The following is a 72,089-nucleotide window of genomic DNA, read 5'->3' as shown; positions in this document are numbered from 1 at the left end:
GAGTGAATTGCATACACCAAAGAAACCGGCCGTAAAAATTAATTTCACAACTCAAAATATTAGTTAAATGTGAAGAAAACAAATTGCATTTGAAAGAGCTAATGAAGAGTGGCATATTTTAATTTGCTTTAAACTTTGTTTGTCTGCTGTATACATCCCTCAAGCTTCTGACATCATTGCTGAATGATCCATAAATGTCTTCCAGTGTATGAGCCATTCATTTAGAAATGAGCCAAGCAGCACTCTACAGCAAGAGCATCATGCCCCAAAAATGGAACCAGCCAATGAGATCATCTCCCCTGAATACCCAGGCGCTAGTAGTGTTTGGGAAGCGTCCTGTGCTGCCTATTGGAGGACTCAACAGCACGTAGCAGGCTGCAAAATGACTGGAACGCAGCTGGGGTATCACATGACAGCTACGAGTCAGAGCACCCGCATGCAGACACTGTGTCCTGCAGAGGTGCAGAGAAGGCGTCACAAGAGCATCACGCCCCAAAAATGGAACCAGCCAATGAGATCATCTCCCCCGAATACCCGGGCACTAGTAATGTTTGGGAAGTGTCCTGTGCTGCTCATTGGAGGACTTAGTGAAACGCAGCTGGGGTATCACATGACAGCTATGAGTCAGAGCGCCCGCATGCAGACACCGTGTCCTGCGGCGACGCAGAGGAGGCGGAGTCAGTCCGAGGCGCCCGTGCTCCTTCTCCACGCGCGTCGTTACCCGCGCAAAGCCAAGAGAATGCCTGCGACGCCTTTCCTACGACCATTCGCCAGGTGAAGAAGCCATCTGCTCCCCCGGGATGCTGGGTAAGGGGACAGGTGGCCCGCGGCGCTAGTGACTGCTGGCGCGCCGGACTGCGCTGGGCCCGGGTACGAGAGCGGACAGCCGGAAAGGAGGGACCCCGCCGCACCCCGCCGCACCCCCCCGCACCCTAAACACCCCGACACCCCCACGCGGGACAGAGAGAGGTGCACCCCGTACCTCGAAGCTGAACTCCCTCTCTGCTCCTCTCCTGGAGATCCCCTTCAGCACGATCCTCTCGATGTGCACGGCTAAAAGGCAAACGGGAAGGGGAGGAGTCAGGGCACAGACAGGAAGAGGAAGTGCCCGCGTTCATACAGAAACAAACCAGTTCATTCACACACAGGCCTCTCCGTGCACGTGTTTGTATGTGCACGTGTGGGGTGAGGTGGGATGGAGGGTGGGGGGTTTAAAATCGGGGGGCACTTACCCTCTCTTTGGGGTGCTCTGGCCGTGGGGGGGCCTGCGTGGGGGGCCGACTGCACGCTGTCCCGCGGGCTGGCCTCAGTGCTGGGGGAGAGGTAGGCCGCTTTGGGCACCTCGGGCTGCTGTAAAACCGAGAGACAGAGGAAACGCGTCACTCGCCAGAACGGCTGTGATTGGACGGCCATGCCGAGGATGACTCTCCGCCAGCCAATAGATCTCTAGACCCCAAACTCCTGGCCAATCTAAGGGCCAGAGCGGCTGGGGGCATGTTAAACCTCTACAGCAGGGGGCTCAGTGAGATTACAGAGGGAGGATGGAGGATGGAGGGAGAGGGGGAGAGAGAGAGATAGAAAGCGAGAGCGAGAGAGAGATTGTATATCATATGGCATACATACAACATCATATGGTATGTTGTTTATGTTGTGTGTGTATAATGCGTGTATATTAATTACCAGGTTGTGCAGTTGTTTTTTGTTCTTGTAGTTGTTTGCTATTATTATTATTGTTGTTGTTTGCTTTGGCAACACAGTGCATGTGATGCCAATAAATCTGTGGAAACTGAGGAACAGAGAAAGCGAGAGAGAGAGAGAGAGAGAGACGGAGAGAGAGGGAAAGAAAGAGAGAAAGAGACCCCTGTCATGTGTGGCAGATACAGGGCTGGTATCTGTGTGCTTATCGGTTGGAAACGGGCGGTTCTGACTAATTCAATCAGACAGCTAGCCTGGGCTGAAGGTCACAGTAAAATGCAATTTGCACAAACACAGCGGAACAGCCACACAGCTGACCCGTCTGCAGACTGTGGGTCCAACAGGCAGCCAATGGAGCGGGGGAACAGCCGACAGGCAGCCAATGGATCAGGGGGACAGCCAACAGGCCGACCATTGGAGCAGGGGAACAGCCAACAGGCTGACCAATGGAGCAGGGGAACAGGTTACAGTATCACACCTGTTGAAGGGCAGTGTTGACCCTTTAGGCATCTTGCTATTGCTCTCTCTCTCACTCTCTCACACAAACACACGCACACATGCGCACAACAAATAAACATTCAAGAGGCATATTTATAAATCGCACGTTCATTAGAAATATATCCTACCGTATACCTTTCTCAATAAATATCAGTTATTAGATTACAGCCCTAGTGAGCACACACTAGACGTTCTGTTTCCTGCATGCCCATCTTTATACAGTATACGCACATCAGAGCTTATCTACAGTATACGACAAGCACGCGTCAGGTAGAGCGAGCACTGAACCCATGCCCCTGAGGTGCAAAGTGAGGGGGCTCTGACCATCTCACCACCTGGGCATGGGCAAGATTACCGAAAGGTGAAGCGGTGGCACTCTTAACAACCGCAGGGTCCGCACATTTCACCATCTCGCTGCGGGGGGGGGGGGGGGGGGGGTAATCATTAACCCCGCGGTGGTAAATTTAGACATTTCCGTAACGTGAAAAAAAAAAAACCATATCGGAGCAGGAACTGGCCTGTCGTGTCCGTCAGCGCCAAGTTCACCGAGAACGTGGAAAACTTTTTTTTTTGAGGCGGCAACAAACCCTTATCGTAATTTAGTTTCCAGTTGGGTGATAGCGGACATTTGTTAACAGAAATATATTTTTCTCAGATGTACTGGCTGAATTTCTTTAAAAGCCTTTTCATTTTTAATAAGTGACATTCATAATTGTATTGTATTGTTATAACCACCAGGTTATGGATTACACACAACTGAACCATGAAACTCACTGGCTATTATATATTTATTAATCACAGAGTTTTCTTAATTTCTCACTATGAACATGCACACACACTCATGTACACACACACACATGAACACACACACAGAATGCACACAAACAAAACCGTACGTGGTATGATGCTACGCGCTCACATACAAAGGCTAACTAATGCCTAAGATCTGCTGTAGTGCCACGAGTCTCACCATTTTAGGTAAGACAGCAAGTGGCTGCCATTACCATTACACACCACCATAAGCCGTCGATCTGACTGAAAGAATGTAGCCCACTGCAACAATCGAACGTTCTGATTAATTATACACCAGTCAGACAGCGTCGCAGGCGAAACGCCCTACTTTTTATGACTTCCAAGAACATTACAGCGCATTATCGCTGTCTTGACAGCTGGGAGCCTACAGTAATCAGATGGCCCTTGGGTGTACAGGAAAACAGAACTGCTCTATCTCCGCTATCTCTGCATCTGCTCTGGTGTGGGCATATGCTTTCTAGCAGCAGCTAGGCTACATGCAGTTAGCCATACTGTTCATTCAACCAGGCTGGCTTTGAAATCCTGCAACCCGACTATTAGTCACGCACCACGCAAGGGACCTGGAACCCTCGCTCTGCTGCGGATCTGGGTCAAATACGTAGGCTATTTGTTTTGGATTCAAATACTTTTCTACGCTTCACTGATCTTTTCTGGTGTATCGGAACCAATGAAATACTCTCAAAAAGTGTAAACCCTGCCTTCTGGTCATACTGGCGGGCTCTATTGCACCAGGCAAGATCAACAGAGCACAGAAAAGTATTCGAATCCAAAACAAACACGTATTTGACCCAGGTCTGCTCTGTTGCGCTTCTTCGTCAACGACGCCAACCTCCCGTCAGACGGAGGGTGAAACGGCGCGGTGTGAAGCGACGCGCTAACGTCGCTAACGTTTCACGGGAGGCCGCTGTTCCTCAGGTGAGCGGAAACGCCGCACTCCTTACAAAGAATGGGCGCCATTCGGCACGGGATTCCGGAGCAAGGCCTTCCAAAACCTGTCATGAGATGCCCGTCCACCGACCGAAACGCAGAGCCGAGGAGCGCGATTTGCCAGCAGGACCGCGCGGACGTCTTCACGTCCTCCGTTACGTACACCATGGCGCGGTTCAGATTGACTACACGCTCTCCTGTACAATTTTTTAGCTTTTACCAAAACAACACGAGCTGCAGCTCAGACAGCCTAGCCCTTATCGTCATCTGAAACCATACAAAAAGGAGCACAGGACCTCTGAATGAAGTTTTTGTACATAGCTCAAAAATTTTTTTAACTCTGAAGAAACTAAAATCTCAGGCAGGCATCCTCAGAGAATGAACTGGCTCCCACAATAAACCACGCAGACATCTAGGATTACCGTTAACCGAATTGATTTAGATCTTTGTTTTGGCCAGGGAGCGCTCCAGAGCTGTAAAGTAAAAGGCCTTATTGGGAGAGGTTGCAGCACTGCAGTTGCTCTTCTAATACCACGACGACCTAAATCTACACCGTGTGGCAGAAGCGCCTTCCGGCCACGGGCCAAGGCCGCACGGGGGGGGGGGGGGCGCGGGTCGTGCTGTCTGTTCTAACCCGGAACATCAGGTAATTGCGTCCCCGTATCCCACGGACACCGCGCTGTTGCCATGGCGATGATGACTGACTGCCCCAGGCCCGCTGTGTCTCCTAATGCACCTGTTGGCAGAACGGCCCCCAATTTCAGGGCGGACAGCAGGATCGGTTCCTCGCTGCGCTTATTCCCGTTGACCCCCGACCCCCGGCCCGGCGCCGCAGGGCGAAGCAGATAATTTCCTTTCTCCATTACCGTGCCAGGCCAGCCTCGCGGCAAAGAGAAGTTCATTATATATCTGAACCCGGACTGAATTCCTGTTGCTGCCTGAAATGTTATATTATACGTCAGTAAAAAAAAAAAAAAAAAGTCTCCTGCAGATGGAAGTCGGTGGACAGGCGCTCTGTGAAGCCAGTGACAAGAAGAACGTTCCAGAACACTAACGGAGAGAATAACTATAGCAGTTGTGTAAATATATTCCTACCAACGAGCGGCCCGAATCTCAGGAGTGTCCGTTTGTGCCGATTCCATCCCTTCACTACTCTTCTCCCGAACCCTTGAAGTTTCTGAGGTTCGATAGATTTATTGACTCTCGTTTTGGGAGGGGAGGAAACGTTCTCCTCTCCATGAGTGTGGGAAAAACTGGAACGGCATCCCTGCATTTAAAGAGCATCACTGCAGAGACTTCGGGTTGGCTGCAGAATGTAAGTGCATTCATATGGGGTTATTCTCATTTTTGGCGGTGTGATATAGTTAACTGGTGTAAAAATGTGTCCAAATATTTGCATATCTTTGAACAAAAACTAAAACCAAACAGGATCCAGTGACAGACAATAATTCTGAAAACAGGAAACTGGTCAATAAGATTATCTTAAAAGGGCCATTCATATTAATTGTAGTTCAATATTACAATAATATGACGACTAATTTTACAGTAATAGGTTACACTTTAAAATATTCTTGTATATTCTTGAAGCCTTTATAAAGCATGTATAACAGTTTAATGACCACAACGCTATATCTTTATTCATGATGAATAAAAATTTGTGTGGAATTTGTGTAGAAATTTTGTCCTTAACAAGTGCCATTGTCTATTAGGCCCATGTCTTGCCCTAGAAATTTTTTGTGAGCTTGTTTTTCACACACCTGAATTTTCAGCATAAGCCCTTGGTGTTCTAATTACTGTAGATTTTTAACCTGAAGTCCAATACCTGTAAACTTCTTTAAGTAATAACAATTGGGGAAAATGGGAATCAAATAGCTAGTGGCAACAAATCTGCCAAATGCATGTTCAGAAACAAGGTCAAGAAAAACTCACAACCCTAGTTAGCCGAAATCATTTTACATAATATGGGTTAAGTCATTCTTCAAAAGCCTGGTATTTGTCTGAGTATAAAAGATGTTTGCATTGTAAATGAAGACAATCCACCCTGTAGAAATATTTTGTTCTCCCTGTTGTGTCAAAACTCTTTTTCTTTTTCTAAATTGCGTTTAAGAAAAGTTCTGAGACTGTACATGCCTATTTTTTCTAGCATGTCAAATGATTTTGAATCTGTTATTTTCAAGTGCAACTCTTTAACGCTTGTGTTTCCGCACCCTCCACTGTGGAACGAGTTTGAAAAGGAACTAATATATGCAGCGTTCTACTGTCCATTTCATAAACTGTTCATTTCAGTCATTCCGGAATGCTGATGTTCACATCTCTAAGATTCTACAGTGTGCTGCATATTATTCATTGCCATTTACATAGAGATCGGCGTGTTGTTTTCATATTGATGCTAAATAGCCATTCGATAGCACCTTAATTCAAAATGTAAAAAAGTAGGCCTACTTTGCATCCATTCCACTCTCCCCTGTTTACTTCCTGTTTCTGTGAAGATGACACCCTGTGAGGACCATTCTTCATAATGAATTTACACAGTCCCTCAACCTCCAAACTCACAAAATACCCCCTTATGGGCATGAACCACTTACAGTAAATTAAAGTGAATATTCTGAAAAGGCATGGACTAGCCTGGCAAACCAATCAGTGAACAGCTGTGATGTGATTTCAGAACAGCGACATCCATAACTACACCCTCAAACTCCTGTTGCTTCTCTTGAGAAGCGGTAGGCTAGATCTAATATTGGCACCAGAACACCGAAATTAATCCAACAGTAATTTCCACTGTGACAAAAAAAAAACTTATGTCATTAAGAACTATTTGCCTGACCATTTACCTACTTAAGTAAGTAACAACCTGAGCCTGTAACAAGGACTTTTAGTCATTTAACAGCAGTATAAATTTGGTGTCACAGACAACAACAAAAAAACGAAACACGTACGCACACGCACACTTGCTTCACTTAAGAGAAACAATGCGCAAATGTTTACCAAGTACCAAAGTGGAGCCAACATGGTTACTGTGGCCAGTACTGAGAACACCATTTGATACACAGGATTCTTCTGAAGACCAATAAGCTTCTTATTCCACCAATTTGCACTTCAATTGCGCAGTATGAAGTAGTGCCGGAGGAGCTCGATTCATAACCAGGAGGCAAAAAGATGAGATCAAAGATGTGGCACGGGTGCTGCACCTCTGGGCGAGGTGCTCGGTACATCAGAAATACCTTCGCAAAAATATGTCTAGGCGGATAAAATATGTAAGAACCTACGTCAGCTGCTCGGCTCGCTGAAGTGAAAGTAAAAGTGATATTATAAATATTCACAAATTGGAAAATATGATTAACAACAGGGTGAATGGACTTTTTAAAAGAATAATCGAGTAAACTACATACGTGCAACCTCAGGTTGTATAACGCCACAGAAAAACCTGCTTTGAAGTTAGGCTACTTTAAGTGCATTTTCTGGCTTTAGAGCACAATCCAATTAATGCCTCTGTCATCGTAAAGAGGGAAGTTTTTTTCAGAAACTTCTGCAAGTACCCAAATGATCCTTCCTCGCAAAAAAACGGTGCAAATTGAAATCTGGAAAGACTCCTAAAAGGGCACTACCTCTTTAAGCAAGCTCGTGTGTTGAGAGGGGAAAGCCCTCAGTCTCACGACACAAACCATACGGGAGCTCCCTCGATTACCATTGGTTAAACCGATGTGGGGATTTTAAATGTTAACTCCGTCTTTCATTCTCAAACTGTCAATCAAAGGAGGCCCGTACTGATTAACGCCCCGTTTAGAAACGCCCCATTTTTAATAAATAGAATAGCTAGCTGCTATAGACCACCTAGCTAATATAGACTAGACTAACTACTTACCACAGCAACAACTTTCACACACATACAAGACTGAAGACAGCAAACAAAAGCAGACCTAACTAACGGGCGTTATTCCACCGCCTGGAAGACAATCACGGCTTAATCTGTCTGCAATCCGCTTCACTCTGTCAACAAAACCCAAACGTTGGCTAATTTGCTAGCTCTAGCTGCTTTCCCAAACAGTTAGCACTACATTAGTCTACGTTAGCTACGCAGCTAATTAAAATGAACCACAATTATACCCAAATAAGTTACCGTCCTTGTTATGTAGCCATCTTACCAACACTAGGACATATAACTATTGGCATCCACCCCTAGTAGTAGTGTTTAAAGAAGTATCTTCTTTATTTTGGTCATCCACTAATTTTCCTACGTAGGTATGAGCCTAGGAACAAGCAAAATTGTCTAGCAAGTTAGTTATTCAACTAGGTTACTTGGATAGCGAGAAAGACATACATCACCATAAACTAGCCTGCTAGCTATCTACAAGTTCAGTTCGTGTGAAGCACATATTGAACTCAGTCTGTCATGAAATAATGTACGTAATAAGGCACGAACTTTGTAAACAAAAATGAGTAAGGGTGGAAGAGAATAACGTTGTCATTGTCTCAACGCAAAGCTATTTCCCATGCTAGCCCTAGCTGTAGCTATCCCCACCCCTCTCATAGTAGGGAGGGCAAAACGAAGCTTTAGAATGTCGCCAGCAGTGTATGCGCGTGAGCTTGACAATACATTTCTCACAGAAAAGGTCGTTTGTTACCTTTTTTTAGTTCATTACAGTGGTGATAGAAGTTACTAGAATTAAGTGGTACTGTGCTGTTAGTCTTTATTGATCGCTGTACAAGGTTAATGTGAAGTACCTAGCACAATCTGACAGTACTAACCCATAAAAATATACTTTGAATGGTACTTGGTCAATCGAACGGTAAATGTGAAAAACATTCGATTATAGTCAGCGGCACCGAAATTTTCTGTCACACCCTCGATAAACAGCAAAAGTCCCAGTAGAAGACTGAATTAAATCTTTAAAAGTTATATATTTTCTGAAAGCTTATCGATTCCGCTTGGCCGTAGTGAGTGAAACTAGGCGATCTGAGCATATAGTCGCTATGTAAATTACGTCAGAATGATTCAGCCTTGTTGTTTGCTACCTAAACTTCACAGCACACTCAAATCCCTTAGCATGCTTGTAGCATGAAGTGTCTACTTTCAAAATCCATTTAAACCATTCACAAATGACTTGGGACTTTGAAGTTATAAGTCGGGATGTATCAAGTGTCCAGTGAAAATACTGACCTGGCTCTCAGTCAGAATTCTGAGAGAACCAACTGCCATAAATGACCGCGTAAAATCAACCAGTAAGAGTTATTATGATGTCACTCGTTCAGAACCCCATAAATGTAAACAGTCGAATGTTCAGTGAAATCTATCGGTTTTCGGTGCCGTCGGAGTCCCGATCTTATCATTGATGGAATTTTGGGAAAGTGCGAGCTAAAAGGCCACAAAACAGCCAATATATCACATTAATATTCCATATATGTACGATCGCTGTTCACAATACGTTAATTTAAGGCTAAATTGGTATTTTAATCACAATACTTATGCTAATTTCCGGAAATAAATTTTTCGATTGTCCTCCCTACTCATAGGCTATATCATGCAGTGTCATGTGTTAGCACTAGCAGCCATTATTACAGCCAACTTTCATAACCATAACGCTAGTTAGTCAGTTATCCGACCTACTGTTACTGACTGGCTGCCATGTGTGTTAACTTGCTTGTAACAAGCCGTACAACTGGAGAGGGTTTTACTAACATCAGGTAGTAGCTTGACAGTTCTCTACAGTGGGTCGGTAGCGTTATGCGCGAGCAAGTTGGCTAATATGTAATGTAGCAGTTAGCGCTAGCGTTAGCTAGCTAGCATTTAGATTACCAGGGCGTTGGTGCGGTGTTGGTAGTGCTGCCTTTCTTCCTCTACGGCGGCATTGACTTTATCCAGTTGTGTCCTGACAGTTTCTCTCTGGTGAAAGTGGAACGCCGGGTGTAAAGAGGCCATTGTAAAAAGCAGCGCCAACTGTTCCAGCGCACCGGACCCTGGCTCCAGTGGAGGCCCGCAACGATGTCCTGACCTCCCTGTTTCATCTCCTTCCTCACTTTGGGAATTCTGGAAGTGCTCAGAGTCCCTATACGGTGAAAGTGGAAAGTCATAGTTTTTGAAGTACAAAGCAGAATCCACATGGCTCAATATTCGAAACAGTATTCCCGCACAATCCCTGTTTTCAGACCCCAAGAGAGACAGACAAACTAGCAGTTTAGATCGAACGACAGGGTCGGTAACGTCCGTCAGAAGGCCTAGATCGGTTGGACTGTTAGCTCTGGTCTCAAAGTCCCGTAGGACGTGGAAATCTTTCCGTGCAAGGTCCTCTAGGCAGGAGCCCAAAAAGCGGAGCTCCAGCGGCTGGCACATATGGAGCAATCCACACATAAACTCTATTCGCTTGGCCGGATTCAAATTCAAGCCAAACCACTCGAAAACAGCCTCTTTATCCAGCTGAGGTAGGGGGTATCCCAGTCCTCTCGTGGAATCCTCAAACCTGTTGGAAATCGAACTGGGAAAACGGAGATTGCAATCCGTTTTTTCCTGTTCCTCCTCGGCCGTATCGTCCCCTCCTTCCTCCGCCGTTCTCATGGGCAGTTTCATCTTAATCATTATCAACTCCGCGCGAATGGCAATGAAGCGAAAATCAAGGATGAAAACGCATCGTTCGTTTGTTTCACACGCTGGTCCGCGACGACGACTTGAACCGAGGGCGAAGTTTTACACAATATCGCGGAAAAATCACAGTGACACACGGTGTTATGGCTGTACCTCGATAGCCTGCTTTTGCTAGTTTACTCGACCACAGTGGAGTCTGGTTCGCTTTCCGAAATCATGTCAATCATTGCTGACTCCTCCTCTATTCGCTTTGATCCACTGGGTCCTAAACCACAACCAAGGTGTCATAAAAAAGAGACGAGGTAAACAAGATTTCCGTCCCACTTTTTGATAAAGGTGTATCTTAATTCATGACGTTACACATTCATTCCTTGACTTAGCATGTGTCGTGACTATCAAAATGCGCAAGGAACACTGTCATTTCTCCACATTTCTACACTAATTTAGCAATACGGTCTGGCGGCCGTACATTCGCAAACCGAGTTATTTATATATTTTTATTTTACCTTTCAAGATGCCTTCAAAGCTATGAATTATTTTTTTCATTTTTATTGAATAGCTGATAAGGGGAATATACTCCTGAACACTGCAAACACGACAATTTCACTTCAAAGTCCCATCGTCAGATGAGCAAATGTGTAAACCACAAGGTGTCTTTACCACATCCATTGACTGAGAGAACGCCAGTCCCGGGTAAAGCTAGGATGCGCTGCCCCCGCGTGGTTTAAAAGCCAACTGCAATGCCAGATTGTCTTACCTGAATTGTAAGGCAAGCCAAGTGAGAATTTATTGCATATGCTTGGTCGCCTATCAAAAACATATCACGAAGGCGAGAACCAATTTTGTTTGAAATAACATATGACATCTTTTCAAATGTTATTATTCTTGTGGTCATAACTCAGAATGTGTTCATTTAAAATATTTTCAACATGAGGTGACTGTTCTGCTGTGTTGTACGTTAGAGAATCAAATTTGTCCATACAGTTGAACTGAATAGATGACCACAGTTCAGGTAACGGCCGTTTCATTGTTTCACTGCTGTGGGTAAGAGGAGGCTGGGCAATCCCAACAGGAGGCTGGGTGGGAGTATAATATATGGGTTAAGCAAATTTCAACAGGTAAGCTCCTTTTGTAACGGACACTGTGTGATTTCCTTCCCGTTTACATATTGCATTGAGAGAGTGCAATAGTACAGAAACACTGCTAAATGTCATGCATTCTGGCAGCCACGAAACTAATCAGATGGATCAGACGATTGTGGCGCTGTCTACATTTTTCTTTTTTCAACTCGAGCAGTATTGTGACTACGCCCACGCTCACAAGTTTGCTCGCTCAATCGGCGCCTGTTCACCGATAATCTGCGGCGCTGCTCTAAATCACGTCCAGTGAAAAGGGCGTTGTGTTCGTCTGAGTTTCATGCAGCGTTATGTGGTCGTCTATCGGCAACTACATTTGACAGAGAGATAGCCTAGCTAAAATAATAATTTTCAAAAACGTTTACCGAACCATAGATAAAATAAAAATAAATAAATACACTGTCGTATTGTATTTTATGTATTTTGTCCTGACTTATTTATTGTTATTTATGTTTTAAATGTATGACCAGATTAATACAAACAGAAGTGGACAATAAAGTGTCAACGTATTTAATCATGTTGGAAATATCATTATTAGAAGCGAACGTGATGATCAGATGGACTGTAAGATCAGCAAGGAGATGTAGACTTCGGAAAACAGAGTCTCAGATGATTCTCTGTACAGTATCCACCACTGACTGGATCAATGACACTCAGAAAAGACTAAACTACTACACAGCTTGAACGCACACACAAGCACGCACACATGCATGGACACACGCGCGCACAGGAATGATGATTTAAGAGCAGGTTGTAATCTTCTGTGTCCAATCGTCTGTGACTCCGGTTTTGGCCACTAGAGAGTGCTATTTTGTCACATTACATTGCATCTGCTCTGTTTTAGGCAGGGGATATATTTTCATTTAAATGAATCAAATGCAGCCCATGCTTTCAGTCATCAGCATGTGCAGTACTCTAACAGTGCATTTTAATGACTAGATCTACATACAAGAATTATGTCATTACTTTTGCAGTTTCCATTATCAATATTATGTTTATCTAACTTCCACAAAACTTCCATTAAAGTGTACAAAGATTATTTATTTAAAACATCTTGCTGTGAGGACAGTGTTTAATCCATTAGGTAAGTGTTTTTACACGTTGAGTCGAAGGATTTTGCTAGAAACAAAACCGTCATTGGCCTGGCCCAGCAGAAACCATGCTTGTAAAACTTGATTTAGGGAGACTGCTGAAACGGCACAGAACAGCAGTTACAAGTGTTTGCCACTAGATAGCATGTGTTATAGCAAGAGAAGAGGACTTTGGATAATACATTCTTTTTTTGTTGTTGCGTGAAACCGTCTGACTGGAAAACTGAATTACCTGTCAACTGAATTAATCTTTCGCTTTGTGACAAAGCGAGAAATGAATAGACAGATAACAGATCTGAAGCCTAATTGAAGCGAATTCTGTCATCTGAGACTGATATTACCGAGGAAGAAAGCAAGATCTCGTCTAACATACTGCAGATTATTGAGGATACTTGTGTCCTGGCGATCATTCAATTTACCGCACTGTCAGATCTCTGTTTCTGAGGTACAGGAATCAATAGCAATTAAAATTCACGGCCCCGGGGAGCGAAATATTTCATATTTCAGAGGAGGACATATCCAATATCCTTGGGGGAAGTTGTCCTTGCATGCAGGAAATACATATGTCTTGAAAGGAAAGAACGCCCCAACATGACAGGCTAGCCAAAATGTAAATGGCCTCAAGCAAAAGGAAGCCGTAGCCACAGTGCAAATACCTTTATGGATATTCCTGTCCCTGTATTGAATTTGAGGAAACGTCAGAATGTTAATATATCCCTCATGTTTCTTTGATGGTATTTTTGGGGCAAACAAATATAGTTAATCATTTTACATATTTTGGACAATGTTTTAATTTTCTTATGAAAGGTAACATTGACCATTTTTAGTTTATAAGTATTTAAATTAGGAAAAAAGTTTTCTTCAATTTTACCCAAATTGGGAGTCTCTCTCTCTCTCTCTCTCTCTCTCTCACACACACACACACACACACACACACACACACACACACACACACGCACGCACACTCATAAAAAATGGGAAGGGCTCATGTTGTGTCAAAGTTATGTTTGACACAACATGAACAGTTCACCAACATGTCTCACTGCTCTACAGCATTTTGGAAAGGCGCCCAACCGTAACTATGCAGTAATTACAAAGACGCGAAGTCACATGGCAATTAGGGAGATCAAAAGTGTGCTGGATATTTTCAGAGATGCGACATGGAAATCGTCGTTCTTGTCGCAGAAACCTGGAAAACGAACTGTCCGCAGAGCACTTTTACTACATGTGACAGCAATTCCAGCGTTTGGCGTTCAAGTGCTCGGAAAAGGCATGCCCCCATTTGATTTAATTTTCTAATCTGGTACCTTATTCCTAGAAGGAGATGGGCTTATATTTCTTGTGGTTACCTTTGATCGAAAATAGTCGCGAGCTAATTTGGGGGTTGTTTGAGCTGTGGATGCGTGCGTGGGTGTGGAGGCCCTAAGAGTTCTGGGAGGCTCACATGCTGTGGTATGGCTCTGACATTCGGAGTCCCGTTAAGTAAAGCTTACCGAAAACCACGAAGGGATCTCAGCCCAGCCCGTGTGTGAAATTTACGTCGCCATTAGTTTTCCCTCTCTGATAATTTAGCAAAGCACATGTCATCTCTCTCCTTATTAACAACTTTTCCTTTAGCAAAGAATCACTGAGTTAAGAGTCAAAATGAACTACGAATGTGAAATAACCTCTGTATAGTCTGTCTCCCCATTACAAACACAATAATGTTAAATTTTATATCTTATTTGACTCACATAGGCATACAATGGTATATGAGATTCTAAAATTAGAGACGTCAAGCACATTATTCTGTCACTATTATTTTACTGACCTTGCTACAGGGAAAAGGGCTGCCCACATTTTCTCCATGAATCACATTGTCTGTAATCATATAAAATAATTGCCATATAATATAAAACTGCCTTTAAACAGCCTATATGATGGCAGCACTTTAATTCACTATTCACTAGCAATCTTAAAGGAATTCAGAACACAGAACACATTTTCTTGGGAGCATGCTTGAAAACACAATAAATGTGTGTGCATGCAACAAGTTATTGAGCAAGCAAATTATTTATTTATTTTTAAAATAACAAGCCAGAGTCTAAAATGAAGTTATTATACAAAACCTTTACATTTTCAAAATCTGTGAGTGTCCCTGAAGTAGAGATAGTAGTTTGCAAATGAAAGGTAGAACAATTATGCAGAGAAAACAGTAACAATCCCCGAGGGTGACTTTCTACACAGGTGTAAAGCATAGGCACTTAGGCCCCTCCCCTTTCACCCACGGCCAATGAGAGTAACTCTGTCCCTCCAGTAGAAGCTATAAAAAGGCTGCAACAGGCTACTCCTGTTTAGCAGTAATGATGATTTGGCCCTCCTTGCATAATCCATCCCAAATGTGAGCACCTGCATATTTGATTGTATATCTATAAGTTTAATTTTTTGCTTAATTTTTTCTGGCCCTGTGAGATTTTGGAAATCAGCAGAAGGTGAGTTGAAATAATTTTAATAGATTAAAAAAAATGTGTGTGTGTTTTTGTGAAATCAGCATTTATTTCTGACTTCAAAACCTTTTACATTGAAGAATTTGTTAATGTGTTTTCAGTTGTCAATGGTTGTATATTTAGTGCAATGAAAAATCTAAAAACATTGAAAAAGCTGTATCACTTTTTCATGCAAGCTTCATAGTGTAGAGTGTCATTACTGGTATGACCAAAGTGAATGGGAATATGATCATTTCTGTCTGGAGCAAGATAACAAGAAAAAGGTTGGATTTCCTCCCTCTTAGAAATAACATATCACACCTGGCCTGAATAGGCATTTTAATTACATCGATTATTCGATTTGATTCCATTGATTTGATTGATTCTTTGATTTGATTCCACTTGTTATGCTGCACATACAAAAATGTGATGCTATGATTTCTGTCAATATTTGCTCTTAAGAGTATTATCACATTTCTTCTTTTAAGGCTTTAATTTTATAATGTGTCATATGCGTCTTCATGTGGCGTGAATCAGTAAAGAGCTGTTAGCCAGAAGAAGAGCGCCTGATATTACCAAATGTTTTGAAGTCTGTTTTTCCAAATACTGTCATGAGCTCGTTTACTTTTACACATTACCTGAGTAAAATAGCCCTCTGAGGACCATTATGGGTTTTATTTGTATGCTGGTGTAGTCAGCTCCTCCTAGGCAAAACATAGGAAAGATATATATATATGAGATGAATATAAATTAATGCACAGTGGGAACTGTCAGCAAATATCACAGGAAATTGGTGGCAAGGAATGAAATACTGCTTTATTATAATTGAATATAGACAGTGGTCAGCACACGCTGTCAATGTGTTCCTTGTGAAGAGATCTCACCTGTAAATAAGGTAAATATTTGCCGTCCTTGCCCACCGTGACCAGACTTGAAGCAGGGGAACCTCTCCAGGCACCGGTCTGTGCCTGTACGAAAATAAATGTGTGACTTTGAGAGTTAGGTCCTTAAAAAGCCGTTTGGATCGACGACACGCACGAATTCATGTGCAAGTTTTGTTAGCAAAGGGCTGCTTTCAACGGTTGAAGTGGTCAGGTCATAAAGGTGTGCAGTGAGCCACTTTCCCTGTTTGCATTCGCCCCACGAATTTGTCTCTGGTTCTCAGCTTACCTCCACATTTCATTCAGTCGTCAAAACGCGGTTTCCCCACCGGGCGGAAAGCACACATTATATTTAACTCAAAAGCTGGAAAAACAGAGGCAGCACCACCACGTCTAATGGTACAGCTCCAAAATTAGGTCTCACCGATGCCATTTAGAATTTTGATGAGGCGGAAATAAGAGATTGTCCCACATAGAACTTTGTTTTCTTACACGACAAGTTTATGTCACTAGTTTTTCTTTCACTCTCAGATGTGTGAATTAAAAGCAACCAATCAAACTAAACTTAATATTTAGTTTAACGCCAGCCCCTTTGAACAAAATGCGTACACAGTGAGGGGACTGTGCTATAGCTCAATTACTGGTGACTTTCCACCGACAAAAATAGAGCCCTTTACTGTTCAAAAATACAGTTCTGCTAATCCTGTTTGAATTGGCACCAGTTTGTGGTGTTGCCTTTGAATGATACGGGCTCGGTCTGAAATCTGTTTCTATTTCAGCGGCTGAACATTTAGCTGAGAAGCTGTAACAATCTGAAATGTTGCTTCTGAAATGACTTCCTTGCGTGCCGTTTAAGGTGCCTGATTTAGACTCTGGATGTGACACTATGAAGATGTGCAGGCTGGGATTGTTACCGATGCTCCTGATGCTGCCCTACATGCAGGGGCATGAGGAGGACATCCGAGCTGGTATGGACCTGTTCAGCGTGAACAAACTCCATTTCTTTCAATTGTCCAGTCAAGTTGAAAATGCATGTAGATATCAAGAATGTGAAGAATTATGTAGAGCTGAATAGAACTTAGTTAATCTTTATAGAAATGCTAATTTAACAATTTAATTGAAAATATTGATTTACATTGTTCACTGAACTTTTTATTGAATGAATAGCTCAAATTCTATCGTTCTGACAGAAAATATTCTCACTAATGCATGTCTTTAAGGGACACGGATACAAGTCAAATGATGTAAAAACACAGATCAGCATTTAGTAAACTGATTGTGCGAACTTCTGCTTATAATTATTTAATTAACACAATCATGTTTTTGATCTGACATTTGTATAAGCACCAGCTATTGCCGCAGACTGCAAGTGCATCCTGAAGATTTTACTGGGCTCAAGTACAGGAGTGAGCCAGTGTAGTTTATAGAGCTGTCAGAAAACTGAAACTAAGCTAAATGGTTGGAGCAACTCCAGTTGGACTGGAGTTGTGCACCCCTGACATAAGTAAATAAAAAGTGAAGGTGAAATAGTGTGTGGATGTACAGCAGATAGCACTAGAGTATCCCATTCCACCTGTGGATGTACAGCAGATAGGACTAGAGTATCCCATTCCACCTGTGGATGTACAGCAGATAGGACTAGAGTATCCCATTCCACCTGTGGGCGAGACTAGAGTACCCATTCCCTGTGATGTACAGCAGATAGACTAGAGTATCCCATTCCACCTGTGGATGTAGAGAGAGAACAGGGATCGAATAGCACTAGAGTATCCCATTCACCTGTGGATGTACAGCAGAAGAGACTAGAGTATCCCATTCCACCTGTGGATGTAGAGCAGAAGATAGCACTAGAGTATCCCATTCCACCTGTGGATGTACAGCAGATAGCACTAGAGTATCCCATTCCACCTGTGGATGTACAGAAGATAGCACTAGAGTATCCTGTTCCACCTGTGGATGTACAGCAGATAGTGCTAAAGTATCCTATTCCACCTGTGGATGTACAGCAGATGGCACTAGAGTATCCCATTCCACCTGACAGGCTGCAGCACGGCCGCCAACGACCTGGTGTTCATCATCGACGGCTCCTCCAGCGTGGGCGTGCCCAACTTCAACACCGCCAAGCGCTGGCTGATCAACATCACCAGCGGCTTCGACGTGGACTCGCGGCACACGCAGGTGGGCGTGGTCCAGTACAGCGACACCCCGCGGCTGGAGGTGCCGCTGGGCGAGCACCAGAGCGTGGCGGAGCTGGTGGCCGCCGTCGACGCCATCGGCTACCTGGGCGGCAGCACGCGGACGGGCCGCGCCATCAAGTTCGCCGTCCACCACGTCTTCCCGACGGCGTCCGCCAAGCGCGCCCGCGCCGCCAAGAACCGCATCGCCGTGGTGCTGACGGACGGCCGCTCCCAGGACGACGTGGTGGACGCCGCCGTGGAGGCCCAGGCCCAGAACGTCGTCCTGTTCGCCGTGGGCGTCGGCAACGAGGTCACCACCTCAGAGCTGGTTTCCATGGCGACCAGGCCGTCCTCGACCTACGTGCTGCACGCGGAGGACTACACCACCATCGGCCGCATCGGAGACGCCATGGCGCAGAAGCTGTGCGAGGGTGTGTGTGTGTGTGTGTGTGTGTGTGTGTGGGGGGGAGGCGTGGGGGGGGGGTGTGTTCCTAAATGAGATCTAAAACAAGGAATGCATTTTAAAGTAGCCCGTACAAGGGAAATTGACTTTGCATGGCCTTAGTCTCCCTGGCATTCATTTCTGATTTCTTCAAATCTTGACATCACTTTCAATTTCCAGTTTGCGGTAACACTGTACTTCAACTATATGCCAGAAAGCCTTCATAAATACTTCCATAATCATGACATTACACCTGTCATTACCACTCACATCAGTGTATTACAGCTGGGTGACAAGCATCATATCACTGTCATAAGGTATGCAATGAGTTTTTGAAAGCCGATTTAAAAATGCTTGTTACAAAGTGATCACATTATATCTGAGTAATAGCATTTATCACCGGCTGCAATGCGCTGTAATGACCAGCTATAACAGGTGTAATGTTGGCTTTATGGCATATCATTCAAGTAAAGTGTTACCCAATTAACGGTATCAGTGGTAACTAACCCTGTTTCTGGAGATCCACTGTCCTGTAGGTTTTCATTTCAACCCTAATTTGGCACACCTGACTCTACTAATTGGCAGCTCAACAAGAGCTCCAGCTGTTGAATGAGGTGTGCTTTTTTAGGGTTGGAGTGAAAAGCTACAGTACGGTAGATCTCCAGGAAGAGGGCTGGTTATCACTGAGCTATATGATCTCAATTGATACTCACAAGGTAAGGCAATTATATTTGCTTCTAAGAGCAGCCCAAAGTACCGCCTTTTTACACTGACTGCTGAAGAGCCCCTAGAGTACAGCACAGCCGTGTAGTCGGCCTAATGGCAAACAGCCTGCGTGCACCCTTTCCGGAGGACGTGCTAATAAAGGACTAGCAGAGCCCAACTTCAACCCCACCACATCTGAACCACACCCCAGAGAAAGAGAGAGAGAGAGGGAGGGAGAGAGAGGGAGTAAAAAAAAACCCACAAGGACTTCCCGGCCATGCCCCAGACATGTGGAGATGGCGAGAAGCAGGCCTCGAACGTGCTCTCACGCATCCCATGCGAGAAGCAGATGTGGCCCACAGCGCAACCGAGGATGCTGTTGAGCAGAGCGCCCGTCTGACAGTTTGTCACCGGCGACTGATTAACGGGAAACCGCTTCCAGGGTTCCGTAATTTATAGCTTTTTGTGAATGCGCGATGAGTCATGTGACTCGCTGAGAGCCAATCCAATTTGCTCTGGTTGTTTTCATTTGTTTCAGCACTCTGAACCAAGAGGTTAACACTGGATGCTGAGCACTTGGCGCAGTCAAGAGAAATGATCCTGTTTTCTCCAACAAGATGCAGGCGAATAGCGATCCTGATGGGATAGGGTGGGGAAAACAGAAAGACAGATAGGAAAAAGGATTCAGCAAGCGAATACGAGAGCACCGATCGGTGGCTAAGAGGGCCTAGCCGTGAAGTAACGCCCTCTTTCCCTCTAGAGTCGGTTTGCCCCATGCGGATCCCCATGGGCTTGCGGGAAGAGAAGGGATTCGACCTGATCCTGGCCACGGGGATCCCCGAAACGGCCCAGAAGGTGCGGGGCTCTCTCCTGTCAGAGGCGGCGTACCTCTTGAGTCTCGGGATGGACGTCACCATGGACACCAGGTGTGTGACATCACAATGCGCTATACCTCTCAAGTGTGTGCCCATTTAACCCTTTTTTAAGCTATAAGATCACAAATATGTTATTAGAATTTTGTCTCAGCTGAAACCGAATATTCTAACGCTGATGTCACAATCACAGCTGGTGATTGACAGCAACAGAGTTCTAGAACACTGACTTAGAATTTGTAAAAAAAAAAAAAAAAAAAGAAAAACATTCCAAAAAAACCTGCTCTTCAAAGGGTCTTGGTCTTAATATCAAGAGCCATATATTCTACTATGGTGAAACCTACACTGCAAGGGACATTCAATAAAGATAAAATGTGTTTTAAAAAATATTTTTGCTGCATCTTTTTTTTTGTCATCCAAAACACTTTTTATGTAAAGAAAAAAAGAAAAAGAAAAAATGAATTCTTAAACTTTTTTTCTGCTGAGTATATCAGGAGGATATAACAAGGATTAAAGCATAATTAATAATAATCTGCTGACACATCCACCCTGTAAGTAGTCTCTCTTCCCTCCTGTCTTTTCTCTGCGCAGGCTGATCTTCCCCGAGGGTCTTCCTCCGTCCTACGTGTTCGTGGCGACCGTGCGGCTGAGAGCGCCGACCAATCAGGAGAGCTTTCACCTCCTCAGGGTCCAGAGCAAGAGCGGGTTCACGCAAGCGGCCGTGACCCTGAACGGAGTGGACAAGTCCGTCACGTTCATGACCACCAGCGTCTACGAGGAGGAGCAGTTCGTCATCTTCAACGACCGCGGAATTAAGGTCTGCGAAAATATAGAATTTACATTCGGCCACGTGCCTTCTTCATTCAGGATGAACACATCACGAAAGCTTTGGTTTGTGGCGGGAAAGGGCGAGCATTGTTGGGCTGAATGGCCTGTTCTCAATGTCATGTCGTGTTATGTTATGTTCTTAGGCACAGTTCATCAGGACATGCAAAAGCAATCGCAACAGTACACTTGTTGGTCCCTTTTACGTGAAGCTGCATGCATGAATTTACTAATTTGCTTCGATTTTCACCAAAAAGTTTATATAAAATAAATTAAAACATAATACATCTAATGCCTATGCAATGGCACTGTCCCTGAGCAATTGTGATTAACTGCATTCACATCCGCCCTGTATGCTTGAATGATGGCTCTCATTGCATGATGAATCACGTAGTATTCAGGAGGGATGTGTCGGCAAATGCCTATATGTGATGCTGAGGGTACCGTATGAATGAGCGTCCCACTTTGATGATGTCACAGAGGCTCTTTGACGAGAACTGGCACCAGCTGAAGCTATTGGTCAAGCCCAGGCGCATCATCTGCTTCCTGGACGACGTGCAAATCGAGGAGCAGCTCTTGGAGCAGACCGTCCCCATCTACATCGACGGCCGGACGCAGGTCGCCAAGGAAACCAGGGCGGAGACAACAATCCCTGTGAGTAGACTGGGATGTAGGGTGTTTTGCATGTTTCAGTTTATCCAAATTAGACCAGCAGTGCCCAGCAGTAGTGTTATAGGTCCTAGACTCATAACCAGAAGGTTGCAGGTTCAAGGCCTGGAATGGGACGCTGCGGCTACATCCTTAATCATACAGCTGTATAAATTGATAGCCAACCTTGTCATCCTGCTGGTACTAATATATATATATATATATGTTTTTGTTTTTTTAACAACAATTTTAGATTGAGATTCAGAAACTGAGGCTGTACTGTGACCCCCAGCAGAGTGAGAGAGAGACAGCGTGTGAAATCTATTCAGTCGTAAGTGTTCAGTATGAATCCAACACCACCACAGACAGGCGTGTCATATGGTGTGTCATGGTGATGTCTTCTGCTGGCTCTGTGGTAAGACAAACGTGCCATATGCCTATTTTTAGTAAATGGTACCGGCATTTACACTGCAAAAAAGTGTTTTAGTCTTGTAATGAGACTTAAAATTATTTTATTCTTCTCAAGTAGTAATTATTAGCTTGTTTTAAGTTAATACTCGCCTGACGAGTACTTTCCCCACTGGCAAATCCTGAAATTAGTAAAACTATCTGACCTCACTGGCAATCTTTTTGTTTTATTTAGAAACAAGTAAAAGAAATAAGATTTTTGTAAAACTAAAATACTTGTTAAGATTGGCTCATTTTTTGGTTTTTGCAGTGTGAGAGTTTCTTTATGCTTGTATGCATGTTTTGTACTGCTTCTGAAGGAGTTCTGTAGTTTCTGATGACTGATCGTTCATAGAAATTTTTACCAAATATTAAAATAACACGAGTGTTTGTCTTGTTTTTTTTCTTCTTCCCCCTCTCTTGTGAACAGAATGATGACAGGGTAAGCTGATTAGCCGTTCTCCTTACGTTGCATTGCATGATGGGAGTTCTCTCTGAGTTTGACGGTTGTGTCTCTCCTGCAGTGTTCTGACCGCTTCCTGAAAACAGGAGATTGCCACTGTCCAATCGGGAGCCCCGGACCTCCCGGTCTCCCTGGACCAATGGTAAGCCGTGGCCCCGCCCACTTCTGTGCACCGCCATTTTGAGATTGCATGTCTACTCATATAGAATGCATTGGGCCGTGTAGTGGCAAAGCTGTCTTTAGTTTAGAGCATTTCGTGGAATTTCATAATTTGTGGTACCTTTTTAATGTGGCAATGAATTGGAGAAATTTGCAGTGTGCTCAGTGTGTGGGAGTTTATTTAACTTTTATTCAGATATTATCCTCTCAGAGCAAATGTGGGCAGACTTGTTGGGTCGTCCTCACTGTGATTTAATTTATTTAAAATTTATTTAACCAATATTAAACCAAACAGGTCACTTGAGAGCAAATTCTTATTTACAAGGACGGCCTGAAATATTTTAACCCCCCCCCCCCCCAGGGTTTTCGTGGTGAAAAGGGGAGGGAAGGACCCCCGGGGCCAGATGGTAAGCCTGTGAGTACTTGCTGATATTTCATACACCCTGTCCTCTCTAAGGCACAATAACATGCACGTGTGCCTGCCATTGGCTTGTACACAGCAGCTGTCGCAAAATGGCTGCTTTTGAGTCCAGCATCAGTTATAATCCTGCCTTGCAGACTGAACTGAAATTACCCTTAAAGGTCTTTAATTACCATTAAGAAATTAAGGAGAATGCTGGGTTTGTAAAATGATGTTATTGGTGGGGCTTTGGGGGGTTGGGGGCATTATCTCATTGTTATGTTCTGTATTAAGAAGCACTCTGTTTAATTTTCAATACTTCAGAAAAACTTTCAGAAGGCGCTTACAGTGAAATTGCTTTTTTCGAGCAGTGTGTTTTCTTTTGATAAAGACGATAATGCATGCACTCTCCATGCATGGCTTTGCCTATGTTTAACAGGGCTAATATAAACATAAGTGGATGGAGCCGATCTTATCTTTCAAGTGCCAATCTCTCACCGTCTGTATTTTACTGTCTGACGAGTTCTTCCTTTGATTAGTTCAGAGTAAATTACTGCTGGGAGGTCTTACTTTGAAGGCAAAACAAGTGAAAAGAAGAAGAAGAAGAAAAAAGACCCATGTTGGGCACTACAGTTCAAACACAACGGGCGTTATCTATGCTTTTCTCATACAAAATGTATGACTACTTTCATATCCCATAGTCGTTTTACCTGCATGAATCCATAAATACATACTTTATTGTCCTCCCAGGGGAGAATTGTCTTCACAGTTTGTACGACACATAGTGATAAGTACACATGAAAACAGTATTCCTCCATGCCCGCACCAGGGACTTACGTACACAGGCAGTTGCAGACATACATATATACATGTGTTGTAAACAATGTTCTTCTGGGAAGCCTGTTGAGAGCTGTTATGGCAGAGGGAGCAACACTAAAGTGTCGTTTTCGATAAAATAAGGACCTGCATCTGAGGCCTGGTGGCGGTAGAGTGAAAAACAAATTGAGGGGATGGTTGGGGTGTGGTGCTATGGTGAATTGAGGGGGTGTTTGGGGTGAGGTGTGTTATGGTGAACTGAGATGGTGTTTGGGGAGTGTGTGTTATGGTGAACTGAGGGGGTGGTTGGGGTGTGGTGCTGTGGTGAATTGAGGAGGTGTTTGGGGTGAGGTGCTATGGTGAATTGAGGAGGTGTTTGGGGTTGGGTGTTATAGTGAACTGAGGGTGTGTTTGGGTGGGGTGCCATGGTGAATTGAGGGGCTGTTTGGAGTGGGGTGCTCATGCGATCCATTGATTTTTTAAAAATCTCATCTCATCGAAAGGGCAAACTGGGAGCGAGTGGAATGCCAGGATCACCGGGGTTGACCGGACCGAAGGTGAGAGACGCGACCGCGGTCGACCTCCAGAGCCGACCCGTTACGCTGCGGTCACCGCAGGCCTGAGCGTGAGACCGGGCCTGTGCCCTCACCGTCTGGAGGGGGCATGCCGAAAATCCGACACAGCCCCACGCGGTGTAATGTCCAGTGTTAAATCAACTCTGACAGAGTACGCGTGAGTCCAAATGGGACTGCATCTACTGTGTAAGAGCTGATTTAACACTGAACCTTTTACTGTGTAGCCATTTGTGCCGCCCCAATGCAAAATTATAGAGGGGGTGACGTTGCAAAAAGCTTAGCTTGTTTTTAATTACTTTTTGCTTGGCAAGTGGAACTGTCTTACCCCATTGCCAAATCTTCAAAATTGGTAAAACCCTCACCACAGTGGCAATTTTATTTGTCTTACTGAGCAAAAAAATGTAATAGGAATACGATTTTAAGTCTATATATACTTGTTAAGATTGACTTATTTTTAGTTTTTTGCTGTGCCGTTGTGGACCGGTGGGGAGGGGGGTAAATTGCAGTCATGGCCTGGGGGGGTGGGTATGGGGGTCGGGGAGGACATTGTGATTGCAAATGGCACCTGCGGTTAAAAAACAAAGATCACTGCAGCTAAAAGGGCACTTGTACTGAACGTGGTGTGTTAAGGTCTTTGGCTTCTCCTTGCGTTCAGGGTGAAGCGGGACGGCCTGGGTCCAAGGGACAGCCCGGCCAGAAGGGGCCCAAAGTGAGTACCGAATGATGTCACATGTATGATGTCACACATACGATGTCACACATTATAGTAACGCTAAATAAGAATTATGCGAAAGTTCCATACTGGCTTATCGGGCCTGCTAATCCAAGCGAACTCAAATTGCTCCTGTATCATCTACTATATCTTTCAAGCTAAAATCTTTCAGCTGCATAATTTAGTGGAGTGATTTTGTTTGGGCCATGGGTTGAAGGGTGAGGTAGTTGTGGCCCAGGTGGGATGTAAGAGTACCTGGTTATAAGCTCAGTGCTGATACCATAGCACCACAGTAACTCTCATCGTCTTGAGGCTCTTTCCCAACACTTTCAGAAAAAAAGGTACGAAAAAGTTCCTATAAAGGTACAAAAGCTTTTCACTGAGGCATTTACCATATAGGTAAATTAAATTGCACATCTAGTTAGAAATACACAATTAATTTGTGCCTGTTTTGCTGGTAAAAGGGACTTATTACTACCCACATAGAACAGTATTGTACTTTCAGGGTACATTTGGGAAATTTGTTCCTTAAAGTGCAAAAATTCATTGTACATTTATTTCTGAGAGTGTTGGTGCACATTGGGCTGCTGTGTGCTTGCTTATATGTCTGCATTCAAACTTGTATACTGTAAGTAACTGTTTGTTTCTCATAATTAGTGAATCACACTCCATTAGATTCACAAAGCCAATGTCAATCATGTGAGTGTGAGGAGCTGATTGGGCGCCAGGTTGTGTGACTCACCGTGTGTTCCGTGTTCAGGGGGACAGAGGGGAACGGGGCGTTCCTGGGAAAGCCGGACCTCCAGGCCCCATGGTGAGACCTCGACAGCGACCGCCATGTTGGGCACTGTCCACCGCGACCCGCCGCGATCCGCCACCTCCCAGGCCCGCCGCCGTGCGCGGGTTTCCTCCGCGATGCTCTCTCTCTCTCTCTCTCTCTCTCTCTCTCTTTCTCTCCCTCTCCCCCTCTCTCCTTCTCCCCCTCTCTCTCTCTCTCTCTTTCTCTCCCTCTCCCCCTCTCTCTCTCTCTCTCTCTCTCTCTCTCTCTCTCCTTCCCCTCTCTCTCTCCCCTCTTCTCTCCTCCCCTCTCTCTCTCCCTCTCTCCTCTCTCTCTCTCTCCCTCTCTCTCCCTCTCTCTCCTCCCTCTCTCTCTCCTCTCTCTCTCTCCTCTCTCTCTCTCTCTCTCTCTCTCTCCTCCCTCTCCCCCTCTCTCTCCCTCTCTCTCCCTCTCTCTCTTTCTCCCTCTCTCTCTCTCTCTCTCGCTCTCACGCCCTGAGACTGAACCGCTCGTCGCTCAGCCGCAAAGTCACAGCCCGCCCGCGCTCGGGGCGTGACTGTACCTCTGATCACAGGTCTTAGGCTCGCCCGCTAAACTTTGCACCGGGCTGCATTCTGAGGTCTGTGAACTGGGCCCTCATCCTCATCAAAGCTTGAGCTGCCGCTGATGTTCATTCGCACAGCATACAAACTTAAAAAAAAAAAAAATGTCCAAACGATGTCAGATAAGAAATTTAAAATTCACGACTCTGGCCTTTAGTGCCTAGTCCTAGGCCTTAGGATATCCAACATTCCGACATTTGAAGTGGCTATTAGCCACCAGCATCCGATGTCTGGGGTCTTAGATAAATCAAGCTCCCATCCAATAAAAAACTTCTATTTCAGTTGGTAATTGTAGTGGCACATTTGTCTTATCACAAGACAGACCAGTGCTATAGAAACTATATATAGTTGAAAGGTTAAAACTGAGTAGAGACCAGCAGAAACCCTCTTAAAACATGAATTTAAATTGTAATAATTGCTATACAAATTAATAAACCGGGTTTGTTTCTTCTCTCACTTCTCTCTCAAACTTGAGCAAACATTGCTTCCCTTGCATTCTTTGACTAGCTGTTGCTAGTTGTTAAGAGGTTGGGCTAATACCCACAATCCTCCGGGTTCAGTTGGTAGGGTACAAGTCATGTGATGCATTGCCTTTCTGTCAAATCAACTGGCTTTGATTTAAGAAGGTGCAATACCAATAAATAAATAAATAAATAAATACATTTCCCATTTGACACTGGGGCAATGGCTACATAAAAAAGTAGAGCTAAGTCGAGCTGAAAGGTCTGTTCTTGCCCACAGTAATTTTTATGTTATTAGGTTCTTGGGTTTATACCGCAAGAGTTGTACCACAACACTGAGGTAAATGAAATGGAATAAAATGCAATGGAGTGGGCCCCTTTGTGAACCCTGGTGTTGCCTGTTTTGTCTGTTGAAGGGACCCGATTGGTCACGGTTTAACGTGGATGGAAAGGGGATAACATGGGAAAAGGTAAGCCAAGTAAAACCCTTTTAAAACATTTATAATCCTTTTAGGGTAAAAAACAAAAAAAAGATCATTTCCTTCTCACTGTAAAGCACATGGAGGTCCGGAGAGGAAAACTGCTGTTTAAATGCAGTGTATTAATATTAGATAACAACTGCTATTTTACCGATTGTTATCCCAAAAAAAGAAATTTTGAAAATGTCTACTCATGATGAGATGAAAAGCTGTTGTGTTTCGGATTGTTAAATTCGATCTCGACAAAAATGTGTTCGATTTAAAAAAGGCAGACGAAGTCACTCCTGAACACAAAGCATGTACTCTATTCGTCTGTAAAAACACAATTTACAAGTTAAAACTTTCAAAATGTTACACTGCACTTTGAGACTAAACAATCACGGTTGGAAAAGTAATGCTACCTTTTCTCTTACAATCGTTCATATAACTTGACTACAGGAGCTCGTGTAGCTAAGCAGATGAAGAGAAAGATGAGAAAGAAACATGAAATTGCCTAAGTTTGTGTAGCTGTGTGAAGCTCTAACTGAATTCTTTGTGACTGTATGAGGCCGCAGGGTACGGACGTGTTGTGAACAGTAGCGTTTGTGAGAATTGTGATTCTGTGGCCATTATGTTCATTTCTGTGGGAAATCGTGAGTCCTGTTGGGAAGCCTTGAGTTCCAAACTCTCTGTGCTGTACAGGCATAAATCTGCATAACCTGACCATAATCCCAGCCAAAACAAATAATAAAAATGCATTCGGGGTCAATTTGTAGTATCTCAGTATCTCAAACCTTGCAATAGCTATATTAAGCTGATGTTACATAAATGTTAGATGCGAATGTGTTGGTGTTCATTTAAATGATTTAACTGTAATTATTTTTCCAAAACTTCCAGGGAGGTCAAGATGGTACAGGGGCACCTGGGCCCCCTGGGCAACCTGGAGTGCAGGTAAGAGCAGTGTGTGTGTGTGTGTGTGTGTGTGCGTGTGAATGCGTGTTCAAACTGTGTATGTGTGTATGTGTGTGTGTGTGTGTGTGAGTATGTGTGTGTGTGGGTGTGTGCGCGGGTGTGTATATATGTACACTGTGTGAGTAGCTGTGCAGGTGTTATTATTATTATTATTATTATTATTATTATTATTATTATTATTATTATTATTATTTGGCATGAAGAGGCTGAATGTTGAGTGCGTTTTCTCATCTGATCCTGAATCCAGGGGTTGCCTGGTCTTCCTGGGAACGATGGGCCAGCTGGGCCTATGGGACCGAAGGTAAGACTCAACTCCATCCCTCTCCGAAACACCGGAACGCTGGAAAATACCCCCCCTTAGCGGTCGCACAGAATCCCTCTGTGCGCGTATAAACTGTACGGCCCAATCAAAACACGCACTAAAACCGAAACGGTATATTAAAAAAAAAAAACCTAAAAAGTGTACCGTCCCTTTAAGAGCACAATTTTCATAGATTTCTAATCTCGGTCTAGATTTATTCTCTATGGCGATGTATCCTCCATGGCAGGGGCGTAGATGGCGGGGTGGGGTGGGGGGGATACGTCCCCCCCAGTTTCATAGGGACCCCTATCCGTCCCCCTTTCTTTTGCTCACAGTTTGGTCCCCCCCCACTTCAAAAATCGTCCCTGCACCTCTGCTCCATGGTGAAACGTTCCTCAAAGCCACTCATGCTAGAGCTTGTGTCATGATAGAACAGCAGTGTGGAATGTGTTTCTGTCATTTGGAAAAGAAAGTGAAAGATACTGCCGAAGTGTTTCTGTTTATTTTTTTCTGATTTGCTTTTGAAAGGACGACGGGGTCAAAACAACCGAAACTGAAGTCACTTTCGAACGGTTCGTCTGAATAGACAGGCAGCTAACAGTTTGACGAAGTGAAAGATTTTCTGGGCCGAAGGACATTCGATATCTCTCTCAGTCAATATATATTTTCAGCAAGATATAAAACGAAAAAATGACAGACATTTTCTTTTACTCTTATAAAGGACCTTGCTGCCATTGCAGCAATGAGGCCTTTTCATTAAATAAAATTCTGATGAATAGATTTGGATGTTAAAGCAGCATGCAGTCCTCTCTCTCTTGAGAAATATGCAAGGTTTCTGCATCAGAATTTTGATTTTAAACCACAGGAAGCAATATCAGTCAGTTCAGACATGCGACAAGTAACATTTCTCCCGCATTTTATTTTATTCACACGGTAAATCTTTCTCTCTGTGTAGTCATTTAAATCTGTAGTTAGTTTTGACAGGGGAATTTTCACTGTAGCCAGAAAAAATTAAATAAATAACTAAATAAGGAAATTCTAACAACTCTATACCAATTAGATCTAGACTGAAGAATTAATTGAAGCAAAAAACAAAAAAAAAAAACCAAACAAACAACAATAATAAAATTTAAAAAAACATCTTAGATTAGGACATTTACTAAGATGTCGCTTGAGCTGTATTATGGAACTGAATTTTGATTTTAACAAGGACCTATTGCTTCCATGCTTGTTTAGATCCTGTGTGTCAGGACACAAGATCCTCACTCACTGCAGAAGTTCTTCATTCAGGCAGGAGAAAAAGGCATTAATCACGCCCACAGTGTGGGGAATCTTTTTTTTTTCTCCCCCGAGCACTCCCTGGGGAAACTGTAACAGCGGTTTTACAGCAGCTGATTGCATACTGTATCTGCGGCCGGCTTGTTTGCCGGGGGGATCAGACGACAGGAGGCTTTTCATCTCTTCACCGCTGAGAGACTCAAAGGAATAATCTTCACTCCTGACAGTGGTAGTGAAGGGACAGGATCAATACCTCACCTGGGAACCAGTCTGAATGGGGTGGGCGATTTAACACTTCAAGGATTGGTTTTTTGGGATGTTTTTTTTTTTTTTTTGAATGCCATTTTGTAATTTCACTGAAATCTTGGTTTGCCCTATAAAATTGGCATTTTCACAGTGCTACTCTACAAACTGTGCAAGTATTTCTTTTAAGCCACGGCCATTTTGCGATGTCTTTTTTTTCCTCCAAAATTTTAAGTCGGTGTTCTAGAACTCCATTCCTTTCAGTCATCTGCAGCGATTGTGACATCACCAGTAGAATCTTCAGTTACAAGCATTCTATTTTAATCAGATATTTGTGATCTCACACTGAAGTCACGTGCCCACTTACAGCAAGGATGACATATCAGTACCAAGGTGAACAAAACGGAGGAAATATTTGAATGCTGTGAACGGGCAACGAACACAGCATGGGGTGTGCTGCCACGTGATCCAGGCCGAGATCAGAAAGCATACCGTGCACCCGCTTAGCCCTTATCAAAGCTAAAGCTGAAAGGCTATGTGTAAAATATTCAGCTATTGATCTACTGCCCGTTTGATATCACATCCATTCCTACCCCGTGCGCAGTTGTACCCGAAAAGGGCCAGTATGGGTGCAGGTTAGGGGCGACATAGCTCAGGAGGTAAGACCGATTGTCTGGCAGTCGGAGGGTTGCCGGTTCAAACCCCGCCCTGGGTGTGTCGAAGTGTCCTTGAGCAAGGCACCTAATCCCTAACTGCTCTGGCGAATGAGAGGCATCAATTGTAAAGCGCTTTGGATAAAAGCGCTATATAAATGCAGTCCATTTACCAGGTTCTTCGTTTTGGCCCAGCGCCAAGACACCCGATTCTACTGTTTAACTAATCGTGGTCTTGAGCCAAGACCTTGCTAAGTAGAATCAGGTGTCCTGATGCTGAGCCAGAGCAAAAACCTGCACCTACCTCCACCCTTTTCGGATAAGGCTGCAGGCCCCTGTCCTAGTCTAACCTTTCTTCGGGGCGGTTGAATAACAACATTGCCTTTGAGTGGAAGTGCAACTGCTCTATTTTCAGCCTGTTTTCTTTATTTGAAACAGGCTTTTAAAAAGAAAAAAAATCTTTAGATTAAAAGACAGGAGCTATGCCAGAGCCCCATATAAACTGGGAGTGAGACCCCTCATTCTGAGCCAAAACCCCCATCCGCCGTTCCTTCCCAGCGCTGGCTGATTATCGTAGCCACTGAGGGGGGGTTTGATGTGGCTCAGGGGATGGAAGCGGCTTTATTAGCAATGTGCAGGAGACAGGGCCAAGAAACCGTAATCACACACACACACACACACACACACACAGCACACACATGCACACACACACTCACACACTGTACACACACACATGCACACCATTCATACACTCACACACTGTACACACACACACACACACACACAGCACACACATGCACACACACACTCACACACTGTACACACACACACACACACAGCACACACATGCACACACACACTCGCACACTGTACACACACACATGCACACCATTCATACACTCACACACTGTACACACACACATGCACACCATTCATACACTCACACACTGTACACACACATGCACACCATTCACACACACACACACACACACACACACACACACACACACGCACACACTGTACACACACACACACACACACACACACTCACACAAGCACACACACGCACGCACACACACACACACATGCGTGCACGCACAGACACTATATAGTTTTACTGTACATGTTACATTCATAAGTGAAAATGTGCCCAGCGTTGGTCGTGATATCTGAATATGGGGGCGTTAATTCCTGTCAAGGCATTGTAGCGGATTAAAGGCATTGTAGTAGAGTTCAAGCATAAAATTTTCCATAACATGAATGAAATGCATGTATGCTTTGCAGTGAAGTCTCATAAAGACTAGCGAAAAAAATGGAACTGCACTCATGGAAATAATTTGAGCGCTGAGAGGTATAATTATTCCTGTTGTAATTTCAAAGTGCCTGGTGTGAGGTCCTACAGTTACAGCCCTCCAGGGAGGCAGTTCCTACCCTCAGGAAGAACAATGCAAAGCATAACACATCACACACCCAGGCTCATTACCTTTCAAGTGTGTGTGTGTGTGTGTGTGTGTGAGTGTGTCTGTGTTGTGTGTGTGTGTGTGTGTGTGTGTGTGTGTGTGTGAGTGTGAGTGTGTGTGTGAGTGCGTGTGTGTACGTGTGTGTGTTTGTGCTGTGTACGTGTGTGTGTGTGTGTGTGTGTGTGTGTGTGTGTGTGATATGTGTGTGTGTGAGTGTGTGTGTGAGTGCGTGTGTGTGTGTGTGTGTGTGAGTGTGTGTGTGTGTGTGTGCGTGTGTGTGTGTGTGTGTGGGTGTGTGTGTGTGTGATATGAGTGTGTATGAGTGTATGTGAGCCTGTGTGTGTCTGTGTGTGTGTGTGTGTGTGTGTGTGTGTGTGTGTAGGTGTGATTGTCCATATGAATGTGTGTGAGTGTGTGTGTGTGTGAGTGTGTAAACGCATGTGTGTGTTTATGTACGTGTGTGAGTGCACATGTGTGTGTTCCTGTATGTGTGTAGGTATGCATGTGTATAGTATATTTCTGCTGGTGCAATAACAGAAAGCCATACATACAGACAGACTAACTCAAACAGCGAAGGCCACAGAAAGTGAAGGTTAGGATATAATGAACCAACCTCTCCTGCTCTTTCTGAAGAAATATCAAAATATGTACCTTTTGCTTTGGTATAACCATGAAAGGAGTATGTTTATTCTCTATATTTGTAGTCAACACATATTTTCCAGACCATGTGCTTGATTTTATTTTATTTCTTAAATTTTGCCTGGAAAGGGATCGTTCCATTCTGCTTAGCGATTAACAAGCAGATAAATATAAAACACATTTCACTTTGAAAAACACCTAACAGCACATCTTAACAACAACATCCCTTTTCCTTGGAGCATTGCTTTCAGATTAAAAATGTTATAAACCGCTTATAATATTTACAAATATTTATGTGAACAAATGCAACGTCTGTACTCGGTAGTGTGTAGCCCAGCTAAGCTCAAAATAAACGGGAGATGCTAAATGCGTGGAGTGGAGTGCTTTCAGATTGTTTACTAGCCTTTTGCGCTAGGGACCGTGAGCTAGACGACCAGATGCCATTGCACACACGTTTTGTGGCTTTTTTGTTATCGGCATTCTGCCACCCAGCCAAAAACAATCAGTCCCCAAAACAACAGTTCCAAACCAGGATTCACGATGAATGCATATGTTGTTACAGTCATCTTATAAAAATGGAACACTAACATGAATACTAACATAACATAACATAACATAATGACGAGGAAAGGCCATTCAGCCCAACAACGCTCGCCATTTTCCTGACTAAATTAGTGCTCTGATTACCTACAGACGAGTATATAACACCGTATCAAGCCTTGTCTAGAAAATCCCCAGTTTCTGCCTCTACTACATGACCTGGCAGGCTATTCCACAGATTGACAACTCTCTGATTGAAAAAAATCTTCTTAATGTCTGTACAGAATTTATCTTTTGCTAATTTCCACTTATGTCCCCTCGTTCTACTAACAGAACTCAACCTGAAGAATCTCTTGTAGTTCACTTTGTTGATCCCCTTTATGAATTTAAAAGCCTCAATTAAATCACCCCTGAGTCTCCTTTTACTACACTAGGTACTGTTAGCTTTGCTATTGTCGGCTTGTCAAGTGCTTGCGCATGCAGATATGTAAACAGTAGGACAGAGTGTTATGTTAATGACACATCGCGTGCATGTATGTGACTGAAATCACTGGTGCCATTGTGCAAAGACAACAAATACTGTTGAAAACCCTGTCGAATACTGTTGAAAGGTGTTTTCACGATACATCAACAGTGGCTTGGACATGGTCATCTATATATAACTGCCGACTTGTAGTTTCGTAGCTCACAAGCTGAAATAATTTGTAGAAAGAATTCACCGAGGTATTTCTCCGTGTAATCTGAGCTCCTGATCATAGAGCTCGCCCTCTTTACATTACATTACATTATAGATTCTTAGCAGACGCTCTTATCCAGAGCGACTTACAACAAGTGCATTACAAAACTCAGAGACAAGCGCTTTACAACATTCCTGCAAGAGAGCTACAATAGGTATAACTTTGCAAAAAGTGTGAATTGTACCCCTTTTTTTTTTTTTTTTTTTTTTTTTTAAATATATAAATTCCCACCCCCCACCCACCTAGTTGTAGATGAACCTAGTTACATGATGAACCTAGTTACACTGTACTCTTGTACAGTATGTGGTTCTCATGGCTTTGATTTGCACATGTTCTGTCCACATTCGCACTCAGATTACTGCTAGCGGTGGTCTGCACTCAGATAACTGCTAGTGGTGGTCTGCACGCAGATTACTGCTAGTGGTGGTCTGCACGCAGATTACTGCTAGCGGTGGTCTGCACTCAGATTACTGCTAGCGGTGGGTTGCACTCAGATAACTGCTAGTGGTGGTCTGCACTCAGATAACTGCTAGTGGTGGTCTGCACGCAGATTACTGCTAGTGGTGGTCTGCACTCAGATAACTGCTAGTGGTGGTCTGCACTCAGATAACTGCTAGTGGTGGTCTGCACTCAGATAACTGCTAGTGGTGGTCTGCACGCAGATTACTGCTAGTGGTGGTCTGCACTCAGATTACTGCTAGTGGTGGTCTGTACTCAGATTACTGCTAGCGGTGGTCTGCACTCAGATAACTGCTAGCGGTGGTCTGCACTCAGATAACTGCTAGCGGTGGTCTGCACTCAGATTACTGCTAGTGGTGGTTTGCACTCAGATTACTGCTAGCGGTGGTTTGCACTCAGATTACTGCTAGTGGTGGTCTGCACTCAGATTACTGCTAGCGGTGGTTTGCGCTCACCCATTCTATTCCATTCCATTACAGGAATTTAGCAGATGCTCTTATCTAGAGCGACTTACACAACTTTTTTTGGCTGGACCGCAACAGCGGGGCCAGCCCTACAAACGCGAATGTCTGTGACTGAGTGACTGAGCGACTGAGTGATGAAGTTACACCATTGGTCGGCCGGATCACGTGTGTTAGGTCCAGCCATATACTAAGTTTCCTAGTCCTGCTTTTTTTTTTTACATAGCATTTACATTGCATCCATTGCATGCAGCTGGATATATACTGAAGCAAGGCAGGTTAAGTACCTTGCTCAAGCGTACAAGGGCAGTGCCCCACCTGGGAATCGATCCTGTGACCTTTGGGTTACAAGACCAGCGCCTTACCCATTGTACTACACTGTCGCCCATTCCCTTCGTTCCAAGCATAAGGACCGGCCTAAAATGCAAACTAGGGACAGCATGAGCTAATGCTAACACGCGTTAATGGCCACAGAGAACCACAGCCAGGGGTGATGAAGCGTGGGGGAAAACAGATTATTATCGCAGACCCTGCCTTTCATGCGACAAAAATAACATCGCTATGCTCAGGTGGGAGAGGCTGAGGTCGCGAGATGCAGAACCAGATATTAGCGCGACATCACTTCCTGAGTTAGGGGTGTTGAATTTGTAAATACCCCAGCTGTGTAAATACATTAGCGCGCTGAATGTGCCCCCCCCAGAGGTCACCTGGGCGTCTGCTGGCACGAATGTCGTAATGCGTAGTGTAATCACGGACAGTGTCACCGTGGAAACCCGCTGTGATTGAGCTACCTTGTTTTCCCGCCAAAATCAATGTTTACTTTTTTTTTGTAACTAACAACCAGGCAGCAAAAAATAAAGATAAATTGGCTTCTCTTTGCAACCACATTTGAAAGTGCTGGGGAAGTAAATATTTCACCCTTGTGTTATAAATACACAAATAATGGGATCTGTGTGAATTTGGCCCATTGGTTCTGGTTAGTATACTGTAATCCAGTGGAAGTTTTTGGCTGAATGTACTCTACCAGACAGATATGCTTGGTGTGTCCGTCAAAGTGCTTGTGTTTGTCCTTTCTGAGGTTGTTTTTCATAGATTTATTTTTACTTGGGAGCTTAGCCAGCAATTTAAACATTCATAGTAAACGCTACCCAGATGGCAAGCGACTCCGGGCTGAATCTGTGCCGATTCCAGCCTGACAGTGCTGACTTTCGGCTCAGAGTCGCTTTCTACCTGGGTAATTATGTTACGTTATAATATGCGAGTGTTAATTTTCAGGGAATATCCCCAGTAGATCATCCCCCAGTATCCCCTTTAAATCATTTTCACTGGCAAATTACGGAAAAGTCTGAGGCAATTACAAAAGTTGTAAATTATTCAAAGACATTTTATTCTCAAAGTTAAACTTTTATCAGTACGTGATGTAACCTGAAATAGGTCCTACCGGGGTGAAATATCCCTCACTTGGGTCAATGGAAGTAATACAGCGAGTGAGTGTTCCTGCAAATTAAATCCCCTGATCCGTGAACATTAAACCCGTCGGTTAAATTTCAAAAACTAGTGCACAGAATGTTAAGTTTCACTCTATCCGTTTTCTGTACATCACAAGCTCTTGGGTTTTTTTTTTCTTTTTTTACTGCAGTATTTAAGTGGTCTGTTTGCAAAGTCTGCATGTGTGTTTTTCTGATTACCAGCAGCCAAAACCATAGGCAGCATGTGCACAACATCTGCATGAAAAAAAAAAAAAAAACCCCATGATTTTTTTCAGCCGAAAAACCCTGCGAAATAGAACATCTGAAAACATGCATCTTTTGGTAAAAGGCCATTTTTTCATCTATGGTTAGTGCTCGTGCCGTTGGTTTAAAAGCATTAAAAAAATATGTAATGATTGAACCATAAAGTAAAAATAACTACAGTGAGTATGAAAAATGTGTGTGATCCATTACAGGTCTGATCTATACTTCTTTTGTCTGATGTCAGGCATCCACAAAGACCAAAAACTTGTCACTCCCCCCCCCACCCCCCCGCGATTAAAGACTAATGACGTTTTTATGCGTTCATGCAGACGTTTTCTTATTTAAATTACAGGCCTCTTTGCTTGTATGCTTTTTATACATTCAGGAAGGCAAACCACTTCAGAAGATAGCAGATTTGTGGCAGAGGCCGTCAACGTGTGGTTCTCCTTGCTTAAACACAGCATTGTTTGAACATGCTTAAGCTTGAACCAACAAGTTTTTAACGGCAAAACTCGGCGGAAGTATCTTAATGTTGCACGTACAAAAGGGATTTTTTAAAATGTATTTTACCATTGCAGTATGAACCAATACATGTTCTAACAACGTTAACTTATGTGCTGCATTAAAGATGTTGCAAAGAAGTTGAAGGGAGGCACTCTAGCTGAAAAGTGTATTGTGAAATGCCACCAGGCTGGCCAGTGGAGGATGGGCTCCCCCTCTATAGCCGGGTTCCTCTCGAGATTTCTTCCCATTGGGGAGTTTCTTCTCGCCACAATTTCAGGTTTTCTCCCAACTGGCAGTAAAAAAATAAGAATAAATAATGGACTTGCTATATGGGGGTTCAGGTCTGGTGTTTGTTCTGTTTGCTCTTTTTTGCTCTGTCTCTTGCCTTGCTACTCTGTAAAGTGTCTTTGTGGCAGTTCTCTAGTCTATTATATAGTGCGATACAAAGTAAAGTTGAATTTAATTGAATTGAAATGGAAATAAATGTGTCCATTTGAACAGTGGTTTTCTATCAAAATGATATGCGTCCTGATTTGACTTGATATTACCATGATAATAAAGGCCTTTTTTTCACAGTTGGAACTCATGTGGGATCATACAAATACATTGTAGGAATAATACCTCCATTTATTATGCCCTCCCATCTTAAATAATGTTTTTATTTTGGAAAAATTCTACAAATATGACACCGCTATGAAATCAGCAGTCTTCTTCTCTGCTGCCCCTAGTGGTTGTGTGGGGTAACTTGCCAGTCTGAGGAAGTTCACTTTTTTTTTTGTCAGCTGCAGAAACAAAAAATTAAACCTCTTCTTCTAATGCATATATTGCATGTTTCACAAAGCTGTGTACATCAAGTGTTACATTATATTTTTGTGAGCTTAGTTCATTGGGTGTAAAAGATGATAATATTTATGTACCTCGACCGAAAGTCAGCAAGCTAAAATACTCTTTGACTAATAAACTGTTGATACACTATGGTTTGTGAATTTCATTGATTTTATTTTATTTATTAGGGGTTTGAAGTGACAGAACTAATCTCAGTGTGTGCTGTGTGCTCTCTTTCAGGGCGATAAAGGAGACACTGGGCTTCCTGGGATTGATGGACAGCCTGGTGTTCCAGTAAGTCAGCATTTTCTGTGGCAATATATTGATGATAAAACAGAGGCCTCTCCGTTTTCCAAGGCTGCGTTACTTTTTGTTCATTCGCAATCTATTCAGTTTAGGAGATCCCAAATTTAAATTTAAATTTATTTATTTTATTTCAAAGCCAACAGAACCTTTCAACAGGTTCTCTGGACACCAGGTAAAGGGAATCCGTTAACAATTTCACATCGAAATTCATGTGTGAATACTACAAATCCGAGCACAAAAATATCGAATTTAAATCTATTTTTTTTTTAAATGTACCTTTTATTGGGAAGCCTTCCGTGTGGTGAGGTGGGACTGCAAAATAGTTTGAATTTAAAGTCTTGTAGATGAATCTTAGTCTCATGGATGAGCGAAGGCAGCTTCATTAGTGCTGCAGTATGTGTCCCTGGAGAAAACAGTTTTTTGCTTTGATTCTGTTAATTCAGTCAGGTTGTGACAGAACCTACGCTCTGATTTCTCTACCGTTTGATCAAAAGGAAGCTACGAGTCTCTTTATGAAATATTTATTTGTTATCAACTAAAAATAAGAGGTTCGTTTCTGTTTTGTTTTTCTTAGCTTAACAAATACACTGTGGAAACTGTGCGTATATTTGTTTAGGAATAATTTAAAGAACCACTTAAAGGAAGTTAACGACTCGTAACCCAAAACAGACATCCTGCTTGTGTGGTTCAGATGTTGGGCCCTCTCCGCAGCCATGTTTGCTGAGCCCAGAACGTACCTTCAGGGGGGACAAAATGGCCCCCCGACAACATTTACGAATAACGCGGCTTTTCAGCGCATTGTTTACCTTTGCCTCCTGTGTCATCTTGTGAGTTCTAAAAATACTCCGCATGACCCTGGATGGACTAGCATGACTTACCTGAAACCTCCTCCCTGTCTTTTTCCTGAGATCCGTGCCTCCACACACAGCACCACATTCAGGGAATGCTATAGACCAATTTGCTCAGTGTTTTTTTTATATATCTGTGCTGTGTTAGAAGGTGTGCTGTGATTTTTTCTGAGGCAGAGCTGTTTGTCAGAGTTGGTTTTTTTTCTTCTTCTTCTTCTTCTTCTTCTTCTTATTCTCCGCTAGGGATAGCTAGCGATGTTTTCCTTGCTCTTCGTGTGAAGTGTTCCACGGTTGTCTGAATGCTCGCTCATTTAAGCCGGGAACTGGCAACAAAACCCTGTCATGAACTTGTTTCAAAGGCCAGTAGCCACCTTGATATTATTTTCTTTACATCAGAAAAGGAAAACATCCAGGGACTAGTCAAAAAAAGGGTCAATGTGGGTTTTTTTTATGATCAGATGAATAGTTAATGCAGGACACCATGCTGAGGTGAACATAAATAGTGTGAGTGTATGTGCGTTCGTGCGTGTGTGTGTGTGTGTGTGTGTGTAGATAGAGAGAGAGAGAAATACAGTGTGTTGGTGAGGGGAGAAAAACAGAGAAAGTTTAACTGGAAGTGACAGAAAGAGAGAGCGTGTGAGAGAGAGAGACTGAATTCCACCTGAAAACCAGACCTTGAGGTGATTATATTATTTTTATGTTATTTTATTTTGTCTGTTTCAAACCCAGCCAAAAAAAATACTAAAAGTTTTGATGGACTAAAAATAATCTGCTATTCTACTCTGCTCAGAGATTGTGGTAGCGTTTAGTTATTGATGAAAAGGGGGAGAGAAAAAAATCTTTCAAACATCCATCGGGGTTCCTATAGTAACTGTAAGGTTTTGGTTTGACAGTTGGGTCGTCGATGCGGAGGGCGGGGTCTAGATCAGTAATGTTTTGTTTACAGTGCTTAATTTTCCTTACAGTGCTTCCTGTTCCAGTGGTTTGAGACAATCCTAACAGCGTAGAAAGCCCCGCAGAAGACTCTGAGTTTGGGCTGAGGCGCTTCCGTTACCTAATGAGTGGCAGGCACAGTTTATGTTTGCCCCCACCCCCCCCCCAATCCGCCCAGCAATTACCCAGAAAATGAGAGAAAGTTCCGGCAAGACTCAAATGAGGCAAATCCTGCATATCTGACTTCTGGGGGAAGTGGTGGGCACAGAAACTGAATCTTCTGGCCGGTTTACTGAAGCCAGGAAAGTGGAACTACAGATGAGTCTCGATATGTATATATATATACAAACTGCCGGACAGTCTACCTAAGAGCATTGATGTAGTTTTAAAGGCGAAGGGTGGTCACACCAAACAGTGATTTTATTTTGTTTTTAACTATTTACTGCTCTTTATATTATTTTTTCGATATTTATAACCTTTCATTTCATTATTTTTGGAAGCATCTTAGCTGTACAGCATTTTTTTTTCCATGTGCCTAACACTTTTGCACAGTACTGTATATATATATATATATATTATACGACTATTCCTTGTTCTCTAACTCTCTCCTGTCTCTTTCGGTCTCAGAAAAGATGATTTGATCTGCTGGCTTTAAAGAGAAATCACATTAGAGCAACCGATCTGTGTTCAGGGCACAGGGATTACATGTCACCATTTTGTGAAGCTGTGGCCTAGCTCTGACAGGGGGGCTGTTTTCTGTCCAATCATCTCCAGGGAATTCGCGGCTTACCTGGGCAGCTGGGACCAGTGGGACCTCAGGTACGGTAACCTGGAAACGGAAAACGTGGTCCAGTGTTAACTCAACCCTGACAGAGTAAACGTGGTCTCTTTCTGGACCAGAGTGGGACCATTACATTACATTACATTACAGGCATTTAGCAGACGCTCTTATCCAGAGTGACTTATACAACTTTTACATTGTATCCATTTATACAGCTGGATATATACTGAAGCAATTTCGGTTAAGTACCTTGCTCAAGGGTACAACGGCAGTGTCCTACCCGGGAATCGAACCTGCGACCTTTCGGTTACAAACCCAGTTCCTTACCCATTGTGCTACTCTCCGGACCACATGTACTCTGTTAGAGTTGTATTAACACTGGTCATTTTTACTGTGTAGATGATGTTACCCATATGTGATAGTTTTAACGGTGTAACTACATTCCATCCATGCTCCTTGCTTCCGTGTGAAATTTTAAGAAATGTCAGTTGGAGAGAAGAGGGTGCCTCCAGTGCCCTTCCATAACGCTGTCCAGGAGAGCTATGGGCGTTCAGATTTTTTGGCCGCGTCTCCTCGTGAATATTCATAATCGCGCGGTAAATCTGAACATTCATGGCTTCGGCAACGACGGAGACATTTAAAGAATTGCTGAACCGAATACTGAGCACGCGCGAATATCTGCGGGAACACGCTCAGCAAACTGTCTGCGTGTGGAACGTACGCTCCAGTATCTACGGTATCTCTCTGATTAATGAGCTCTTATTTCACACACTTACGTCCGGACACTAAAGTGAAGGCACGTGCGTTTGGTCAAACACAGTAAAAAGTCAAGACTGCAGAATGTAGAGTGCTGTGTTGAAAAGTAGTAAATATTTATTGCTGGTTTATAACGTTTAACAAAGTCCACATGATCGGCAACGAGTTTCACCCTCGTCGAGATTTGTGCTGCCTATTTCAGACACTTATCTTTTTTTAAGTGCTGTTTGAGGGAGAAGAGAGTCTGGACCAATGAGATCACTAATTAATGTGCGCATCTCCAAACTCTGCAGAACAATTTATTAATGGGACAGGGTTAGCTAAACCTTCCTGAAATAGAAAACAAATGGCTTGTACAGTATGCAGTGTATGCACTCTTTGTCCAACCAAACTTTCTATGGCTTTACATTTTAGACACAAGCCCTTGGTACTTTTTAATTGTCTTCTCGAAATTCTTAAATTGAGCTCATGTAGCCATGGCAACTCGTCCAATATGAATGTGCCTTTGTTCTCGTCATTGTAAAACACCAGGCACACACACACAATAACAACAGCATTTACAATAAAGCTGATTCTTGTGTACCTCTCAGGTTTAGATTGATGGACCTGGTCAATCCATTACGATAATGAACCAAATGACCTGAAACCATAATGCCTTTGTGCACAGCGTTTTTAGACAGTATGGTAATGATTAAAAATATGCCCAAATGCAATAAAAAAAATTCATGTATTGAATCAGAGCTCTTTACAAAAAAATAAATAAATGGAATAAATAAAAATGCTGTGACAGATATAATGCTTGGAAGCAATTGACTGTGTGTTGTGCATTTAATGGAAAACACTGTTCTTCGGCAACTGTAAGCACAGAATGAATCATTACAGTCATGGTTTATAGTTACCATTAACGGCCTGTTTTGGGGCCGAGCCTTTGATTTGTGTCTGTGCTGAGGGTGAATATTTACTGGGGTTTTTCTTTTTTTTCCATAACCGTTTAACAGGGAGATAGAGGCCTGCCTGGAATGACGGGGTCCACAGGACTGAAAGGACCACAGGTGGGTGCCCCCAAATTTTCTGGACCTGAACACTGACAGCACTGACCCCCACCTCCCCCCTCCCCCATGCCCCCCCCCCCCCCACTTCATATTCATTGTTATACTATGTGCTGTACTTACAGTTATGCTTTTTTTTTAACCCTTTAAGGTGTTAGATCATAAATATCTGATTAGAATGCTCTTAACTGAACATTCTGATGCTGATGTCACAATCACTACTGGTAAGTGAAAGTGGCAGTGGAGTTTTTGAAGAAAAAAACCTTCCAATCAATCTACTCTTCTAAAGGTTAGAAGAGCAACAGTCATCATGAATGGAGCATGTGTAGAGGTGTGTCGTGAAAAAGCAGGGGTTCAAGTGTAGACATGTGCTCTGTTGTCAATGTAGAATTCTGACCGTACACTGACTGAAGCTAGCAACCTCATAGACTGAGGCACAGCTAGCCATAGCATTACCCAGGAAGGGGGGGGGGGGGAGGTTTAGTTAGTTGAGCTGCCCCCCCCCTCCCCTCTGCACACACACACACACACACACAAACACAACTGCTTGTCTGTGATTTTTTGTATTGACAGTGGATGTCAGTGATGAAATGAACATATGAATATTCAGACAATATTCTGAAGAGAGGAAAAATGGGATTAAAAAAAAGAAGCAAAACATGATTGTAAAACATGATTACTTTATCATGACCAGACTCTTTCAATCAAAGCCAGGCCTGGTACTGTGGTTTTCATTGTGTTGAATTATAAGGCTTGTTAATATATCGTTTTACTGCCACCCACTGGAATCTGGAACAAATTGCATTCTTGGGATAAAATCCACTTCAGATGTTTTGAGGTATTTAATTAAACACCTATTTGATAAAATTAATAATTGCCATAAAATTAAAAATTAAAAAAATGCTACACATTCTAGATATTTTTTATTTTTATTTTTTTGTCACGCATTCACGCAAGGAGCATTTAACAGACTGGAATGTCCATAAAGGTGACGGACTTCGATCGATTTCTGGGTCAAACGAGGACAAATAAAATAAGCAATTGGAATGAGTCAAATGATTCAGTCACAGAATGATTCAGCACGTTTGATTCAGTAACGGTACGATTCAGCACGTGTGAGCCTTCTGTCAGTCCGGGTTTCAGAGAATTGACTCGAGTGGGTGGCGAAGCAGCGAGTCAAATTGATGATTCCAAATCTGGGGACGAAACAAGCACCCATTTGCATTTTTGAATGCTGTAATTGTTGCCTACACAGCAAAGCATTCGGTGATGAATCAACACTGACAGAGTGCGTTTTACTGGAGGGGTATGTGATTGCTCTTGGACTTAAACTCTGTTGGACTCAGATGAACTCTCGCTCTGAACAACTCGCTGCTTGGCAAATCTTTCCTTTGCCCCCAGAGTAACAACATGTTTCTGCATTGCAATTATACTGACGTTGGTATTCATGTTTTCAACACAGTTTTAAAGCCGGTTTTGCTGTGTATTCTCTTTGTAGGTGTTGGTACTGTGGCTGGAATATCAGTGTGTAACTGGTCGTTGTTTTTTTCTTGCCCAGGGAATTCAGGGTCCTATGGGTCCAGCTGGGATAGATGGACCTCAGGGCCCAAAGGTAACCTCTACATCGCCCCATTCTTCGGTCCTCGCCAAACTATACATCAGCAAAAGGGGACCCGGATTTGTGAAAACCGGAGATAGTCTACCACTTTTCCTTGTACTTATTGGAAACCATTTTGAAAGAGCAGTATTTTAATGGCAGAAGCAATTTGAGGGCAGACGATCAATCGATCAGTCTGCGTTGACCACATAAGATAATAACAGAAAATTATCATCTAGGTACTCGGCAAATGCTACCATCAAAAATACCTTAAATGCCTTCCATTTGAATTATTATCGGTTTCTACAGTTGGGCCTGTTGTATGGCAGTGTCTGTCCCACCTGAAAATAGAACCTGGAACAGTCCAGTTGCAAGCAAAGCTGTGTGTGTGTGTGTGTGTGTGTGTGTGATCGCCGAGCATGTGGTTTTAGTGGTATGAATATTAGGTCCTCAGAACACTGTGTCTGTCAGTGTGCCATTGTTAGAGTCAGAATCCTTGGAATGCTGTGTGTGTGTGTGTGTGTGTGTGTGTGTGTTTGTACCAATAATGCCTGTGGTATTCTATATTCAGTCCTCACAATGCTATGCATATCTGTGTGTATGTGTGTGTCTGTGTGTCTGTGTGTATGTCTTTTGTACCAATAATACCTGTGGTATTCTATATTCAGTCCTCACAATGCTATGTGTATCTTTATGTGTGTGTGTGTGTTTGTGTGTATGTCTTTTGTACCAATAATACGTGTGGTATTCTATATTCAGTCCTCACAATGCAATGCATATCTCTGTATATGTGTGTGTGTGTATGTCTTTTGTACCAATAATGCCTGTGGTATTCTATATTTAGTCCTCACAATGCATTGCATATCTGTGTGTATGTGTGTGTGTGTGTGTGTGTGTGTATGTCTTTTATCCCGATAATGTCTGTGGTACTGTATACTCCGTCCTCACAATGCTATTATATCTGTGTGTGTGTGTAGGGCAACTCTGGAGAGAAAGGGCCAGCGGGCAGCCCTGGGCAGCCTGGACTAGCGGTGAGGAATAAAAGGGGGGGGGAAAGAGTAAACCAATGCACCTTCCCCTTCGTCCTGTAGTGGGCGCTCTCGCACCACATCACCACATAACTCCACCAGTTTCTTTCTTTTCAGCGCAAAACACACATTTTGCTCTCACGGGGTAGTTTGTTCATTTATTTATTTATTCATTTAACCATTATTTAACCAGGAAAACCACATTGTTGAGGTGGAAATCTCTTTTTCGAGGGGGCCCTGAAATGAAACACAAAGTTACCCAACGAGACAGTTTACATGTTTACCAACATCAAATGGGGAACGAGACAGCAGTGTAACAGCAATTGCGGAGCTGAGATTGAAAGCAGGAGCATACTTCAGTCGCAGCGCCATGAATTACTTGTTCAAAGTCAACAATTGAACTTAATTTGTCAAGATTAATTTTTTTATTTTTTTTTGGTGCAAAATATCTGAAACATTTTAAAATTCAGCAGAGGACGATGCTGAGGTGATACTGTAACCACGTGAATTTCTAATTGGTAGACAGCTGAGGCTGGAAGGAAGTAGACCAATTACTGTTTTATAGATGATTATATACCCGTGGATCAATTTGCGCAGATGGAGATAATTCAACCCAGACGATTCATCCGTACGACAATGGTGGGCAAAGGATTTAGCACCTGTAATGAGGTTTCAGGCGTGGATATGACAGCCCCTCTTTGCGACCCCGCCATTGCAGAGCACCTCTCTCTGATTTTTATGTCGCTCTTAAACTTTACTGCACAATTAAAATAAAACAAAAAAAAAGAAACCCAAATAAAACCGAAAGGTGAACGAATGACCTTTTTTTTCCGTGATCAGAGTGTGCGAGAAGCTCAAGCATAGCAGCAGCTTTTTTTTTTGGCTTTTTTCGGAAGTTTACATATTCCTCCTTTTCCGCAGGGGAACGAGGGACCCCAGGGCCCTCGGGGAATCCCGGGAGCCATGGGAATGCCGGGATTTAAAGGACACAAAGTAGGAATGTCCACGGCGTCCTGCCCAATCACAGCAGCCGTTTTAAATGCCACGGATTCCATGATTGATTTTATTGACAAGCTGTCTTTTCTATGCTCATTTGTTTATTTAATTTTTTTTTTTTTAGTTGAGCTGATGTTACCCATTTGTCTAATGGCTTCTACTGGTGTAAATGTATAAATTGAATTGCGTTCACTGATGTTTTTGCATGAAGGCGATGTTACAAGAGCGGAATGTGAAATGAAAAGATAAGAACACTACAGTAATAATGCTTTTTCTGGGTTTGTCACCGCTGAGCAATTTAAACTCCATTCAAAATTACATCGGTAGTGTTGTTTAACTTGAAATGAGCTGGCTGTTCTAAATGGCCTTCCCTGAGACGTCCCTTTGTTCTGTGTTTCAGGGCGAATCAGGGCCACCCGGTCCTGAAGGAAATCAGGTATTTCCGTTTGATCGAATGTCCAATACTCATACACTGGAGCTCCCGAGTGGCGCACCCAATTAAGGCACTAATGCTTGTCGGTGCCGACATTGGCTGGAAATCTCGTGGTGATATGCCCAACCTCATTGGCTACTCATCCGACCAATCACGTGCCCATATTCTGCCTGCACCAGCTGCACAGTCCTCCTTAGCTGGAGGACTGCAGAGAGGATAAAAAAATTGGACATACGTGCTACACAGCTTTCACATGTGCTACACAGTAAAATGTCCGGTGTCAACTCAACTCTAACAGAGTAAATGTGAGAAACAGCTGGGACCACATGCACTCTGTAAGAGTTGATTTAACAGTGAACATTTTGCTGTGTAGTCCTCATTCTTGTGAATGGAAGGATGTTAGAGCAACAGGATTAGTTTGCAGTTACAGTTGAATATTGCAGATCAGGCTGAAAAGGCTCTTATGTACGCTTATATACGTTTATATCTGTGTGTCTGTGTCTCTGTGTGTGTGTGTGTGTGTGTGTGTTTGGGCATGTGTGTGTGCGTGTGTGTGTGTGTGTGTGTGTGTGTGTGTGTGTGTAAGGCGATGCCTTACGTTTCCCAACGATGGCAGATCGCTAACTCACAATCGCTTCTACCTTCCGATCCATCTGCCCAGTAGTGACCTAACGATTTACACGAATGAACTTCAGTTGTAACGAATTTCTGAAGAACAAAAAATATTTTTTTTAGGTGAGAACATTTTCAAAGAAATGTAACTATTTCTGAGAGGAAATGACACTTTTTGATTCCTGGTAGAGACCTTTACTGTTGTTACAGTGATGACATACCTGCTTGTAAAATGGAATAGAGATGATGTCACTTCTGAAGGTTGATGTGAGAGACTGCATAGCTGTGAATGCTAAATTTTTACCTTTGGTGGATTCTGATGATCTGATTGGTTTAGGGTGACAGAGGCAGTGATGGAACACCTGGGCGCCCTGGAACTCCTGTGAGTATGCCTCGACCTTTGACCTCTCCACAGAGCAGTGCAAAGTAACACACCACTCGTGCGTGTGTGCTCGTGCGCATGTACGTGTGTGTGTGTGAGTATGTGTGTGTGCTCCTGCCAGCATGTGGTGCGTGCATGCCTGTGTCTGTGTGTGTGTGTGAGCTCCTGTGCATGTGTGTGTATGTGTGTGTGTGTGTGTGTGTGTGTGTGTGTGTGTATTTGTGTGTGTGTAGGTGCTCATGTCTGTGTGTGGTGTGTGCGTGCCTGTGTGTGTGTGTGTGTGTGTGTGTTGCACATGTCCAGAACCTGCAACCAAAAAAGGAAACAGATGTGTTTTTCAGAAACAATGAGGCATATAAATATCCATGTCTGTGGTCAAGTAGCTGTCTAACAGAGGAAGCGAAACCTTACCTTTAAAGGGATAGGACACAAAAACTCCAGAAAGTCAACTATACCTTTATTTCAGTCATAACTCTTAGCCTATTTACTTTACTTGGTTAACAACCATTAATCAAAATAAACTGGATAATCTATACCAGTGAGCATTTGTTCTATCTTCTGTATTACATTTTTTTACATCTCAAAAAACTGTGCAGCATGTTATCTTGTCCACAAAATTGTACTTATATTCGTGGTTACACTTGTGGATAAATATAGCCTACTCTACAAGGAATGTTGATACTTTCAAGATCTCTTCTAATCAGATCTGCACAGATTCTGTACTTAAAAAATAACCGTGTTTCCGAAGTTTGTTTGATGGCCTTTATTTTCAATTCTCAAAGCTGGAGCGATTTGCATTTAATCAAGCAAAATAAATGGAGAACAGGTTGAGTCCAATAATTGGTTTAAAGTTAGCTAAGGTTTTTGCCACCTCTATTTCAAGCTTACAAGCTGCTTCTGATGCATCAAAATGATTTACTGGTTGCATCACAGATGGAAAGGAAATAAAAATCGGCACTGATCTTGGGAATTCATCAAATGAAACTGCACATGCGAATGACGGTCAACAAATACATTAAAGGTTGAAGCCACAAAACCAAATGCCCTTTGTTATGATGAATCAGCAGCTGACAATTTTGATTATATCATGTGATTCATGGAGGTTCAGAGGCTTATTAAAGTCAGAGTCAAATCCTATCATAACAGTAATCTAATCTGCAATGTTTTTACACAGAGAAAATGGAAACCCTATTGATTTGTGCTGATCTTTAGTCTAGCTTTTACATTTAGGAGCTGCCTAGCAGGCACTGATTGATCTAAACCTGAACTTCTTAAAAGCTAAATGGGTATTTGGGTTTGATGTTTCTCAGCTGACCAGCAAGTCCAGAGTGCTCTTTGTGACTACAGAATGAATGTTTACTAGCAAGCCAAAGTTAACTTCTTTTTTTAAGCACAGTTTATAAATGCATTGTAGCCCAAAGTGTTTCATAGATCATAAAATAACATTTAGAAGCTGCCTAGCAGGCACTGATTGATCTAAACCTGAACTTCTTAAAAGCTAAATGGGTATTTGGGTTTGATGTTTCTCAGCTGACCAGCAAGTCCAGAGTGCTCTTTGTGACTACAGAATTGTTTATTAATAACGTTAGCTTGATGACATTGATGTGCAGGACAACGTTGTCATAATTTTTTTCCCGACCATGAAAACTGCCAGACTTGTTTACATTTTGGACAGATGTGGCTCCTGAGTAAATCTATCGTTGTTTCCGTCGCAGCACTTTCGACACAAAAAAAAAAAAAACGGAAAATCCTAAAATTTCTTCTTACGGTTGAAGAGTGCCTGACCAGCAAACGTAGTAATGTGTTGAAACACAGCGGCAAAATTAGGCTATATCTAGAAATACCATCTTTGGGGAAAATGACTAAACTTAGGGTTGTAACTAGGCAGCTGTTTCATAGGTGACTTAGTTGATGCGCCTGTCTTAACGACTAATTGTATTTTTATTTATTTTTATTTTTCCATAGATTGCGTTGTTACCGTTCTCGTTGTTAGTGTTAATCAGTTTAACCATCAGGGTCCAAGTTGAACTATGCGGTTGTTCCCTGTACTTGGACCGGTACTTCTCTCTAGGGTTTTCGTCATACTTGTTCCTGGTTATGGTTATACACTTTGTTGTACGTCGCTCTGGATAAGAGCGTCTGCCAAATGCCTGTAATGTAATGTAATGTAATGTAAAAAACGTTACGGTTGGAATGCTGGGCCATCAGTCTGTCGCTGGCCCGCGCCAGGCCCACCGTCAAAAAAGGCACTTGCCGCCGGCCCACGCCGGGCCGCCAGCCCCCGTCAAAAGATACTTGCCACCGGGCCTAACAACTTTTCTGGGGGAAACCCTGTCGTCGAAACAATGGCATCTGAAGTTCTGTGGCTTTGGCGTGAAAGCAAACTTTCAAGCATAAACCCTATTCTTTCTTTGAAGAGTCTCTCTCTCTCTCTTTTTCTCTCTCTCTGTCTTTCTCTCTTTCTCTGTGTCATGGACACTGAGAATGTAACAGAAAGACAACACACATTTGCTATAAAGATAATTCAAAATTCAGCTTGGCATTTTGCGAACATGACGTGACTTTTAGCCCTTGTAACAAACCGCCACTGTGACTTGTGATAACAAGGAAAGATCACGGGGTTGTCATCAGCGTGAAATCTCATTCTTATTACACATTCTATGCATAACTGATAGAACAAGACGGCGTTGCACATATTCTGCACCATGAACAAAGTGAGATGTTTGACTGTGACAGGCTTGCATGCTTTTTTGATCACTACATTAATGCGAAGCCATCAATCAAATCACCAGAGTCCTTTCTGTAAAATCACAGTACGATATGGTATAATAATATTAAATTTTAATGTGATTTTTTTTCTTTGACAGGGTGAACCTGGACTTAGGGGAAGCAAAGGAGAGGTTTGTTGATTTGGAAGGAATTTCCCATTTTTGGTTTTACCTGACTAATCCCATGCTGGAAAATTAATAACCTGTAAGATCAGGACCGTGAATATCTAAGAGTATATGCAAATTACATGTGACTCTAATATTCACTGTAATCTGCAATGCACTTTGACAAAGTTTCATGATCTGTTTTTTTACACCATATGATTAGTTTTTCCGTTGTTGATATACTTATTCCATACATTAAATATACGGAGTACAAAACAAACTAAAAAAAATATAAATGTAACACTGACTTCAATTGTCCGATGTATTGAGTTTCAAAAACCCGAACTGCATTTAGATGAAACATTTGTAGGAAATCTGCAAGCGCCAGCCTTTTCTTGCTGAACTGTCCAGCTCTTTCCCTTCCCAGAGTAGTGGCGTGTAATGTGCCGCTGATTGCTTTCTCGGTGGTTTTTGCCCGCTCGCAGAAAGGTGTGGCGGGGGAACCTGGAAACAGAGGGGCTGATGGGAAAAAAGGAGACGCGGGACCACTCGGAGCTGCCGGACCACCTGGCTCTCCTGGCCGAGATGGGTTACCAGGGCAACCGGGAGTTCCAGGGTATCCGGGGAAACCAGTAAATATTCCATTTCTTTTTTTTTTTTTTTGCCTGACAGTTTTTTGTTCCTACCAGCCAATACCTTCAGCCCATTCATTTCAACTTTGTCTTTTTCAGGGAAAACCCCCCACTGATGAACACTTAATTAAGCTTTGTTCTACTGTACTGCGGAGTAAGTGCCCTTTTGTATAACTCACATAGCTCATATAAGCTATATAACTCCCTCATATGTGCTATGTTGTGAGCTCATATACACGTAACCGCAAATAGGCATGAGGTTTTTCTCTTGGTATGTCCTGTTGCATCAGTAGTGATTTAACACGGTGGTTATTTTAATAGGCATTTATTAATGTGTAGTGCTTCTGAAGGTGCAATGGTTATGAAAGTCTTATACAACTCTCACAAAGTACTGTTCACAGAAAGTGCTCCCATGTTATTGAGTATATTGGTACTTGGACACTAATAACGAATGACTGTACCCTTACTTCTTTGTTAGCAACTTTAAAAGTCACTCTAGATAAGACTGACTGATAGATAGCTTGATGTAATTTTAAAATCACAGCGATGTCCACAATATGTTCATCGTTATCCGCTAACTATAATTTGTTGTATTTTTAGTTATTTATGTGACGTGTAACCTAGAAAGGGGCCCAGCTGTTTGGGTTTATTCTCTGTCGTGTAGACTGAAGTGAATTGTGGCACAGCAGTTGTAGCAGTCCCACAAGCACAACGAAATGTTTATTGATCTCTGGTTTTAATCATCCATGTACGATTAGCCTTGCTGGTAAGGCTTAAGGCTGGTCATGGGCTGTATATATGCGCGGCTGAGGCAGTTTTATTCAAAGATTTAAAAATCCATTGAAAAAGTCCTCAGGTGAAGTGTGCTGCGAAGTGTGCTGTGGTTGATCGGCAGTGTAGTATAATGGGTAAGGGGTTGGTCTTGCAGGTTCGATTCCCCCCCCTACTCTCCCCCCCGAACAGGTTTGCTTAGGGCCACCAAAATCCTAGGGCCGGCCCTGCCTGCTAGGACACTGCCGCTGTACCCTTGAGCAAGGTGCTTAACCTGCATTGCTTCAGTATATATCCAGTTGTATAAATGGATGCAGTGTAAATGCTGTGTAAAAAGCTCTGGATAAGCGCGTCTGCTAAATGCCTGTAATGTAATGTAATGTGCCTTAAGCAAGGAGTTTGTTAGATCGACAGACCCACGGCTGCTTCTAAATTCTGCCGGCCTTGTCACGTGGGCCCCGATACTATAATAATAAATGGAAATGAACCCGAAACTATTTTACAGTTGAAATCATTTGAAAACTGAAATCTCAGCAACAGTTAAATTCCTGTTTTCAGTTAAACATTTTGGGCTGGCTAAAACAGAAACAAGCGTACACAGAGCACTCCGTGGACGGAGTGTAGCACAGTGGGTAAGGAACTGGGCTTGTAACCGAAAGGTCATAGGTTCGATTCCCGGGTAGGACACTGCCGTTGTACCCTTGAGCAAGATACTTAACCGAAATTGCTTCAGTATATATCCAGCTGTATAAATAGATACAATGCAAAATGCTATGTAAAAAAGTTGTGTAAGTCGCTCTGGATAAGAGCGTCTGCTAAATGCCTGTAATGTAATGGTGTGGGCCTTGGGCAGCTCATTAAGACCGGATTCCAGATTTAGCTATTTCTGCGCACGGTTCCTCAGTTTTGGCTGAGGTAAAGGTCACCCTTTGACAGAGTGGCGTTGGCACAAATTTCGCGTCGGTTAAGTCGCTCCCTGGAAACATCTGGAATGACTCGAGCGCCAGACCCGGTTTTCATTTCTGCATTTTTAGAGAGAGACCCGATGAAGCCTCCTTAACTGTCGGCTTGTGTAATAATCGCTGTATCTGGGGCAAAAGAGGATGAAAAACGGATCATCTAGACCAGACACACACTCAATGATTCATCAGTCTTTTTTTCTTTTTTTTTTTAAATAAAAAAGACCTTGGTGATTGCATTACTGTTCTAAACAATGCATCATTGGAGATGTATGAAGAGATGTTCTGATGTGCATTAATAGTATCTGTAGGTGTGTGGATAGAAAGAAAATGCCATTGTTATATACTGTGAATAGACCGCTGTTAATTGAAATCATTTGCTCCAAGTGTCCAAGTCCAACATGTCTTATTTTTAGGCAAACAGATCATACATTTTCAGTAGGATGTAGTTCAGAACACAATTCAGAGCAATCGCAACAAGGAGGCGTTTAACACCAAAACTGCATGTTATCCAACTCTGGAAGGTACACAGCAAAATGTCCAGCGTTAAATTAACTCTAGGGACTCTATAAGAGTTGATTTTTTCCATAGACTGCGTTGTTGCCGTTCTCGTTGTGTTAGTGTTAATCAGTTTAACCTTGAGGGTCCAAGTTGAACTATGCGGTTGTTCCCTGCACTTGAACCGGTACTTCTCTCTAGGGGTTTCGTCATACTTGTTCCTGGCTATGGTTATACACTTTGTTGTACGTCTGCCAAATGCCTGTAATGTAATGTAATGTAATTTAACACCAGACATTTTTCTGTGAACTTTCCAGAGATGATGATTATTATTATTCATAATAATAATAATAATAATAATAATAATAATAATAATAATAATAATAATAATAATACATTTAAGTTATGTAGCACCTTCTCAGAGCCCAAGGTAGCTTAACAAAGTAAAAAGGGTGACATGCAGTTTTGATGTTAAACATTTCTTATTTGTGGTTGGACTGAATTTTTACGGTACAGCACAGTGCAGTGAAACATTTTCTCTCCCCCCCCCCCGCCCGCCTCAGATCAGCTGCCGGAGCTCTTACAGGCGATCACGCCGACCGGCTGCCGGCAGTGCGAGCCGAAACAGGGAACCCCGGGGGAACCGGGGACCCCGGGGCCGAGGGGCCCCCCCGGCCCTGCGGGCTACCCCGGCACAACGGGCTCACGGGGTTATCCAGGCCCCCCCGGCAGGGAAGGGCTCCAGGGCATCAAAGGTAAACCGAGTTACCACCCCCCCCCCCCACCCCAAACCCTGGCCTGCCCACCCCTGGAAATTCCCTTTCACTCGCGCATAAACATATTTATTTATCTGGCAATAAATCATAGTTTAGTGAATCATAATGTGGCACTGTTTTTTTTTCGGGAATTAGAGTTCTTAGCAGGCAATTGCTGGGTAAATACCCAGGTGGGGCAGTTCTCTTACACCCTTTAGCTAAATACCCAGGTGGGGCAGTTCTCTTACACCCTTTAGCTAAATACCCAGGTGGGGCAGTTCTCTTACACCCTTTAGCTAAATACCCAGGTGGGGCAGTTCTCTTACACCCTTTAGCTAAATACCCAGGTGGGGCAGTTCTCTTACACCCTTTAGCTAAATATCCAGGTGGGGCAGTTCTCTTACACCATTAAGCCCCCTCCCCCAGAAATTAATTCTGTAGGGGACATGGACATCTGGTCTTAATCTCTAGTACTGTATATTCTGTGCTGGAAAATTCACTGCAGGGGACATTCAATAAAAATATAATGTGTCAAAAATGAAAATATTTTTAGCGCAACTTGTTTTTGTCACCAAAGACACTTGTATCATGTCAAAAAATTAAAATACTGAGACTTTATTTTTGGCCACATCTCAGGAGGATAATTAATCAGACACTGCCTCTCGCACACACACACACACACACACACACACACACTCACACACACAGACATACACAAACACACACACACACACACACAGACATACACAAACACACACACACACACGCACACACACTCACACACACAGACATACACAAACACACACACACGCGCGCACACACACTCACACACACAGACACACACACACACACACGCGCGCGCACACACACTCACACACACAGACACACACACCCACACACACACTCACACACACAGACATACACAAACACACACACACACACACACGCGCACACACACACACACTCACACACACAGACATACACAAACACACACACGCGCACACACACTCACACACACAGACATACACAAACACACACACAGACATAGACACACACACCCACACACACACTCACACACACAGACATACACAAACACACACATAAGCACACACACTCACACACACAGACATACACAAACACACACAGAGACATAGACACACACACCCACACACACACTCACACACACAGACATACACAAACACACACACACACACACACACACAAGCACACACACGCACGCACGCACACACACACACAGACACACACACACCACAAAGAAACAAGGCAGGGAAGAATAAGTTTGTCAATCGGTTCTAAAATGTAACGTGTTCTCTGATTGGCAGGTGAGATCGGACCAATGGGATTAAAAGGGTCAAAGGGTGAAGGGGACACTGGGATGCCAGGCCCCCCCGGTCCTGCAGGTAAGTTACGTCTTTCATCTTGAATGCTCAAAAGGAATCTGATACCTGTTTAATTTCAATCCAACTGATGATTTGCAGATAAGTAGACATGTATATTACAGCATGGGCAATAAGGCTTGGATCCAATCAGCATTTGCTCTTAATTTTAGCTTGAAATAAATTGCAAGTGGTTTTTCCTTTACAAGCATAAATTAGAATAATAATTTAGGCATTTACTGAACTCATTAAACTCATGTGGTGGTGAAGATAAAAATTACTTTAATTTAATTGTGATTCAAATTTAAAGACAAATGTCAGCTTTTTATATCCCGGAGAAGTGTAGAGACGTTTTGGAGACCTGCAAATAATTCAGAATGCTTATAGTTGCCTTCATATAAATGGCTTTGTATAAAATATTTAAGTCGGAAATCTCACTCAAATCTTTGAGGACTGCAGTGCCTTTGGTTTTTGGTGCATTCATATTTGGCAAGTGTTTGGGGTAAGATTTTGTGTAATCAGTGTCTGAGACAATGGTGTAGAGAATACTATCATGTTGGCCTAAAAGGTTCTGCAGGTGCTGTTCTGGGTAGGACACCTGCTCACCGTATGTAACTTTAGCTAATGAGCACGGTACTCAGCCTGCAGTTGTCCTGATTCAAATCACAGTCTTACGGTACAACAAGGTTTTGAATTCTCAGTTATCTCTAAATTGCCCACGGGTATGAGTGTGTGAGTGAGTGACGAGTGAATGGTGTGTGGATGCCTGTCCAGGGTGTTTTCCTGCCTCTCGTCCCAATGCATGCTGGGATAGGCCCCAGCAACCCCCGTGACCCTGCTCAGGTTAAATGAGTATAGATAATGGATGGATGGATGGATGGATGGATGGATGGATGGATGGATGGATGGATTCTCGATTCTGGGGTGGGGTGCTCTTATGATAAGAGATGGGAAAGGGGCCAAAACTGAAACTCCGCTGTGTTCTGTCTGTGCGATTGGTGTAGGGCTCCCTGGGCCCCCCGGAGTCGACGGAGAGGGACGTCGGGGGTCCCCGGGTATCCCTGGCCAGTCGGGAATGCCCGGTATCCCGGGGAAACGGGGGCCGCCAGGACCGGCGGGCGCGTGCGACGTCTCCCTGTGCTACCAGGCCTACGGCTTCAGGGACCTCCGCTTCAGCAAAGGGCCGAACTCCTAGTGCTGCTGGGAAATGTAGTACAGTGGGGGAGAGGAGGGGCGTGGCTTCCACCGGACCATCAAATCAACCAATCGCAGAACGTGAACTGTGTGCAAGTGGTCCATCTGTGGTGGTGCCGTCAGCTTCGAACTAAAATCGTTCTAGAAGAGGTCGCGAGCTGAAAAAAATCACAGGACTCCTTTTATTCTTTTATTTTGCCATCTTTCATTATGATTTTGTACCACAGTAGTTTAAAAAGTGATCAGTATTTATGTACACAGACAAAACAATGTGCACTGCCTTAGTTATGCTACCTCCATGCTAGACGCAAGGCATTGGTCATTGCAGTGAGTCAGAGGAATTATTTTTTAATTTAATATTCCAGGTGGTTTACAATTAAGATATATTTTTTTTGTTCTCATTCATATTCTGCTGTCAAACCAAGTGAGTATGTATGTTTTTACTTCTTTCCCTACATGGTGTCAGATCTACATCAAAACGTGGGTCAGGTATTTCGCAATTTTGTAAATGTCAGATGCAGCTCGCTGGGACTGATAAGCCTCCGCATGTATTTGTACATCTTTATCTCAGATTATTGGGGAACAACTCTTTCAAAATGGACTGCTGCAGTTGCCTGAAACGCTGCGTGCTTGGTACACTGTTATCTGCGCGGCCTGTGGGTGTGACTGAGCATGACTCCTGCAGAAACTGGAGGTTTCAAGGGGTTTATAACCTGAACTCTAATTTGTAAATAAATAAATGAATACATTTCACAACATTGAGCCATGCAGAAAATAAAATCGTCAATGTGAAGAACAGGCTCGGGCTGCACGGCTGGCATGTTCTTAAGACCTTTTTTTTTTTTTTTTTTTTTTAAATTGGTGGCATTCTACGAGCCTGTAGCCTATCCGGATTATTTCATTGGCCGCTTTAGTGCGAGTCTGAGATTCGGTTGTAGAGAGAGGTTTCTCTTCCTCCTGTTAGCATCCTCTTTGACGGCGTAGCGCACGCAAATAACAATCCGTGGGTGGCTCGTCAACTTTGATTACACGTGCTGCCGCACTTACTGTAATTGTCTGTTGCACAAATTCTACGACAGTCGGACCGTCACGGGGGGGGGGGGGGGGGGAGGGGGGGGGGGGGGAGCCGTTGCAGATATCTGGGCTTGTCCCCAGAGCGGTGTTGTTTTAGAGCACGCCCACAAACAAACCAACAGGGATTTAAACGCTTGCAGCGCTCCTGTAAAAAGCAGAGAGAGCGGTCGGGGCTGTGCTTTGGGGCCGCACTGCATCAGAAAGCCGAATTATAGTCGCGCTCTCGCATTCGGGCCCCGCGACCCGTGGGTTTTAATTTAAACTGACTGTCCACACCGAGGCCTTCGTACCAGATCTGCCTGTACTGTGACCAATCAGACGATGTGTCGACGCAGACACGTTTATCACGTCGATTAGAAGCTGAAAGGGCTCCATTTTAACGTTTTTTTTTTCTAGCTTTTTGTGCTAAATAGAAAAATTGGGAAAATAAAAAGAATTGCAAAAATACATTTAGTTTGCCTTCCCCCCTGCCCCCCTCCCCCCCCCCCTTCCCCACAACGGCGTTAATCCTCCATGCAAATTGAAAAAAGGGAAAATGTAACATCCTCCGTCTGGACTCGACTGAGCTGACATTTTGAAGAGCATCGCTTTCCGCCGAGCTCGTCTGAATGGCTTTCATGGTGCAGGCTCGTGTTGATTTCCAGTGTCCTCCTCTGCACATCATCGCTAATGCTAATTTTCATTCTGCTGTTTCTGAATTGCCCTTTCTTTATATGCCCTCCCGCCTCCGCCCCCCCACCAACTCCCCCCCCCCCCCACTGTCCTCTTTCACGTTCATTTGCTTTCGCCTTTTCTTTTGCCTGCCGCAAGCTGGCTGAACTGCAACACGCATCCCGTTATCGTAGTTCAGAGAGCGGTGTTTGTCATTTTATAAGGTGCCCCCCCCAAATGAGGCGACTCTTTTAAGGATCATTGAACTTCTCTACTCGTAATTCCGTTTCGAAGACAGGGAGCCTGATGGGAGTTTCGAGCATGACAGGAGTTTCTAACCCGCCAGGCTGTTGATTCTTTGTTTTAGGCCTTCTTGTCCTGTCTGAAACCAGCTGTGGGAACTGCTTGTGTGCTTGTTTTCAGAGGTGTGAAGCCAACTCGAGAACTTTTTTTTTTTTTTTTTTTGCATGACAAGCTTTCTTTTAGCAGATGATTTTTGTTGGGACTCCATGGAAACGGTGCTGATGAACGTTTTGTTTGGCTGTCGATTGGAGGTGTGCGCATACCTGATGTGGTCTCAAATTAAGCGAATCTCAGAAACTGAGGAAAGTATTGAAAGGCACAACACACCTACCAGAACAATGGACGGTGGTGAGAGAAGCACTTAGTTGAATCGAATATTTAATAAAGTATATTCATCACCTGCATTTCTCCAGAATTTTATTATTTTCTGAAGATCTCTTGATATTCATGTAGTTTTGTGTTTCTATTACATGCAATTTCACTATAACACAAAAAATAAACCATTAACATATGTTATGTGAGTGCAGTGTCTTCCAAAAGCTCAGAGGCACTCATCAGAAAATGTTGCCAAACATCAGCCATGCATGTTAAATTTGTGAAATCATACTTTTCGTCAAGACACACTCAACTTCTTTATGCTTCTTGGAAACAAGCACCTCTCCAAGAGGAAACAGGAAATGGACGTTGTATTTGTGCAAATCAGTTCCTGTCTACATTCTACAGAACCGCCACCTGTTTTTCACAAGGTCTGTTCTGGTAAATGCTTGCCAGTTGATCAGAATACGTACTAGACCCACCTACTTTAATGAACATGTAGAAGTATAAATGTACTAAAACATGCTTCCTCCAGCATATATATATTTTAAATTACATGTTGACCTTACTGGCTTTACTTCAGTGTAGGCGGCAGTGTAGTATAATGGCTAAGGAGTTGGTCCTGTAACCTAAAGGTCAGAGGTTCGATTCCCCGCTAGGACACTGCCGTTGTACCCTTGAGCAAGGTGCTTAACTTGCATTGCTTCAGTACATATCCAGCTGTTTAGCTGGATTCAATGTAAAATGCTATGTAAAAGGTTGTGTAAGCTTGCTAAATGTCTGTAACGCTTCCACAGTCGCAAACCAATGTTGTGATACAGACCACAGCAAACGTAATTAATTGAACGTAAATCGGGTTCCTTGCTCTTTCTGATCTGGTGTACTAGAGATCCTTGCACAGGATAAAAGTCATGTGGATGACTCATGCACTGCTGCTGTTAGAAATGGCTTCTGGGGAGCAACCTGCCTGGTGATGTTTTACTTGAGTTAGCAGCTGCAAGCACTGTGGCAGTCAGCTAGTAAAGCCTGTGGGCTCTCAAACTAAAGAAAATTAACAATTAAAATTTGACTGTCAATTTACGAATGGGTTGATAGAAAAATACTTAATATTTCATGAAAGGTATAACAGAGATGTTAATCAGACATGTTTTTTTTTCCATACAGAACGTCTGCTTTGCTAGAATGCTGATGTTAAAATGTGCTGACACCACTAAAAAGAGAGGCCTCTTAATTTACCTCAGCAACAGTGAAGTGAGATTTTTTAAAATGTTTTTTGTTTGTTTGATAAACTGAAAAAAAAAAAAAAAAAGTAAATTCGAAAGAACCTAAAATCATTCCATTGAAAACCTAAAAAATATAAGTGCAACAAATGAGACATCTGTTTCCGTGTGTAGGCACATATCTCAGAAGGAAAGGATATGATAAGTTAGCAACGGAAAGGAAGGTAGAGAGAGAGACGGGACCAAACTTGGGCGTGGACCTTGTTTTTGCAGTGAAGTTTATCTGGGTGATGTGACCAATGTGGAAAGTTCTTCAGAGGTTTATCAGATGTGGGAGTTGTGGCATTTAACAAATCATGGTCACCGCGGTTGTATCTTGGGGGAAATGGAGATGAGTGTGAGATTATTCTGATTAAAGAGGAAGCAAAGTGGGATGTTAACATATGCATATTTGTAGATGGTGTTCAACAACTCAGGATGCAGTCTTCAAACTCAGTGTCACTTTTTAAAAGCTATAAAACCGGTAATATGCTAACAAACTATTAGCATAGCATCATACTAAATGGTAAACACGTCAAAAGATGTTCACTGTTTTTCTGGGGAACAAAATTTTACTCAGAACTGCTCACTGCAGTTGAATTAATATTAAATACCTAAGCATCTGGGCGCTGTGGTTGATATGATGTTGATGTGCATTCCAAAAATAAAGCAAAAACAAACAAAAAATAAACGGCAACAATGTCACCATGGAGATAAAGCCACAGTGGATCGAAATGCCAGCGCCAGCCGACGGCGACTTGCCAAGCTCCTTCTGCGAATCACCACGCCTTCTGTTGCTCCTTCTGCGAATCACACGCCTTCTTAGTGCAGACGCAGCAGACTCCACAGCCCACTCCCCCCCCACCCCCAATCCCCCCCGCCCCCCTCTCCTCTGAGTGCAGACCTGAGGAACTCCACGAACTTGCTGCCTGTCTGTCTTCTCTCCTCACCAAGAGGAGCACTGCACGCCACGTTTGGGCACGGCACCACAACACAGCTGAGGCTTGGGGAGCCAAACCGTTTTTGAACGTCAGTTTTGGTGGGTTTTGACTCTCGTCTGGTTGAACTGTCAGCGTGTACTCTTTGATGACTCATTTAAACTGACCTACTTTGGTGCACATTTAGCAGTAGTAATGAAAGGATGCTATATTTTAAGTTTAAATATGACTCAGCAGAGCAGGACTTACAGGTTAAATTGTGTTTTTGCTTTTTTTGGAGACCATTTCATTAATGTATTAGGGTTGAGGAAGACCTAGGGTTTCATCACTAGATTCTGGATAAGGAAGACCTAGGGTTTTTTTTTCCAGCATTGGGGTTGAGGAAGTCCTAAGGTTTCATTAATGGATTAGAGTTGAAGAAGACTTAGGGTTTCAAAATTTTTTTTTTTTGCAGGTGGAAAAGATGACTGAGGCAGCATACGATGACTTCTTTGCATTTTTCAATGCCAGCGGCTATGACGACGAGTTCAAAGGCAATTACGTGGTGGATCGGGCGGTGACGTTGTGCGACAAGACCGAAGTCAACCGATTCGCGTCGCACTTCATGCCCACGTTCTACTACGCCATCTTCCTGCTCAGCCTCCTGGGAAACGGACTGGTGCTGTGCACCATCTACAAGTACGAGAAGCTCAACACGGTCACCAACGTCTTCCTCCTGAACCTGGTCGTCTCCGACCTGGTGTTCTCGCTGAGCCTCCCGTTCTGGGCGAGCTACCACTCCTCAGAGTGGATCTTCGGCGAGGCCATGTGCAAGCTGGTGGGCGGCGTCTACTTCATCGGGTTCTACAGCTCCATCCTCTTCCTCACGCTCATGACCTTCGATCGCTACCTGGCCGTGGTCCACGCCATCACCGCCGCCAAGCGGCGGCGCATGGTCTACGCCCTGATCTCCACGGTGACCGTTTGGGGCGTCAGCATCCTGGCCACCGTCAAGGAGTTCGTCCTGTACGGCACGCGCCAGGACAGCCGGTACGGGATTCTGTGCGAGGAGACCGGCCACAGCCAGGCGGTCCTGGTGAAGTGGCAGCTGGTGGGCTACTACCAGCAGTTCGTGCTGTTCTTCCTGCTGCCGCTGGGCATCGTCCTGTACTGCTACGTGCGCATCACCCTGAGGGTCGTGCACACGCGCATGACGGAGAAGTGCCGGGCCGTCAAGCTGATATTCGTCATCGTGGTGACCTTCCTCCTCTGCTGGACGCCCTACAACGTGGTCATCCTCCTGCGGGCCCTGCGCGCGTCCTTCCGCGGCGACGACGCGGGGCCGTGCGAGGACGAGCTGGACTACGCGCAGTACGTCACGCGCAACCTGGCCTTCCTGTACTGCTGCGTGAACCCCGTCTTCTACACCTTCGTGGGCAAGAAGTTCCAGAGCCACTTCAGGAGGCTGCTGTCCAAGCGCATGCCCTGTCTGAAAAGCCACATACTGACGAGCCAGAGCAGCAGGACCACCTCGCACAGGAGCCCGCAGACCCTCTACGAGTACTAGTCGAGATTTCTAAAAAAATAATAAGGAAAGCTGAAGTTTTAGCGCGGGTGTTCGTGTCAAATTCTGCCATCGCGAGAAGGTTTTCTGTAAAGCCACATCCACAGCCTTTTGCGAAGTTCTCCCTGGAACTGCTGTGCACATTGCATTGCATTATTTTTGAGATTTGCTTTGAAGCAGTTTTCAGCAGAACATCACGTATTATGATTGACTTTTTTTTTAAGAATGTCGAGCCGTGTAGCTATGAACCTTTTTTGTTGGAGGAAAGTTGTGGTGGTGGGGGGAGGGGGGGAGGGGGTGTCTGGATGGGGGGGTGTCTGGATGGCAAAGACAGATAAATTTGCACTCTGCCATCAGTTTCATAACTATTGTTCCTGACTGTGCCGCTTGCTGTATTGAAAAGAACATTGCGGAGAATACTGTAAATACTGCAGCTTAGATAGGGCTTTTCTCCATAAAACAAAATATATATTTTTTAACTTCTGCATTACATTTTTGTATTTTGCTAAAATGCCTCTGCAAAAAATAGAAGGCAAGCAGCATTTAATCACTGCATTTTCAAACAAGTGTAAATAAATGAGCGTGTTTTCATCTTTGCAAAAATTGTATTAAAAAAAGTATATGAAATCAATCTTGATGTATTTTTGAGCGTTCCGGTGTGGTTAATGAATGTTTGATGCATGAAATTGTCACAGCACAATCCTCTGCTTTCCACTTTTTGATGCATATTGAATGAGGGCTGGTGCTTTTCTCCACGTTATGGTTTCACATGGTGTGATTCTTTCAATCTTATGTGGTAAGTTATAAATAAAATTTCCTCACTTCTCAAAAAACGGATGTGGGACGAAGAGGAAATGCTCATTTCTCAGAACAACTACCAAAAAAATAAGTATGCAAAAATGCTAAAAGCTTTTTTTTTGTTGGCAAAATAAAGACTTTGTTAGGACAGCAATTGTATCTGATTATTTCAGGACATTTACTTATTGACAGACCAAGGACAACGCACACAGGAAAGACTCTACATTGAGAAATGATCATGATGGTACATCTCGAAGGAAAAACGGTCAAATAACACAGAACACATTCAGCTGATTACATCCCAGCTCGCTATTTTAGAAATGGACCCTCAATTTGATTTGTGTTCAATGAGCAGAACCAAACAAGGTAGCCCAAACACAGCAAATACTGGCAAACAGTCATTTCAAAAATGATTCTTAAAGTTCACTCCATGCGCTTGACTTGAGTTAGAGGGCATTTTGGCCCCTCTTTTGCTTTTGCCCATCTTTTTTGGAACACATTTTCTTGTGTAAATACGCATTGCAAAACAGAACTGAGGTTACACTTTCTTATAGGCTGGCCCAATCAGGAGAGGTCTCTGTTTTCACTCTCCCTTTTGAGCTGGCCCAATCAGGAGAGGCCTCAGCTTACACTCTCTAATGGGCTGCCCAATCAGAAGAGGCCTCAGGTTGCGCTCTCTTATGGGCTGGCCCAATCAGAAGAGGCCTCAGGTTGCGCTCTCTTATGGGCTGGCCCAATCAGGAGAGGCCTCAGGTTGCGCTCTCTTATGGGCTGGCCCAATCAGGAGAGACCTCAGCTTACGCTCTCTAATGGGCTGGCCCAATCAGGAGAGGCCTCAGGTTACGCTCTCTAATGGGCTGTCCAATCAGGAGAGGCCTCAGGTTGCGCTCTCTTATGGGCTAACCCAATCAGGAGTTACCTCAGGTTACTTTCTCTCCAAAATTTCCCATCTCCCACTCTCTCCCTCTCTCCCTCTCTCCCTCTCTCTCTCTCCCTCTCTCTCGCTCTCTCTCTATCTCACTTTTCTTTTTTCTTTTCATGGGGGGGAATGTTGGATGATGATATCATTTATGAATGTTCTTTTTATGTACGTGAGTTAATTCATCTTTAATTAAAGGTGTTTTTAAAAATGTTAAATTCTCTCGCTGTCTCTCTTGTTCGTTCTCTCAATCACACACACACACACACATTTGGCAGTTATCGGTTAATGTAAACTTGGACGGGATTCATAACTCTGCATGGTTTGGGGGTGTGTTTTGTGTTTTGGAGGCACTTAACAGACCCCGATAAAATTTACCGACACCGGCGGCGTGGATAGCGCAGCGCAGCTGAAAAACGGTGCGAAGGCCCCCCCGGTGATGAGCTATGGGTAAAGAAGTCTCCGGAAGCCCCGTTAAGGAAAAAAGGAAATTAGCATGAGCACTTTCATCGGGGGAGTAATAATGTCACCAAGGAACCACGCGGGGAGGTGAAATAGGAGATCACAAGGGCCATGTGGGAATGCAGAGAGAGATAGAGAAAAGAGGGGGAGGGGGAGAGAGGGAGGAGAGAGCAGGAGAGAGAGGGAGGAAAAAGGAGAGAGAGGGGCGAGAGAGAGAGGAGAGAGAGGGGAAGAGAGGAGAGAGAGAGAGGGGGAGGGAGAGGAGAGAGAGAGAGAGAGAGAGAGAGAGAGAGAGAGAGAGAGAGAGAGGAGGGAGAGAAAGAGAGGGAGAGAGAGAGGGGGGCGGGGAGAGAGAGAGAGAGAGAGAGGGGAGGAAGAGAGAGAGAAAGATACAGAGAGAGGGAGGAGGGAGAGATAGAGAGAGAGAGAGAGATGGGGGAGAGAGAGACAGAGAGAAAGAACAGAGTGCTGAGGAGAAACTGAGCTAAGGGACCTCATCAAGGAAGGGATTATGACTACTAACTGAACCCAGGGAGAACAGAAATAGAAGATTTTGAAAACTGACGAAGTTCATCTCTAAATTTTCTACGATGGATTTAGTGCTTTGGGTTTGCAGTGTTTTAGAGCTGAATGCATAGATATTGGGGGAGGGGTGTGTGTCTGTGCATGGGGGGGGGGGGGGGTGGTCACAGGTCGGAGCACACACTGACAATTCCATAGAGTTCTCTGTACTCAAGATGTTCTCTGGGTAGGGGAGGCGGGGGGGGGGGGGGGGGGGGCATATGCTGCAGTATATGTTGGCCGTCTGTCTGGGCCTGGTGTGCCATGTGCCATGGTAAATGGACTGCATTTATATAGCGCCTTTATCCAAAGCGCTTTGCAATTGATGCCTCTCATTCACCAGAGCAGTTACGGGTTAGGTGTCTTGCTCAGGGACACTCCGACACGCCCAGGGCGGGGCTCGAACCGCCAACCCTCCGACTGCCGGACAACCGCTCTTACCTCCTCCTGCTTCGGAGAGCAAACTCTTTGCTGGCGTGCAGGGGGAGTGCATTTGAGGAGCGCACACGCTAGTTCCTGTTAAGAGTTCTCCTCACGCGGGCTGCGCAGACGGGGTCTCAAGGGACACAATGTGCAATTCCCAAATTTGGAGGAGAGCAGGGTCGGGGGAAAATGCAGGGAATCCACATGCCGTGGCTACGGGGGGGGTGTCGTTTTTAACCACTACAAAAGATACGAGCCCATGAATTACTGACCTGGCCCTGGCCCTCCCGCCTCCGGCAACGAAAACCTTTGCAAAAAGGCAGGAGCACAAGGTGGGAGAGCTTAAACATCTACGACTTCCGTGACAAACCAGCCAGCCATAATCACACCTGACGAAGAGGAATAAATTTGAACCGGTGATACGTGAAATGAGGGCCTAATTCACAAAACTTTTAGTAAATTACTCTTAATTTTTTTCATAAATATGTTCTTACGAGAAAAAAAAAACGAGATTCGTGCGGACCTTTGCTTTTGTGCATATGCCAGGTGTATGAGATTATGAATATGCTTCCATCAGTAGCGGCTGGTGATAAAAAAAACATTTTTGGGGGGGGGCGCAGTTTTGGGTGGGGGGGGAGTCAAACAAACTGAAGCAGCACTTCATAGCTCAGCAAAAAAAAAAAAAAATCTAAAACAACACAACACACTGTAATGTTGCCTAAACACTGGCCAGTAGCACTACTTGAACATATTTTGCCCTCCTTAATAAGATAAAATAATATGTAGAGATGACAAAATGCCCATTTCACCTACATCACCGAAAGTCACCAACAGACAACAGCTCAATTTCTAAATATGGAACTACTAAAGTCAATTTACTGCCACTGTTACATTCTATGAAGTCATAAAAAGAATAGTAAAATATTAACTTATTAGCTTAAATATTATTAATTAATATTAAAATATTATTAATATGAATATGCTTCCATACTCCCCTCTTGGAAGGTCAACTGTATTTATTTATTTTTTTATTTCCATTTTTTAATTGCAATTGCATTTGGGGAAAAAAACATGATTAATTCACCTAGAGGGAGGGATATCCCAACAAACAATAGAAATCATAATAAATATTAAAAAACAAAAACAATGAGAAACAAAAGCCATATAAAGAGAGAATATGAGAAGGGAGAGAAGATATGAAAAACACAGACAAAGACAGACAAGGATGGACACGGACGTGACACAGACCAACCGTGACAAAAAACTAGATAACTTCTTTATTTTATTTTTAAAATAATAATATTGATGATGATTATTTTTCATTGTTATCGACGACATGCTATGATGTCAGGAACTTGTGCAGAGGTACCTGTGGGAGGGGGGAGCTGAGTGGTTGCGTGAATGGTAATACAGGAAGAGCAAGTGTGTGTGTGTGTGTGTGTGTGTGTGTGTGTACGTGTGTGTGCGTCTGTGTGTGCGAGTGTGTGAAGTTCGTGAGAAACGCAATAAAAGACACATACAATTTTAGACTTCCTGAGCAACAGATCCAGAAGTTTGGAGGAACAAAAAGCCTGTCAGAGGGGACATACCAAAATTACAACCATTACTATAAGAACAACTCTAGGCCTGTGAGAATGACTTAATTGAATTAAAAAGCACGCTCAGAAACATTTTCATCATCATTCTTAGGGTGGTTAGTGAATGGTGAGGATTTTGTAGCAAGGCCAGTGTGGGTCAGTGTGACATGACAGATAACACTCAGTAGCTTAAGCATCAGACTGTGGAGCTGTATCAAAGAGATGAGAAGCCAGGAAGAGATACTTGGCTTTGGCGATGAAGGGCACAGAACCGCAGGCAGTCCCACCCAGGGGCATCTTTTGTGGGGGACGGGGGGCAGGGGGCAGGGGTAGTGGAACTGACTACCCAGTGCCCAGGCAGGGAGTGGGAGTGGGAGGGAGAGGGGGAGAGGGGGAGGGGGGGATAAAGACATCCATTAACCCAGCTGTATAAACGAATGCAATATAAAATGCTATACAAAAGTTGTGTAAGTCACTCTGGATAAGAGCATCTGCTAAATGCCTGTAATGTAACGTAATGTAATGTATTGGAAAGGGGCCACACGGAGATCTGCATAGAGAGCCCAGAATCTTGTGCTGCACCCCTGGTCCCACCACATTAAGAGCTGGGACTGACTGGACCTGCTGCCCGCAGCCCCACTGATAGGGAACCAACGGCAACAGAATCTCCAACAGCATCTCAGCACCAAAGCCGAACAAACGTGCGCAAAGCAAATAAGGGTCTCGTGTAGGCTCTAAAGCTCAAACGGCTTTTGGTTTGCTGCAGGTTTCTATATGATTCTATCACACTTGTTTCCTCTTAAAGAAAAGCGGCCCCTCGATGTGTTGCAATTCACAGGGTGGAACATCTGCTGGAGAGAGTTGAGCAATAGCTCTTTTACTGGATTTACAGTTCTGCTTTGATACCTTTAGGACATTCTGTGTCATTTTTTCGTCCCCTCTCCACCTTGAATGATTGAACCCAAAAGAATGTACTGGTCCAAATTGTGCGATGTATGCGACATGAGTTTTTTTTTTTCGTTTTTTTTTTTACTTGCATTTTTATTTTACCATTTGCTTTAGTCAAATCATACCATTCAACTTCCTTCCTTCGAGGCAGCTGTGAGCTCACACCTCTTCTTGTTATTGCGTTTGTGGCTTCCAGTAACATTTAAAAAGTGTCTGTTTTAATTGCATGCAAGGCGCTAAGCTGGAACTGCTTGCTTGGCATAATCAATGGTTTGGGGCCATTAAATTCAATAGTCCATTAATAGCTAGTAGTAATTTTTCCATGTTTTCCATGTTAGTTTTTCCATGCTGATTCCCACGTCATTGTGAGAGCCACAATGCTAAACTACTCAAGAAAGGTCATTAATGACAACACGTCAGAATTTTGCCTCCATCTCCGTTTTTCTTTTTTGGGCCGCCAGACGGCGGCGCTTCTGTTTTGTGTTCTGCTCGTTCCCCCGTGGTTAATTGGATTATTGTTTCCTATCATTCAGTCATTGTTTTGGGTTCATGTCTCGTTTTCCCTTCCCTCCCTGGTTTGAATTGTGAATTGTGCCCGCCTGTGTCTCGTTTTCTTCCTGTCTATTTAAGTTCTCTGTTTCCCTGACTCGGGTGCTGGTTCCTTGTGTTTCCGTCTGTGAGTGTCGCCTGTGTGTTCCTGCCTGCGTTCCTGCCCGTTTTTCTACCTGTTCATTCCTGCCTGTTTTCTGCCTTCCTGAGTTCTGCCCTGCCCAAGTTCTGTTCTGCATTTTTCTTTTGGGATTTTTTGGATTTTTATTCTGTTTTCTGTTTTTGAAGGATTTCTTTGTTTTTTTTGTTTTTTTTTTAAAGTGACCCTGCGCGTCCTCCTATTGGTCCCTCCCTTTGTTCCCATCGAAATTAAAGTCTTTATGTGCATTTTCCTTTTTGAGTTTTATTTACCCATTTCCCCTAAAACCCCTGACACAACAAGTCCTACTTCGCCGTCTTAACCCACCAAAGCAAGCAAACATTTAAGAGGTTGTGTGCTGGTTCAGAATAAATGTATATATTTCTGAGCTCAATTACAATTGCTTTCAGCCAGTGAAGCAGAGCAGTTAGATCCCCCTGAAATCTCTCTGGCGTGACTGGAGTTTGCCTGGCACACAAAAATGTTTAGAAGGGAAATGTTTGTATCACATTATATTGGTTTTGGACACAGGGCCCAAGTGCACCACACGAATGTGTAAATTTGGGAGGAGACACGGAGACAAGGACACATGTCACCCCCAATATTTTCATATGAAATTAATGGCGAGACCAGCTAGTATGCTTGTGAGACTTGACGTTTGACTATGCGAGGGTAGACGGTCCAGCTGTGTGTCTCTCCCAAAGTTGAGATGAGACCCATTCCTTAGGGGTACCACATCATGTGAATTACGGGTCATGCATCTTGCGCTCTTTCACCAACCTTGTTCAGAATGCATGGTGCAATTGGGTCGAATAAAACTCTGCATGAATACCAGTGAATATTTCTTTACAGAGAGAGTTGTCAATGTATTTTTAGCTATCTTAAATGGGCTGAATTATATTCAAGCTTTTTTTTCTTTTTTTTTGGGGGGGGGGGTGGTCAGTGGCCCAGGGTCTCAGGTCTCTTTCAGGGGGCTGTGCTCCCCATGACTCCCCCATAATTTGTAATTCTCTCTCAACAATTAATGTACCAATGTAATGAGTGAGATTTTATTCCCCCCAACCCCCAACCATTTGTTTTTACTTTCGTTCTGGTTCAAGTCAAAATTTTGGGGTCAGCCATCGCCACACACACCCCTCCCACCCCCACCCCCTTCCCGCCAACTCTCCCACCCTGAAACTCACACCCTTGCACTCGCACCCATAATTTCTCAGGCTCGTTTAAGTGCTGCTCTGCGCTTCCTGTTTTTGCTGATGGTGACCTGTTTTTCCTCCTTCGCCGCTCTGCAGCGAGCAGATAAAAATGACGGGGCTACGACCCAACGAGGAGCGGCGGCACGGCGTTGCGTGCGCTCACCTTCGGTGCGGCCCGCAGTGAAAACACACTGTCCACAGAGTCAGCAAATCAACTTCTCCAACGGCTTCCAGGCCATTACTGTAAAAAAAAAAAAAGCACACGCTGAGTTTTATCACGGCTGGGAGCGCTAAATCTAGCCACGGTGATCATAACACACCGCAACAAAAAAAATAAAATAAAATAAAACGTCAATTTTTTCCCCCTCTCTCAAGGAGAAAATATCGGCTTGTTTAAAGTTTCTTTTCCGCAAATTTTCTTACTCCTCTGGCACGTCTCGAAATGTGATCAAACTGCCACACCTCATTAGCAATCCCTTTGTCTTGCTTAGCAAAAAAGAAAGTTACAGGAATAAGATTTTAGGTCTAAGTATAAGAATAAATTGCTTTTGCAGTGTAAACCCTATAATGATTCTCTTTCCAGAAGTACAGCTTCTGGTAAGACACGTGACCTGTAATGTAGCTTTTTTTCCTTTTTTTTTTTTTGGAAGAAGAATAATGAGAATTTTATTTGTACTGCTATACTTTGTGTTTGAAAAATTACACATGAGGGTATTCCTTCATCCTTCATTATTTTATGCCCCATCTGGAAAAAATAGTGTGAAATTCAATAGAACTCATTTTTACTGTCATGTTATAAATTGCAGGCAGCAACGGTGGTGTAGTGGATGGCGCCGTTGCCTCACAGCTAGAAGGTCGGCTCGGGGCCTTTCTGTGTGGAGTTTGCATGTTCTCCCCGTGTCCGCGTGGGTTTCCTCCCACAGTCCAAAGACAGGCTAGGCTAACTGGAGATTCTAAATTGCCCGTAGGTATGAGTGTGTGAGTGAATGGTGTGTGTGCCCTGCGATAGATTGGAGGCCTACCCAGGGTGTAATCCAGCCTCTCGCCCAATGCATGTTGGGATAGGCTCCAGCACCCTGTGACATCCTGCAAACAGGGTGATGTGCCTGCCTGCTAACCACATAATTTCCTTTTTTCAAAACCACAGGTTGCTGACATGATGTTTTTTTTTTTTTTCAGCCATGTGAATCTGTTATTGCGTGCAAGGAA

The 72,089-nt window shown here is 43.6% G+C and overlaps 3 protein-coding genes across 3 annotated transcripts in view; 2 read left to right on the top strand and 1 right to left on the bottom strand.

Moving 5' to 3' along the window:
• The window catches only part of zcchc2 (zinc finger, CCHC domain containing 2), a 42,218-nt gene extending 31,451 nt beyond the window's left edge, over positions 1-10,767 (bottom strand). Inside the window, 3 exon segments of the mRNA XM_064346075.1 lie at positions 983-1,053; positions 1,233-1,350; positions 9,728-10,767. Coding sequence (XP_064202145.1) covers positions 983-1,053; positions 1,233-1,350; positions 9,728-10,504 — 966 coding nt within the window. The 5' untranslated portion in view covers positions 10,505-10,767.
• A 4,330-nt stretch (positions 10,768-15,097) lies between these two features.
• On the top strand, positions 15,098-58,116 carry si:ch211-106n13.3 (vWFA and Collagen domain-containing protein). The gene is made up of 30 exons (XM_064345548.1): positions 15,098-15,208; positions 16,940-17,051; positions 18,125-18,691; positions 20,168-20,333; positions 20,871-21,096; positions 21,585-21,758; positions 22,006-22,083; positions 22,630-22,641; positions 22,724-22,804; positions 23,183-23,236; positions 24,541-24,594; positions 25,268-25,321; positions 26,085-26,138; positions 27,582-27,635; positions 28,521-28,574; positions 28,843-28,896; positions 38,669-38,722; positions 41,290-41,334; positions 43,051-43,104; positions 44,660-44,713; positions 45,676-45,729; positions 46,648-46,719; positions 47,123-47,158; positions 48,105-48,149; positions 51,017-51,049; positions 51,508-51,654; positions 51,754-51,808; positions 54,446-54,637; positions 55,981-56,058; positions 57,039-58,116. Exons 2-30 carry the CDS (start codon positions 16,970-16,972, stop codon positions 57,227-57,229), a joined length of 2,874 nt encoding a protein of 957 aa, XP_064201618.1. The 5' UTR covers positions 15,098-15,208; positions 16,940-16,969; the 3' UTR covers positions 57,230-58,116.
• Positions 58,117-61,712: 3,596 nt separating this feature from the next.
• Positions 61,713-63,942, top strand: ccr12a (chemokine (C-C motif) receptor 12a). The gene is made up of 2 exons (XM_064346099.1): positions 61,713-61,869; positions 62,223-63,942. The coding sequence occupies exon 2, from the start codon at positions 62,232-62,234 to the stop codon at positions 63,312-63,314; it is 1,083 nt and encodes a 360-aa protein (XP_064202169.1). The 5' UTR covers positions 61,713-61,869; positions 62,223-62,231; the 3' UTR covers positions 63,315-63,942.
• The last annotated feature ends 8,147 nt before the right edge of the window (positions 63,943-72,089 follow it).

The sequence above is a fragment of the Anguilla rostrata genome, chromosome 8, assembly GCF_018555375.3.
Source record: "Anguilla rostrata isolate EN2019 chromosome 8, ASM1855537v3, whole genome shotgun sequence".
NCBI classification, from domain to species: domain Eukaryota; kingdom Metazoa; phylum Chordata; class Actinopteri; order Anguilliformes; family Anguillidae; genus Anguilla; species Anguilla rostrata.
The sequence above is the reverse complement of the archived record's forward strand: the minus strand, read 5'-3'. Positions and strand labels throughout refer to the sequence as shown.

What these genes read in the sequence shown, in the direction of transcription:
- si:ch211-106n13.3 (XM_064345548.1), top strand. Translation starts at nt 16,970, where the DNA reads ATGAAGATGTGCAGGCTGGGATTGTTACCGATGCTCCTGATGCTGCCC. An exon ending in CTGGGCAACCTGGAGTGCAG is followed by an intron (nt 28,575 to 28,842) that starts GTAAGAGCAGTG and finishes TCCTGAATCCAG; the next exon opens with GGGTTGCCTGGTCTTCCTGG. An exon ending in TTGTTCTACTGTACTGCGGA is followed by an intron (nt 51,809 to 54,445) that starts GTAAGTGCCCTT and finishes CGCCCGCCTCAG; the next exon opens with ATCAGCTGCCGGAGCTCTTA.
- ccr12a (XM_064346099.1), top strand. Translation starts at nt 62,232, where the DNA reads ATGACTGAGGCAGCATACGATGACTTCTTTGCATTTTTCAATGCCAGC.